The following is a 51,046-nucleotide window of genomic DNA, read 5'->3' on the forward strand; positions in this document are numbered from 1 at the left end:
TATTAGGTCATCTGACCCGAAAGGTCAGGATGCTTTAGTCAAAATCCGTCGTTGTACGTCCGCCGTCCGTCGTGCGTTAACTTTTTCCTTTAAAACGCTACTCCCCCTTAACCACTGATTTCATTCATATTTGGTGTGAAACATCATTGGGGAAGGACAATCATATTTTATATAAATGAGTTTGGTCCGACCCCTAGGGGCTGAGGGGTGGGGCCCCAAAAGGGCAAATTTTCTTATTTTAAGCTTTAAAATCCTACTCCTCCTTCATCCTTGGGTTGATTTCATCCATATTTGGTTTGAAACATCATTGGGGAAGGACAATCATATTTTATATAAATGGAGCTTGGTCCGACCCCTAGGGGCTGAGAAGTGGGGCCCCAAAAGAGCAAATTTTCTTATTTTAAGCTTTAAAATCCTACTCCTCCTTCATCCTTGGGTTGATTTCATCCATATTTGGTTTGAAACATCATTGGGGAAGGACAGTCATATTTTTATATAAACGAGCCTGGTCCGACCCCTAGGGGCTGAGGGGTGGGGCCCCAAAAGGGCAAATTTTCTTAATTTAAGCTTTAAAATCCTACTCCTCCTTCATCCTTAGATGGATTTCATCCATATTTGGTATGAAACATCATTGGGGAAAGACAATCATATTTTATATAAATGAGCCTGGTCGGACCCCTAGGGGCTGAGGGGTGGGGCCCCAATTTATTTTACATTTTACTAATGGTATGATTTGCCTGAAACTTGCCTGGAATGATCTTAATATGATCTTGACAAAGTGTTGTTACATCTCTGGTTGGTCCCATATAAATCCAAGATGGCTACCATGACACCATATCTAATTAATTTCCTATAGACTATTGCCAAGGAAGTCAGATGACCGTTAAGGCCCTTGGGCCTCTTGTTTTAAGCTTTAAAATCCTACTCCTCCTTCATGCTTGGGTTGATTTCATCCATATTTGGTGTGAAACATCATTAGTAAAGGACAGTCATATTTTATATAAATGAGCCTGGTCCGACCCCTAGGGGCTGAGGGGTGGGGCCCCAAAAGGGCAAATTTTCTTAATTTTAGCTTTAAAATCCTACTCCTCCTTCATCCTTGGATGGATTTCATCCATATTTGGTGTGAAACATCATTGGGGAAGGACAATCATATTTTATATAAATGAGCCTGGTCCGACCCCTAGGGGCTGAGGGGTGGGGCCCCAAAAGGGCAAATTTTCTTAATTTTAGCTTTAAAATCTTACTCCTCCTCAACTCTTGAGAGGATTTCATCCATATTTGGTGTAAAACATCATTAGGGAAGGATAATCATATTTTATATAAAGATTTTAGTATTCCAAGATGGCCACTGGCCCACTTCCTGTTTTCAGTCTTCAGTATCTGATCTCAATGAAAATTGGTCTATAGGGATTTTAAGGGATGGCAACAACATACAAACATTTTTATAAAGATTTTGGTATTCCAAGATGGCCGCTAGCCCACTTCCTGTTTTCAGGTTTCAGTCTCTGATCTCAAAAAAATTAGTCTAGAGGTTTAAAGGCATATTTTATATAAACGAGCCTGGTCCGACCCCTAGGGGCTGAGGGGTGGGGCCCCAAAAGGGCAAATTTTCTTAATTTTAGCTTTAAAATCCTACTCCTCCTTCATCCTTGGATGGATTTCATCCATATTTGGTTTGAAACATCATTGGGGAAGGACAATCATATTTTATATAAATGAGCCTGGTCCGACCCCTAGGGGCTGAGGGGTAGGGCCCCAAAAGGGCAAATTTTCTTATTTTAAGCTTTAAAATCCTACTCCTCCTTCATCCTTAGATGGATTTCATCCATATTTGGTATGAAATATCATTTGGGAAAGACAATCATATTTTATATAAATGAGCCTGGTCGGACCCCTAGGGGCTGAGGGGTGGGGCCCCAAAAGGGCAAATTTTCTTAATTTTAGCTTTAAAATCTTACTCCTCCTCAACTCTTGAGAGGATTTCATCCATATTTGGTGTAAAACATCATTAGGGAAGGACAATCATATTTTATATAAAGATTTAGGGAAGGACAATCATATTTTATATAAAGATTTTAGTATTCCAAGATGGCCACTGGCCCACTTCCTGTTTTCAGTCTTCAGTATCTTATCTCAATGAAAATTGGTCTATAGGGGTTTTAAGGGATGGCAACAACATACAAACATTTTTATAAAGATTTTGGTATTCCAAGATGGCCGCTAGCCCACTTCCTGTTTTCAGGTTTCAGTCTCTGATCTCAAAAAAATTAGTCTAGAGGTTTAAAGGGATGGCAAACAACATGTAAATATTTTCATAAAGATTTTAGTATTTCAAGATGGCTGCGAGCCCACGTCCTGTTTTCAGATTTCAGTCTCTGATCTCAACAAAAATTAGTCTGTAGAGGTTTTAAGGGATGGCGAACAACATGCAAACATTTTGGTAAAGATTTTGGTATTCCAAGATGGCCACTGGGCCAACTTCCTGTTTTTAGGTCATCTGACCGACGGTCAGGATGACCTATTGTCAATGTGTATCGTCCGTCGTCGTGCGCTGTCCGCCGTGCGCCGTGCATCGTGCGTAAGACTATTTATACAAAAGCCTACTCCTCCTTAACCCTTGGGCGGATTACATCCATATTTTGGTGTGAAACATCATTAAGAAACGACAATTATTATTTTATATAAATGAGCTTGGTCCGACCCCTAGGGGCTGAGGGGTGGGGCCCCAAAAGGGCAAATTTTCTTATTAGGTCATCTGACCCGAAGGGTCAGGATGACCTATAGTCATCGTGATTCGTCCGTCGTTGTCCGTCGTCCGCCGTCCGCCGTCCGTCGTGCGTTAACTTTTTCCTTTAAAACGCTACTCCCCCTTAACCCACTACGCGGATTTCATTCATATTTGGTGTGAAACATCATTGGGGAAGGACATCATCATATTTTATATAAATGAGCTTGGTCCGGACCCCTAGGGGCTGAGAAGTGGGGCCCCAAAAGAGCAAATTTTCTTATTTTAAGCTTTAAAATCCTACTCCTCCTTCATCCTTGGGTTGATTTCATCCATATTTGGTTTGAAACATCATTGGGGAAGGACAATCATATTTTATATAAATGAGCTTGGTCCGACCCCTAGGGGCTGAGAAGTGGGGCCCCAAAAGAGCAAATTTTCTTATTTTAATCTTTAAAATCCTACTCCTCCTTCATCCTTGGGTTGATTTCATCCATATTTGGTTTGAAACATCATTGGGGAAGGACAGTCATATTTTATATAAACGAGCCTGGTCCGACCCCTAGGGGCTGAGGGGTAGGGCCCCAAAAGGGCAAATTTTCTTATTTTAAGCTTTAAAATCCTACTCCTCCTTCATCCTTGGGTTGATTTCATCCATATTTGGTTTGAAACATCATTGGGGAAGGACAATCCTATTTTATATAAATGAGCTTGGTCCGACCCCTAGGGGCTGAGAAGTGGGGCCCCAAAAGAGCAAATTTTCTTATTTTAAGCTTTAAAATCCTACTCCTCCTTCATCCTTGGGTTGATTTCATCCATATTTGGTTTGAAACATCATTGGGGAAGGACAATCATATTTTATATAAATGAGCCTGGTCCGACCCCTAGGGGCTGAGGGGTGGGGCCCCAAAAGGGTTAATTTTAGCTTTAAAATCCTACTCCTCCTTCATCGTTGGATGACACATTTTGAACTTCTCTGACGATGTTACTAATGGTATGATTTGCCTGAAACTTGCCTGGAATGATCTTAATATGATCTTGACAAAGTGTTGTTACATCTCTGGTTGGTCCCATATAAATCCAAGATGGCTACCATGACACCATATCTAATTAATTTCCTATAGACTATTGCCAAGGAAGTCAGATGACCGTTAAGGCCCTTGGGCCTCTTGTTTTTCCTTTAAAACGCTACTCCTCCTTCATGCTTGGGTTGATTTCATCCATATTTTGTGTGAAACATCATTAGTAAAGGACAGTCATATTTTATATAAATGAGCCTGGTCCGACCCCTAGGGGCTGAGGGGTGGGGCCCCAAAAGGGCAAATTTTCTTAATTTTAGCTTTAAAATCCTACTCCTCCTTCATCCTTGGATGGATTTCATCCATATTTGGTGTGAAACATCATTGGGGAAGGACAATCATATTTTTAGGTCATCTGACCGAAGGTCAGGATGACCTATTGTCATCGTGTTTCGTCCGTCGTCGTGCGCCGTGCGCCGTCCGCCGTCCGCCGTCCGCCGTGCGTCGTGCGTAAGACTATTTATACAAAAGCCTACTCCTCCTTAATCCTTGGATGGATTTCATCCATATTTGGTTTGAAACATCATTGGGGAAGGACAATCATATTTTATATAAATGAGCCTGGTCCGACCCCTAGGGGCTGAGGGGTGGGGTCCCAAAAGGGCAAATTTTCTTATTTTAAGCTTTAAAATCCTACTCCTCCTTCATCCTTGGGTTGATTTCATCCATATTTGGTGTGAAACTTCATTAGGGAAGGACAATCATATTTTATATAAATGAGCCTGGTCCGACCCCTAGGGTCAGAGGGACTGGGCCCCAAAAGGGCAAATTTTCTTAATTTTAGCTTTAAAATCCTACTCCTCCTTTATCCTTGGATGGATTTCATCCATATTAGGTTTGAAACATTATTAGGGAAGGACAATCATATTTTATATAAATGAGCCTGGTCTGACCCCTAGGGGCGGAGGGGCGGGGCCCCAAAAGGGCAAATTTTCTTAATTTAAGCTTTAAAATCCTACTCTTCCTTCATCCTTGGATGGATTTCATCCATATTTCGTTTGAAACATCATTGGGGAAGGACAATCATATTTTATATAAATGAGCCTGGTCCGACCCCTAGGGGCTGAGGGGTGGGGCCCCAAAAGGGCAAATTTTCTTATTTTAAGCTTTAAAATCCTATTCCTCCTTCATTCTTGGATGAATTTCATCCATATTTGGTGTGAAACATTATTTGGGAAGGACATTCATATTTCATATAAATGAGCCTGGTCCAACCCCTAGGGACTGAGGGATGGGCCGCAAAAGGCCACATTTTCGTAATTTAAGCTTTAAAATCCTACTCCTCCTTCATCATTCTTTTATCACCTATTTCAATCTCCCTGGTTTGTGCTTCTAATAATTTATTCATATCACCCATTCATCTTTAATTTTGGATTTGCATTACTATTGGTAGACATCATATTTATGAAATTTTTTCTTTTTTTTTCTCTCTAATATATCAGCATAATAATTCTCTTGCAACAAATATGAATAATCTGGATACATACATATTTGGCACGAAGGGCACGAAGTGCGTAACACTTCTAAGGTAACGCATACATGAAAATATAAGAAAAAACACAATCTTCAAAATTCAATCGTACACACTGACAGCTTCAGTTTGCGGCCGCCATTTTTTTACCCACTGTAAAAAATCCCATCAGCGTGAATGCGATGCTTTGAAGTCAGCTCAATATATAATCAAGTGGTTCAATCGCTTTTATGATCCGACGAATGTAATCTTCGTCCGGTAGAAGCTCAGTGCAATTGCTCTTTATTTGCAATCGTTCAAGTGATAGACCACCTTCCAATATAATCAGTCGACCCAAAACGGAATATCTGTTACGGAAATAAAAATTTCTTCTTTCTCTTATGTGAATTTCCTTCTCAAATGGGGGTTTTGGGACAAGGATAGAGTGAGATATATGAATAAAAAATAAACAGAAAATTTGCCTCCGTTATTTCCATAAAATTGAACTTTTTAACTTTGCATAATTAATGGTTACTGAAGCATCTGGCTGTGCCCTTTAAGGCCTTGCCTTCAGTCATATTATATTCTTTCGTAGTCAGTCTAGTATACAATATAACCTGACATATATTGATGTTATACATTGATGTTATTATGAGGTTAAGTGATGAGACATCATACTTGTTAAGTTACTTTTTATAAACAAAAATACTGTGTTGTTGTTTTCCTCAAAGAAGAGGAGAAAGAAGAGAGAAAGCAAGAGAAAGGGTTTGTATAATGGATAGATAAAGGGGGTAGAGAGAAAAAAAGAGGAAAAAAGAGAGAGTTATGGTAAGAATGGTCTCAGAAGATACAGCTGATATTACATTTGTATATAATTTTTTAATCATGGTTTACTGGTTGATAAAATTCCTTTTTTTAAATTATTGAACCAGGGTTACAAATTGATTAAGCTATTAAATTTATTCCAATCATTGTCTAATTTGTAAATAGAAATATTTACAACACATAAAAACTTGTAATCGCTTACAAATAGTAATATCCTGTAGGTAAGTTATGTAAAAAATATGATATACAGCTTATATGATTGCCTTGAGATATTACAGTTTGTAATGGTGTTTGCATTTGATAATGCTAGCTATGGGAAAAGAAAATAATATCGGTAATAAAAAATGGAAAAAAAATTACTTTCCCCTAGAAGGATTTGAACCAGCATGTTGAAATCCAGTGCAAGGGAGATAATTAAATACCGGAAGTGCTGCCTTCCCATAATTCCAGAGACAGTAAGGTAAGATGGACACAGTGTAAAATTTACAAGGAAGAAATTCAAAGATTTGTGACGATTTGCCCGTTATTTGAAAGTCTGTTTAGTTAAATTATAATCTTTATTATACTATGGAACTATTTATTGCTATATAGTAATAGTACTAGTATACTATTTTTCTCTGTTGACTGATCTTGACACGTGGTGTTAGGCTAGGCCTATATAACTACTGTACTAGGTTGGCGGCGCATCGATGCAAGGTACAAGAATCAGTATTTTCTGTTGAATATATACCACATCTAGGGTAAGGAATTCAATCATAATTCTTTCAATGCTTCATATTATTTATACTTTTCAAATGCCGATTTTCAGCAGGTTTGGGACACTCCCGTGCGTAGATGCATAGTCCTGCATTTGAGTAACAGTCCTGTATTTGAGGGATAATTTTGTTACGCAAATGGTGGATTCTGTGAACTGAAAACTGATAAAGTTGTTTTAAACATTGTAATATTTCATGGCATTCAGTAGGCCCTTGTCGTTGCGGATATGTTTTTGACTCTCCAAAATCATATTTACATGCAGATCTTGAGTCTATTTGTCATATGTTTTGACTCTTCAGATTTCTGAGAAATTGTGATTTGCCTCCTGATATTGAGAAATGTGAATGGTCAACTGGATGATGCCCTATTTTCACTGAAATTACTTGTGAGGTGTCGCCAGCCAGTATAGTATATATATCATGACTCCTTTAGTCTCCTAAAATATCGCACATTGATTTAATCCCTATTATTTGAATTTTCAATCGCGACCATGTGTTTTGACAAATATAAATACAATTTCTGTGTTTGTAATAAATTTAACAAAACCATTGGACTTTCTTTTTTTTTTTGTATTTTTTTTTTTTATTACGCTAAACGTATACACAGTTTGCAGCACATACATCTAGCTATAAATGTGTTGTTCACATCATTATTATGTAGTCTCTTCTTGCTTTGAAATATGGAAACGACAGTGGTCAGTCGGAGTGGTTCACTTAAAATAATACGAGTGCACAAGTAAAATATCCATTCAAATCTGTCGAATACCTCTAAAATTTGTATGAACGGGTACTGATTTCAGAGTTGTGGAAATAGACACATGCGCTTGCCAAAATAAGTGGATTGATTCGTCTGACAAGTGAAATGTTAACAGCACGCTTGTCCATCGGACAAGTAAAAGATTCTGATCCCGAATATGACCTGGAAACTTGAGTTTTTCTCCCTCTTTAATTTATATGAAAAATTATGACTGAAGTCAATTTTTGATTTAAAGGCCCACTTATAAACTTTCTTAAAAACAAGTTAAACATCATAATAATTATATCGATGAGGTTACAATACTTATTGCGTAATCAAATAAGTAAATTTTAGATGATTAGTTGTGCTATAGACAATTACATTTTAAGTTTTTCCAAGGTCCTGCCTACAGATATCTGGATTACGCAATCAAATTATTATGAGTGTTTATATCAAAAATAAAATTGAAAGAAATTATGTAAAATCAGAAGAATTCAAGTTATGCTCAAATTACATTCATCGAATAGAAAGAAGAATCTTTCGAAGAATCATGGTTGACCGGGTTACGGTATTTTGGGACCTACCTGATAACAACATGGCGGACAGGCAGCCATCTTGGATTTTGACAATTGAAGATTGTCACCACCAGATCTCCTGGTCGCTATTTTATTTTGGGACCAATCAGAAAAAATCTAGCTAACAGACAACCATTTTAGATTTTGGTAATTCAATTTTAGTCTGATATGAAGGTTATGATTTTATTTCACAGTTCCTCCTGGATATTCTTGTTACAACTGAATTTCCGAAAGTGTTGAAGGGCTATTCTTCAAATATTATGTAAAGGTTTTTCCTGGTCTGTATTTTTACATATTGTATTTTGGGATGGATTGCAAAAAAAAAATATGGTAGACAATTGCAAGCAGCCATCTTGTTTGTTATTTTGACAATTGACAATTCATTATTATTTTGAGTTACACAACAATATGCCGATGGTGTGTATCCGGTATGTTCAGACTGAGGTGGGTTGCATAAACAACACTCACAATTATCATGTCTAAATGCAGGTACGGTAACTTTAAATCTAAAAATTACTGTGTTAAGAACGCTTTAAAATCATCAAAATACATTGTAAAATTCATCTCAGCCATTCTAAATCGTAATTTTTTTTCCCATGGGAGACCCCCGACCCCCAAAACACAAAAATCTCAAGGCGCTCACAAATTCAACAAAATACAACGTAAAACTCATCTCAGCTATTCTAAATCGTAAAAATTTTTCTCTGGGGAGACCTCCGGACCTGCCAAACACCAAAATCACGCGCCTTAAGCGCTCGCAAATTCAACAAAATGCATCGTAAAACTCATCTCTGCCATTCTAAATCGTACAATTTTTTACCGAGGAAAACCCCCGATCCACAAACACCAAAATTTCGCGTCTTCGGTGCTCGCAAAATCATCAAAATACATAGTAAAACTCACCTCAGTCATTCTTAATCGTAATATTTTTTCCAAGGGATACCCCGGAACCCCCAAACTGGCACGCTAATTTGCGCATTCATTAATTTCCTGTTAACGACGCCACTGTCAATAGATCTAGATGGGTACAAGGATAATGATATATGGAAAAAAAGTATATCAAGTATCACCTGTAGGTGCAGTGTACTCGAAGTGGGGGGGGGTTACGAAATATTGAGGACCTTTGCGCCCCCTCCCCCACCCCCCAATTACATTTCATCTTCCTACGCCACTGAAATGTACATGTCTTGTCTATATACAACTCCTGCCAATTGTATCATATTAACAGAAAGAAAGGAAGACAGCAATTTTAACAACTTTTGTTGATATGTTGTAGAAGATGCCTCGACGGAAGAATCAGAAGCTGTCCTTGGCCCGTAGGCAGAGGTGGGAGGCCTACAAGAAGAAACAGACAGATGTAACTGTCACTTCAGATGATTTGACTGAGGAGATTGGCCTCGCTAAAAACATCACAAATGACATTACGAATGACGAGACTGAGGAGATTGGCCTCGGTAAAAACATCACAAATGACTGTGAGGAGCCTGTCCTCCTTAAAATCAGGAAAACCATTAAATCTGGCAATTACTTTGGCAATGAATCTGGCAATTACTTTGGCAATGAATCTGGCAATGAATGTGGTGAATCAGAATCTGTTACATTAGAACTTGCTTCATTGACATCTGGTTTACAACAATGTTGCAATGAATCCAGCTGCAAAAAACTGCATTACAATGGTCCTGAAAGCATATCCACAAACAACATTTCTCAACCTGATCAAGTACAGATTAATAACCCAGAAAGTGATGTGAAGAAACCAAAGACGAAAAGTAAACCAATTGGTAAACATAAAAATAGTCCAAGATACAATATTATGCTTATAACTGCAAAGGCAGATAGAAAATCAAAAAGTACCAATGTTTGGTCACCTCAAAAACTGAGAAAAACACCAAAAAAGAAACGGGGAAGAAAACCACGCTACAATATAATGCTGTTAACTGCCAAAGCAGATAGGAAAACTGCTCGCAAAAAAAATCTAAATATAGTAAGTGAAAAAGAAACGAGCACACTTCCATCAAAATACAATGAATATGGAAAAAACAAACACAAATTTGAAAAGACCAAACTACAAAGGAAAATCAAACCCAAAAAGAATTTCATGGTGGTTACAAGCAAAAACAAAAATGAAGGTTCAGTTGATATTAATCTTTCAAAGATAAAATGTTTTAGAAAGAAAATGAAACAATCTGGGTATAGAGGAAAAAAAGAGGGAAAAAAGGACTATTTTTTGTCAGCAGAAAAAAGCAAAAGCATTCACAATAAAAGTACAGATCTTAAAAGTCAGCCAAGCACAACAAAAATGGAGATAACTACAAATAACAAAACACACTCTCCTAAAAATGTAAACACGAAGACCGCTTGTAAAGTGCCAATTAAATTATCACATGAAATGGAAGAACCACTGTTCAAAAGAATTGATGACCTATCGAATCATCAGTCAACTAAACAAGTTCCCAGTTTTGAAATTTGCCACAAGGTATCAACATCTGAAATTTGTTGTAGCACTAATGATGCAGATGTTATTTTTGTGAAAGAATGTGAACCCACGGTATATAATTTCCATCCGTTATCATCGTGTACAAAACTTAAGTTGATGTCCAAATTGGGTATTGTGGAGGATATTCCTTCAAATTGTACAGCTGTTAAGAAATTGGGTAAACCAGTTGAAGTAAAAAGTATTTTGGCAGATGGAAATTGTTTTTTTAGGGCAGTGTCATGTGCTCTATCAGAAAAGGAATGTTATCACAAAAATGTTCGCAAAGCAGTTGTAAATCATATTTTGAATCAAGAGAAATATTATCACAGTTTTTTAAGGGTAGAAGAAATATCTGTATCAGATTACATTTCAAGGAATCGCATGCTAGAATCGGGTACGTGGGCTACTGAGATAGAGATATTGGCTGCTGCAGATTTACTGCAAACGAATATTTATATATATGATGAAGTAGGTTCATGGCACTTATTCTCTGCAAAACAGGTTCAAAACAGTGCTGAAGTTGAAAAAGAAGCTATATATTTAATACATCGCAATCAAGCACATTATGATTTGGTTCTATCAGTTCAAGAAGCTGTCATTCCTGTTGAAAGCAACATATTGAATACTGAAAAGGAAGACATTGCTGAATGTTTTGAGGGAAAATCATTACCCAACATAAATTTGCAAAATCATGAACCTGTGCAAGGAAATTTTCATCAAGGTCATCCATCTTTTTCTGAAAATGCAGGGAAACAGTGTGTTCTCAACAGCTTATCTGCTCTTCTGTATAGTAGAGAGAAAAACTTATGTCTATGGACACCTTTTGATTTAGACCAAGCTCTTATTAAAGGAGATGAAATGTATGGATATATAAGGAGAAGTTCTACAATGACTTATGATTACCTATCTATACCAGATATTCCAAGACTTGTTGAATACAATGAAAAGATGTTTGAAGTTCATTTTCAAGAATCTTTATCTGGCACTTTGGGTAATGTCCAAGATTTGGACCAGTATCAGTTTGTTACTATGTATGAAGCATTACAATTGGCTTTAGATCAAAATGAAATCCATGGAGCTTTTATCACCTTTAAAGGGAACACATTCATTGTTATTAAACAAACTGCAGGATACTTTGTGTTTGATTCACATTCAAGAAATAGACATGGTTTGCAAGTCCCATCTGGAAGCAGTTTTCTTAGGTATTGGAAATATATTCAAGAAGTATATGAACACTGCATGAACTTAGCCATCTCTATGAACTATTCCCCACATGACATGTTTGAGGTAACTGCTGTTTATGCAATATATCATCAATTGGAGAAAGATGACAGCTTGATTCAGAAAAAGGAAGACACAAATTCTCCCGTTATTCTACAAGATGAGATGTTCCTCGACAGTAACAAATATCAACAGCAGAGTCTTTTGGACAAATACTTTGAATACCAAGATACCATGAAGAAAAAGAAGTTTCATGCTGAGATGGAATTGGGTCCAAAGTTTGATAAAAAACAATACATGAAGAATTACATGAAGAAACGCAGAGAAAGTCGAGAATTCAAAGCTACCGATAGAAAATATACAAAACAAAGTATGAAAAAATCAAGAGAATCAAAAGAAAAATACCTTCAAGAACTTCAAGCCAAATACAAAGCACGACAAAATTCAGATGTAAAAGCAAAACATAAACAAAGCACATTAAAAAGTATGGCTAAAGCAAGACAAAGGAAAGAATTTTGTCAGCAAGAGTACAATAATCAGAAAGCAGCTCGGCAAAATCCAGACTTGAAAATGAAAACTAAGCAAAACACACTAAAAAGCAAAAGAAAAGCTAGACAAAGCCAGGTTTTTTGTGAGCAAGAGTACAATGCTCAGAAAGCAGCTCGAAAAAATCCAGACTTGAAAATGAAAACTAAGCAAAACACACTAAAAAGCAAAAGAAAAGCTAGACAAAGCCAGGTTTTTTGTGAGCAAGAGTACAATGCTCAGAAAGCAGCTCGAAAAAATCCAGACTTGAAAATGAAAACTAAGCAAAACACACTAAAAAGCAAAAGAAAAGCTAGACAAAGCCAGGTTTTTTGTGAGCAAGAGTACAATGCTCAGAAAGCAGCTCGAAAAAATCCAGACTTGAAAATGAAAACTAAGCAAAGCACACTAAAAAGGTATGACTAAAGCAAGACAAGACAAAGATTTTCGTGAACAAGAGTACAATGCTCAGAAAACAGTCCGGCAAAATCCAGACATAAAAATGAAAACTAAGCAAAGCACATTAAAATGTATGACTAAAGCAAGACAAGGCAAAGATTTCCGTCGCAATGAGATTGAATCTAAGAGAATAAAACGCCAATATCCACTGCAGTTGGAAAGTGAACGAATTTTTAAGCAAGAAAGCAGAAAAAGGCATCGGATAAATGAAAAGGAGAAGGACAAAGTAACAAAAGCTGTCAAGCGATTGAAAGTAGGTTTTTGTGACCATGAAAAAGATTTGACCATGAAAAGGACCCTTGGAAATACAATTAATCAATGTATTGAAAATTTCCGTGAGAATGCAGCTAAAGGTCCTGTCTTTTTATGTACATGTTATCACTTGGTTTCCAAGGAGTGTTGTTAAGCTTTCAAACACAAACATCAGTGAACAGAGTAAGGCCTATTGTACAGGATTGAAGTCGCAAGATGATGAAGAATGGTTGTGTAGAACTTGTTTATCATCACTTAAAGAAGACAAAATTCCAAGACTTTCTACACATAATGGAATGAAATGGCCCACAAAACCGGAGGTCTTGAACTTGCATCCCCTTGAAGAACGACTGATATCTCAGAGGATACCTTTTATGCAAATTCGAGAATTGCCTAGGGGAGGTCAATTATCAGCTAAGGGAAATGTGGTCAACGTGCCTGTTGATATTCAACCAACAGTAAATGCATTACCAAGACAGATTGATGAACATGTAACAATTGCTGTGAAGTTAAAAAAACGCCTGTCTCATAAATCAGCATGTTTCACTGAAAACGTTCGACCAAATGCAGTTATGAATGCACTGGAATGGTTAATGGAAAACAGCGAGATGTATATGAATACAGGAATAACTATCAATACGTCATGGAAAGAAGACATTCAAAGTAATCAAGATGAAATTATTTCAGAATATATGGGCAAATCACAATTGATTGATAATAGAGAAATTGAAACTGCTGATGAATTTTGTGAGGTTTCGCATGATGAATGCATTCAAGGTAATGCAGATACACTTGTTGATGAAGCTGACACTGATACTAACAAAGTATATGTTTTTGCACCCGGTGAAAACCAGAGACCCCTTAGTTTATATGAAGATAAAGATGCTGAATATCTGTGTTTCCCTACAATATTTTGTGGTCAAAGACGCAAAGAAAACACGGATCGCCCACTCCCAGTTCATTACAGTGATATTGCAAAATGGGAATTGAGAAGTGTAGATCGCAGAGCTGCTCATTCTGTGCCAAATATATTTTTCAAACTGAAAAAAATTCAGACTAAACAAGTCAGCGACAAGGTTAATCTTGCACTTAGACGATGTCAATCAGAGGGAAAGATTTTGACTGCAGGCCAGGTTAGAGATTCAACAACAACAAAAGAAATCGTGAGACTGAATGAAGGCTATTACATATTCAGAACATTACGTAATTCTCCAGCATATCTGTCGTCAAAAAAGAAAGATGTTTTTGCAATGATAAGACAGCTTGGCTTACCTACATGGTTCATGTCTTTATCATCAGCAGATACAAGATGGCCAGATCTTCTCAAAACCTTGGCTCAGTTAGACGGGAAAAAAATATCAGATGATGATCTTAAAACAGCAGACTGGAGTTTCAAAACAAACTTGGTTCAAAAAGATCCGGTGACTTGTGCAAGATTTTTTGATAACAGAGTTCAACTTTTTGTCAACTCTTTTTTAAAAAGTCAACATAACCCTATTGGTGATGTGACAGATACATTTCGTAGAGTAGAATTCCAAAACAGAGGCTCACCACACATCCATATGCTTCTATGGACTGACAATGCCCCAAGATATCCAGACGATGATAAAGAAGACCTCATTGCATATGTTGACAAGTATATTACTTGCTCCTTACAAACAGACAATCCTGAATTGGCAGAACTAGTACAACTTCAGGTTCATAAACATTCTAAAACCTGCAAAAAAGGTGGTAAACCAGTGTGTAGATTTGGGTTCCCATTACCTCCTTTACCAAGAACTATGCTTCTAGAACCACTGGAAACTGATGTTGCAGAATATAGGAAAAAATACACAGATCTTCAGAAGAAAATGAATGAATACAAAGATGGCTGCAGTTTAAGTTTTCTGGAATTTTTACAAACAATAGTGCAAATGGAAGAGACAGAATATATAAAATGTATCAGAGCATCACTGAAAGGTCCTAAAATATTTCTCAGGAGAAACCCTGCTGAAATGAGGGTGAATTACTACAATCTAGCAATACTCCAGGCATGGCATGCAAACCTAGACATTCAGTTTGTTTTAGATCCCTACGCATGTGCTACCTACATAGTATCTTACATCAGTAAGTCTCAGAGAGGTATAAGTGCTTTACTTGAAAAAGCCTCACAGGAAGCAGTAGAAGGAAATATGGACCTAAGACGTCAAGTCAGGCATATAGGCAATAAGTTCTTGAACTTTGTAGAAGTCAGTGCCCAAGAAGCTAGTTACTTAATTCTGCAAATGCCACTAACACAAGCTACAAGAGATGTCGTTTTTATAAACACTTCCCCTCCTGATGAAAGGGTGTTTCTCTTAAAAAGTCAAGAAGATTTGGAAAATCTACCTGAAAATTCAACTGATATCAAAGCAGATAATATGATTACCAGGTACACTAAAAGACCAAAACAACTTGAGAATTGGTGTTTAGCAGATGTAGTATCTGAACTTGAAGTAACATTTCCTAAGGAAGAATTTCCAAGGGCAGATAAAATATTGGAGCACAATGAAGATGATACATTTGAAGAAAAAAACTTTGAACAGGAAGATGTTTTAGTTCACTTAAAGAACGGTATTAAGATTCGAAGAAGAAAGAACAAAAGAGTTATACGATATGTTGGTTACAGCAAGAAAACTAACTCTGAACAGTACTTTCGAAAAAGAATTCTTCTATTCCTGCCATGGCGCAATGAGAGAACCGACATAATCAATGGGTACACAACTTTCGAACAGCATTATAGAAGCAAATCTAACATCATTAATGCTATGCAAAAGAAATATGAAAACTTTGTTGACGAACTGGAACAAGCCAGACTTCAAGCAGAATGTGAACTTGATGATTTTGATGAAGTTGCTCCAAATACAGAGCATAATGAAGCAGAAGATGCAGACATAGGTCCACAGCCTTCAGAGCAGTTTGTACATTTTGATCCAGACACACAATGTCATAAAGAGTATGATATAGGTCCAGATATTGGTTTACCTGCTAAAACCTCAGATGTGCAAACGAGTCCTGTCCGAATCTCTGTACAACAATACCACAAACTCCTACAGTCTTTAAATTGCAAACAAAGAGAATTTCACAATCATGTTAGTCACTGGATCCGACATAAAGATGAACCACTGTATGCATTTTTAACTGGTGGTGCAGGAACAGGAAAATCGGTTGTTATTGAAACTATTTATCAGACTTTGCATAGAGCTCTTTGTTCAGAAGAAGGAGAAAATCCGGATGATGTTCGCATTTTGTTATGTGCATATACTGGAAAAGCAGCATATAATATCAATGGAATGACCATAGCATCAGCATTTCACAAAAAAATGTATCAGACACAGCAAAACATGTATGCAGATGAGTTGAACACCTACAGAACAAAGTACAGAAATCTTTCTGTTATCATCATAGATGAGATATCAATGGTTGGAAACAAGTTACTAGCATTTATCCATGAGAGACTTCAGCAGTTGACTGGTACTAAACAAGATTTTGGAGGTGTCAGCATCATTGCTGTTGGTGACTTATACCAGCTTTCACCAGTTGGAGATTCTTGGATTTTCAAAGACCTGTCATGTCCGGGCCAAGGCCTTGCAAAAAACCTGTGGAAAGAGCATTTTACAATGTTTGAGCTAACTGAAATAATGCGACAAAAAGATGACATTGAATTTTCTGAACTACTCAACAGACTCCGACACAATCAGTTGACAAATGAAGACAAACAACTAATTTTGTCACGTCACATTGAATTTAGCTCAATGCATTATCCACATGCAGCTCCTCATCTTTTTATTGAAAATAAATTTGTTGATGATTTTAACAATCATTTCATGCAAAATCTTGCTACAAGTAAAGTAAATGTCAAAGCTGACACAGATGTTCTATCACAAACCAAACTATCACAAGATGTGAAAAAGTCCCTGATTGAAAAGCTTCCAGACAAACAAGCCAATACTGGACAACTAAAGACTAATTTGATTATTGCTGTAGATATGATATATGATATTTCTGTAAGCATTGATGTTGTTGATGGATTGACAAATGGCAGTACATGCGTGGTAAAACACATCGAATTCAAACTGTCACCAGTTAGACCAGCAATTGTATGGGTATTATTTGGTGAAGTAAAAATAGGAGCAATAAGAAGAAATCAATACCAGCATTTATTTGGTAATAATATAGACAAATCGTGGACACCCATCTTTGAAACAAAACGAACATTTATGTATAACAGAAAAACATTTGAAAGAATACAATTTCCACTTCAACCTTCTGCTGCAAAAACCGTCCACAAAGCACAAGGTGCAACCCTTGACAAAGTTGTAGTCAGTTTGTCACAAACTAGAAAACGCAAAATTCCACACATTCATTATGTAGCACTCTCTCGAGTTAGATCACTCGAGAACTTACACATCGTTGATTTCAATGAAGGAAGTCTTTCAAAAGACAACGATGTTGACACAGAGATGCAAAGATTAAATGACAATGGATTAAAGTTGTGTTTTACTCCACTATATGATGTTCAGATGCAGGGTAAATTTCTTTTCAACAATGCTAGATCATTTCACAAACATTTTCCTGACATAAAGTCCGACCCCAATGTTTATGCAGCTGATGTAATTGGAATAGCTGAGTCTTGGCTTTGTAGTAGTGATAGAAATGATGCATTTCACTTACAAGGGTTTAATATGTTCAGAAATGATGCACAACACTCGCAGACTAGACCTCATCATGGACTCGTTACATTTGTCAAATCCACTTCACATGTCAGCAAATATGACGATTATTCCACAGAAAACATTGAATTTTCTTACATTTCATTCAACCTGTGTAATTCTGAAGTGCAATGTGTTGTTATTTACAAAAAGCCTGCTTGCCCAATGTCACACTTTTATACCATCATGAAAAACCACTTGGTACCACTTGTAAATTTAAATAAAAACCTTGTTATCATGGGAGATTTTAATGTAGATTTAACCAAACCTGGATGTAACACTTTCATAACGTTTATGGAATCAACATTCAAGTGTAAACAAAGTATCAATCAGTCAACTACTAAAATGAAGTCACAATTGGATTTGATATTTACAAATTTTTGCGAAAAACAAACTTGTGTCTTGGAAGCATATTGGTCTGATCATTACATGGTGTATTGCGCTGTAAATATGTAAAACCCGCCGCATTTGAATATTGGTGATGTTATTGACATACATCTCACTAATGAGATGTATGACAAATACATCACCTGGGTGGTTTGTCAAAGAATGGGTTTCCACCAATTTTTACCCTATGGTACTGTCACCTATGTAGTGAACATCTACATGGGAGACATTTCAATTTACCGTAAATTGGGATAATTTGGTTGTTGGATATAAAATGCGCCAAAATTTCTCTATGAAAAAATCAAAAATACTGACTAAGGGTATCTTAGTATTAATTTAGATAAAATAAATAAGGAGTACATCAAACTGAAAATATGTTATTTACAAAGAGATTTAAAGACATTTTGATAAAGCTGCATAATTTGACAGAGCACAAGGAAACACAAAATTTTAAACTTTCCATTTTGATACCAATCGCCAAAACTACCCCAATTTATGATAAAAGCCTAAAAGAATAACATGGAAAAGATTAGTGGCCTCCATATTTTGTCCGTCAATTTACCATTAACAATGTTTTTGTATGCATGCATAATTTGTTATATTGAGAATGAGGTTAACTGGATTAAGTTAAGTTTGCTTTATTTAATTATATTTGAAATTTGCTGCATCTATAAAACTGTTGAATTAAATTCATGCTCTGCGAAAATGTTCATAAAAGTGTCGCACATGATATGCTGATGAACTTAAAATAATATTCAAGAATTTGTTTTGTTTCATTTGCAATATGTTTTCCAAGAAATCTGTTTCTTTAATAATTGATTTGATGTGTATTTTAGGGTCTTTGATTAATCAAGTCAACTTGCTTCTATTTAACAATTAATGTAATTTGTAACATCTTTTGTACTGGTATATGAAATGTAAAGTTGAAAATATTTGATCTTAATTTTAAAAAAAACATACTTTACATGTATTATTTTCACATTTCATTGTCATAGCCTTACTCACCATATTTGCAGTCTGTTTTGATAAGCTTTTGCTTTGTTGTTTAAAAGAATTTCATGAATTTCTAATTACAGATGGACAAATCAACATTTTTTGGAAGTAATACTCCTAATATGTATCAAGGTTACCTCCAATCATTTTACACAATCTTTTTAACTGAACCATTTACTGTTTGTTGAATCTGGTAATATGTTTATGTATTGTCAAACAGTAATATTCAATACAAAAGAAGATTGTTCTTAGGACCAGTTAATGAGTCAAATTGTCTTTTGTAATGTTATAAAATATATATGAATGTTTCCAGGGTTTTCAGTTTTTGAAAGAAAATTGTAATCCTCATTGATTTGCTAATTCATGTACTTGAATCTCGTAATTTTTCATGTCAAAAGAATTCACTATATATATTCCCATTTCTTCAATTAAAACTCTTTTTCTCTTATCTCTATCAATGCTATCAATTTGTATGTAATTTGCAGCATTTTTTTTCTTTGCACACATTAGATATGAAGAGTGATAAACGATTTATTATGAATTTAATAAGCATCTATATATATTGAAATAATAAGACCTGGAAGCACTGCAAAGTGAAAAGAACTATCAGGAATATACTAATAACTTATATGAAGTACATTACTTAGCGTAGTTTAAAAAAAAAATGTCATCAACTCTATCCATAGAAGCTTCATTTTGTTAAAAATGAAAGGTAAGTATCTTGTAGAGGGGTCACTGCCGCAGCTCTAAAATGCTCGTAAACTCACTCTCTACTGATGAATTGTATAAATTAAACTACATTTAATGTAGTAAAATGGAAATGAAGAGGATAGATGTTTTTGTCATGATTACACATTACAAACTCGTATGTATTAACATTCCACTTGATATGGATTATTTCATGTGAATGTGAATATTCAGCAAAACTTCATGAAATACATGAACAGAATGTTTTATTACTCTTGTTATCTATTGTGCATAGCAAAAGACAATTAGCTACGGTATATTATACAGTTTTCATATCACTAGTAATATTCATAGCTTGTTTTATTACTTTCATGGAACGACTATAACTCATATAACTATTACTTATAATTAACATAGCAGTCGTTGCATAAATCTTGTAACAAGTGAATTAGGCTGCCATTTTAAGTTATACTATTATTTTTTGTATGTTACTGCTTTTACGTACAATTTAGTAGCATATAAGTGAATCATTGTTTTGCATACCAATTTTATACAATCATAAATTGCACATTTAAAAAATCAACAATAGTAAAAGATTTTTTTACATATGATTATATCATTAAGGACATTTTTAAGCTGCATGTTCATAAATTTCCCCTTTTTAACTTTTAGCAATCAAATAATTCATTACTTGGTTTACAACTTCTTTTATTTCACAATAGTATGTCACCACTTATTTGGCAGCCAGTAAATCAAGTACTCCATCATTCCATACCAGCTAAGTTTCCCTTACTTAAGCTTTCGATTTTTGTTGATAACAAATTTCTAGTGTATATCTTGTTTTTGTGCTGCTGTAATAGATATGACAGCCCTTGTTGTATTATTTTGAATGAAAGTATACTAATTGTTATTATATTATTTTTCTTTGTAATTGCATTGCATCATAGCAGAAATCTGTTACCTATTTCTCTGTACCATAATTCCACCAGCTTAGCATTAATCAACAGAATCAATGTAAACTAATGAAATAAACACAACATTTGGTATCTTTTAAATGAAACAACTCAATAATTTCTCCAGTGTTCTTTCAAAATTAGTTGATTTATTTGTTTTGCTTACTTCAGTTATATGTACACTGATTTTAAATGTCCTTTCCCAATGTTGCATTTGCTGACCGTAAACTTTTATTAATACAACATCCAAAGACATTGTGTTTATGTCACTTCATTTAATATATTGTCACTGACAAAATGTTTCATTTTACAATAAATTATTTACTGTGTATTCATGAATTCTTGTTATAATTTTTACATAAGGCCAAAAGGATATGTCTGTTTAGAGAAAATAGAGTCGTTAGGTTGACATTTTTTTTTTTTTTTTTTAGTGTCTTTCACTCGAAGGTAATGGCCAAAATTGAAGTCTGAAATTGAAATCCCGGCTTTAATTGTGGGTTTTTTCGTGGAAAAAATAGAAAAAAAGAATTAGGGTCGAGGGGACGGGGCCCAATAGGGAAATAAAGGTAAAGTTTTAAATCGCTACTAGTCATAGAGTTATTAATACATGGATTGTATCCAAAATTGGCCAGAAACATCCTCTAGGAAAAGGGAACAGACTTTTGTGTAGGCCTGAACCCTTGGAGGCAGGAAGGCCAGGGCCAAAGAGGGGAATTAAAGGTAAATTCTTTAAATCGCTACTATGTAACCATAAAGTTTTGCATGGATTGTAACCAAATTTGGCCAGAAACATCATCTGAGGCAGGGGAACAGAATTAGTATAAATTTTGTCTCTGACCTCCTTGAGCAGAATGAGTGGGGCCCAATATAAAATTAGAGGTAAAAATATAAATTCCTGCAGAAACAAAACCAATGAACCTGTATTCAGAACATTTCTTAGCATTACAAACCAGGTGAGCGATACAAGCCCTATGGGTCTCTTGTCTTAATTTTAGCTTTAAAAACCAACTCCTCTTTCATCCTTGGATGGATGGCAACCAAATTTGTTTTGAAACATTGTTGGGAAAGGACAATCATATTTTAAATCAATGAGCCTGCTCCGACCCCTAAGGGCTGAGGGGTGGGGCCCCAAAAGGGGGAATTTTCTTCATTTAAGCCTTAAAATCCTACTTCTCATTCATCCTTAGATAGATTTCATCCATATTTGGTGTGAAACATCATAGGGGAAGGTCAATCATATTTTATAAAAACGAGTTAGATCCAACTAACAGAGGGCAGGGGCAGAGGGGCAGGGCACGAAAAGAAGAAATTTTCTTCATTTTAGGAAATGTTAGGAAAGGACAAGGGAACAACAAATACCTTTTACCTATTTCAGAAACTTCATTCTCAACTAAGGAGTTCCTTGTATTGCTTATGTTATTGTTAACCACTACTTTATACTGTGACTTTGTTGTTTTGTGCCATGAGTCAGATGACCGTTAAGGCCCATGGGCCTCTTGTTTATAAATGAGCTTTGTCCGACCCCTTGGGGCTAAGGGGCGGGGCCCCAAAAGGGCAAATTTTCTTATTTTAAGCTTTAAAATCCTACTCCTCCTTCATCCTTGGGTTGATTTCATTCATATTTGGTGTGAAACGTTGTTGGGAAAGGGCAATCATATTTTATATAAATGAGCCTGGTGCGACCCCTAGGGGCAGAGGGGCGGGGCTCCAAAAGGGGAAATTTTCTAAATTTTAAGCTTTAAAATCCTACTTCTCCTTCATCCTTGGATGGATTTCATCCATATTTGGTGTGAAACGTTGTTGGGAAAGGGCAATCATATTTTATATAAATGAGCCTGGTCCGTCCCCTAGGGACTGAGGGGTGGGGCCCCAAAAAGGTTATTTTTAGCTTTAAAAATTCTACTCCTCCTTCATCCTTGGATGGATTTCATCTATATTTTGTATAAAACATCATTGGGGAAGGACAATCATATTTTATATAAATGAGCCTGGTCCGACCTCTAGGGGCTGAGCGGTGGGGCCCCAAAAGGGCAAATTTTCTTAATTTTAGCTTTAAAATCCTACTCCTCCTTCATCCTTAGATGGATTTCATCCATATTTGGTGTGAAACATCATTGGGGAAGGACAATCATATTTTATATAAATCAGCTTTGTCCGACCCCTTGGGGCTAAGGGGCGGGGCCCCAAAAGGGCAAATTTTCTTATTTTAAGCTTTAAAATCCTACTCCTCCTTCATCCTTGGGTTGATTTCATTCATATTTGGTGTGAAACATCATTGGGGAAGGACAATCATATTTTATATAAATGAGCTTAGTCCGACCCCTTGGGGCTGAGGGGCGGGTCCCCAAAAATTTTTCTTAATTTTAGTTTTAAAATCCTACTTCTCCTTCATCCTTGGATGGATTTCATTCATATTTGGTGTGAAACGTTGTTGGGAAAGGGCAATCATATTTTATATAAATGAGCCTGGTCCGACCCCTAGGGGCAGAGGGGCGGGGCTCCAAAAGGGGAAATTTTCTTAATTTAAGCTTTAAAATCCTACTTCTCCTTCATCCTTGGATGGATTTCATCCATATTTGGTGTGAAACGTTGTTGGGAAAGGGCAATCATATTTTATATAAATGAGCCTGGTCCGTCCCCTAGGGACTGAGGGGTGGGGCCCCAAAAAGGTTATTTTTAGCTTTAAAAATTCTACTCCTCCTTCATCCTTGGATGGATTTCATCTATATTTGGTATAAAACATCATTGGGGAAGGACAATCATATTTTATATAAATGAGCCTGGTCCGACCCCTAGGGGCTGAGGGGTGGGGCCCCAAAAGGGCAAATTTTCTTAATTTTAGCTTTAAAATCCTACTCCTCCTTCATCCTTGGATGGATTTCATCCATATTTGGTGTGAAACATCATTGGGGAAAGACAATCATATTTTATATAAATGAGCTTTGTCCGACCCCTTGGGGCTAAGGGGCGGGGCCCCAAAAGGGCAAATTTTCTTATTTTAAGCTTTAAAATCCTACTCCTCCTTCATCCTTGGGTTGATTTCATTCATATTTGGTGTGAAACATCATTGGGGAAGGACAATCATATTTTATATAAATGAGCTTAGTCCGACCCCTTGGGGCTGAGGGCGGGTCCCCAAAATTTTTTCTTAATTTTAGTTTAAAAATCCTACTCCTCCTTCATCCTTGGATGGATTTCATCCATATTTGGTGTGAAACGTTGTTGGGAAAGGGCAATCATATTTTATATAAATGAGCCTGGTGCGACCCCTAGGGGCAGAGGGGCGGGGCTCCAAAAGGGGAAATTTTCTAAATTTTAAGCTTTAAAATCCTACTTCTCCTTCATCCTTGGATGGATTTCATCCATATTTGGTGTGAAACGTTGTTGGGAAAGGGCAATCATATTTTATATAAATGAGCCTGGTCCGTCTCCTAGGGACTGAGGGGTGGGGCCCCAAAAAGGTAATTTTAAGCTTTAAAATCCTACTCCTCCTTCATCCTTGTGTAGATTTCATCCATATTTGGTGTGAAACATCATTAGGGAAAGACAGTCATATTTTATATAAATGAGCCTGGTCCGACCCCTAGGGGCTGAGGGGTGGGGCCCCAAAAGGGCAAATTTGCTTAATGTTAGCTTTAAAATCCTACTCCTCCTTCATCCTTGGATGGATTTCATCCATATTTGGTGTGAAACATCATTGGGGAAGGACAATCATATTTTATATAAATCAGCTTTGTCCGACCCCTTGGGGCTAAGGGGCGGGGCCCCAAAAGGGCAAATTTTCTTATTTTAAGCTTTAAAATCCTACTCCTCCTTCATCCTTGGGTACATTTCATCCATATTTGGTGTGAAACATCATTAGGGAAGGACAGTCATATTTTATATAAATGAGCCTGGTCCGACCCCTAGGGGCTGAGGGGTGGGGCCCCAAAAGGGCAAATTTTCTTAATTTTAGCTTTAAAATCCTACTCCTCCTTCATCCTTGGATGGATTTCATCCATATTTGGTGTGAAACATCATTGGGGAAAGACAATCATATTTTATATAAATGAGCTTTGTCCGACCCCTTGGGGCTAAGGGGCGGGGCCCCAAAAGGGCAAATTTTCTTATTTTAAGCTTTAAAATCCTACTCCTCCTTCATCCTTGGGTTGATTTCATTCATATTTGGTGTGAAACATCATTGGGGAAGGACAATCATATTTTATATAAATGAGCTTAGTCCGACCCCTTGGGGCTGAGGGCGGGTCCCCAAAATTTTTTCTTAATTTTAGTTTAAAAATCCTACTCCTCCTTCATCCTTGGATGGATTTCATCCATATTTGGTGTGAAACGTTGTTGGGAAAGGGCAATCATATTTTACATAAATGAGCCTGGTCCGACCCCTAGGGGCAGAGGGGCGGGGCTCCAAAAGGGGAAATTTTCTTAATTTAAGCTTTAAAATCCTACTCCTCCTTCATCCTTGGATGGATTTCATCCATATTTGGTGTGAAACGTTGTTGGGAAAGGGCAATCATATTTTATATAAATGAGCCTGGTCCGTCCCCTAGGTACTGAGGGGTGGGGCCCCAAAAAGGTTATTTTTAGCTTTAAAAATTCTACTCCTCCTTCACCCTTGGATGGATTTCATCTATATTTGGTATAAAACATCATTGGGGAAGGACAATCATATTTTATATAAATGAGCCTGGTCCGACCCCTACGGGCTGAGGTATGGGGTCCCAAATGGGGAAATTTTCTTAATTTTAGCTTTAAAATCCTACTCCTCCTTCATCCTTTGATGGATTTCATCCATATTTGGTGTGAAACATCATAGGGGTAAGCAATCATATTTTTATAAAATGAGCTTTGTCCGACCCCTTGGGGCTGAAGGTTGGGCCCCAAAAGGGCAAATTTTCTTATTTTAGCTTTAAAAATCCTACTCCGTTCCTTCATCCTTTAAGGGCGGGGCCCCAAAAGGCAAATTTTTGATTTTTCTTAAAATCCTATATTTGGTGTTGAAACATATTTGGGGAAACGTGTTGGGAAAGGGCAATCATATTTTATATAAATGAGCCTGGTGCGACCCCTAGGGGCAGAGGGGCGGGGCTCCAAAAGGGGAAATTTTCTAAATTTTAAGCTTTAAAATCCTACTCCTCCTTCATCCTTGGATGGATTTCATCCATATTTGGTGTGAAACGTTATTGGGAAAGGGCAATCATATTTTATATAAATGAGCCTGGTCCGTCCCCTAGGGACTGAGGGGTGGGGCCCCAAAAAGGTTATTTTTAGCTTTAAAAATTCTACTCCTCCTTCATCCTTGGATGGATTTCATCTATATTTGGTATAAAACATCATTGGGGAAGGACAATCATATTTTATATAAATGAGCCTGGTCCGACCCCTAGGGGCTGAGGGGTGGGGCCCCAAAAGGGCAAATTTTCTTAATTTTAGCTTTAAAATCCTACTCCTCCTTCATCCTTGGATGGATTTCATCCATATTTGGTGTGAAACATCATTGGGGAAGGACAATCATATTTTATATAAATGAGCTTGGTCCGACCCCTAGGGGCTGAGGGGTGGGGCCCCAAAAGGGCAAATTTTCTTATTTTAAGCTTTAAAATCCTACTCCTCCTTCATCCTTGGGTTGATTTCATTCATATTTGGTGTGAAACATCATTGGGGAAGGACAATCATATTTTATATAAATGAGCTTAGTCCGACCCCTTGGGGCTGAGGGGCGGGGCCCCAAAAGGGCAAATTTTCTTAATTTTAGCTTTAAAATCCTACTCCTCCTTCATCCTTGGATGGATTTCATCCATATTTGGTGTGAAACATCATTGGGGAAGGACAATCATATTTTATATAAATGAGCCTGGTCCGACCCCTAGGGGCTGAGGGGTGGGGCCCCAAAAGGGCAAATTTTCTTAATTTAAGCTTTAAAATCCTACTTCTCCTTCATCCTTGGATGGATTTCATCCATATTTGGTGTGAAACGTTGTTGGGAAAGGGCAATCATATTTTATATAAATGAGCCTGGGCCGTCCCCTAGGGACTGAGGGGTGGGGCCCCAAAAAGGTTATTTTTAGCTTTAAAAATTCTACTCCTCCTTCATCCTTGGATGGATTTCATCTATATTTGGTATAAAACATCATTGGGGAAGGACAATCATATTTTATATAAATGAGCCTGGTCCGACCCCTAGGGGCTGAGGGGTGGGGCCCCAAAGGGCAAATTTTCTTAATTTTAGCTTTAAAATCCTACTCCTCCTTCATCCTTGGATGGATTTCATCCATATTTGGTGTGAAACATCATTGGGGAAAGACAATCATATTTTATATAAATGAGCTTTGTCCGACCCCTAGGGGCTGAGGGGCGGGGCCCCAAAAGGGCAAATTTTCTTATTTTAAGCTTTAAAATCCTACTCCTCCTTCATCCTTGGGTTGATTTCATTCATATTTGGTGTGAAACATCATTGGGGAAGGACAATCATATTTTATATAAATGAGCTTGGTCCGACCCCTTGGGGCTGAGGGGCGGGTCCCCAAAAATTTTTCTTAATTTTTAGCTTTAAAAATCCTACTCCTCCTTCATCCTTGGATGGATTTCATCCATATTTGGTGTGAAACGTTGTTGGGAAAGGGCAATCATATTTTACATAAATGAGCCTGGTCCAACCCCTAGGGGCAGAGGGGCGGGGCTCCAAAAGGGGAAATTTTCTTAATTTAAGCTTTAAAATCCTACTTCTCCTTCATCCTTGGATGGATTTCATCCATATTTGGTGTGAAACGTTGTTGGGAAAGGGCAATCATATTTTATATAAATGAGCCTGGTCCGTCCCCTAGGGACTGAGGGGTGGGGCCCCAAAAAGGTAATTTTAAGCTTTAAAATCCTACTCCTCCTTCATCCTTGTGTAGATTTCATCCATATTTGGTGTGAAACATCATTAGGGAAAGACAGTCATATTTTATATAAATGAGCCTGGTCCGACCCCTAGGGGCTGAGGGGTGGGGCCCCAAAAGGGCAAATTTTCTTAATTTTAGCTTTAAAATCCTACTCCTCCTTCATCCTTAGATGGATTTCATCCATATTTGGTGTGAAACATCATTGGGGAAGGACAATCATATTTTATATAAATCAGCTTTGTCCGACCCCTTGGGGCTAAGGGGCGGGGCCCCAAAAGGGCAAATTTTCTTATTTTAAGCTTTAAAATCCTACTCCTCCTTCATCCTTGGTACATTTCATCCATATTTGGTGTGAAACATCATTAGGGAAGGACAATCATATTTTATATAAATGAGCCTGGTCCGACCCCTAGGGGCTGAGGGGTGGGGCCCCAAAAGGGCAAATTTTCTTAATTTTAGCTTTAAAATCCTACTCCTCCTTCATCCTTGGATGGATTTCATCCATATTTGGTGTGAAACATCATTGGGGAAAGACAATCATATTTTATATAAATGAGCCTGGTCCGACCCCTTGGGGCTGAGGGGTGGGGCCCCAAAAGGGCAAATTTTCTTATTTTAAGCTTTAAAATCCTACTCCTCCTTCATCCTTGGATTGATTTCATTCATATTTGGTGTGAAACATCATTGGGGAAGGACAATCATATTTTATATAAATGAGCTTAGTCCGACCCCTTGGGGCTGAGGGCGGGTCCCCAAAAATTTTTCTTAATTTTAGTTTAAAAATCCTACTCCTCCTTCATCCTTGGATGGATTTCATCCATATTTGGTGTGAAACGTTGTTGGGAAAGGGCAATCATATTTTACATAAATGAGCCTGGTCCGACCCCTAGGGGCAGAGGGGTGGGGCTCCAAAAGGGGAAATTTTCTTAATTTAAGCTTTAAAATCCTACTCCTCCTTCATCCTTGGATGGATTTCATCCATATTTGGTGTGAAACGTTGTTGGGAAAGGGCAATCATATTTTATATAAATGAGCCTGGTCCGTCCCCTAGGTACTGAGGGGTGGGGCCCCAAAAAGGTTTTTTTTAGCTTTAAAAATTCTACTCCTCCTTCACCCTTGGATGGATTTCATCTATATTTGGTATAAAACATCATTGGGGAAGGACAATCATATTTTATATAAATGAGCCTGGTCCGACCCCTAGGGGCTGAGGTATGGGGTCCCAAATGGGGAAATTTTCTTAATTTTAGATTTAAAATCCTACTCCTCCTTCATCCTTGGATGGATTTCATCCATATTTGGTGTGAAACATCATTGGGGAAGGACAATCATATTTTATATAAATGAGTCTGGTCCGACCCCTAGGGGCTGAGGGGTGGGGCCCCAAAAGGGCAAATTTTCTTATTTTAAGCTTTAAAATCCTACTCCTCCTTCATCCTTGGGTTGATTTCATTCATATTTGGTGTGAAACATCATTGGGGAAGGACAATCATATTTTATATAAATGAGCCTGGTCCGACCCCTAGGGGCTGAGGGGTGGGGCCCCAAAAGGGCAAATTTTCTTAATTTTAGCTTTAAAATCCTACTCCTCCTTCATCCTTGGATGGATTTCATCCATATTTGGTGTGAAACGTTGTTGGGAAAGGGCAATCATATTTTATATAAATGAGCCTGGTCCGACCCCTAGGGGCAGAGGGGCGGGGCTCCAAAAGGGGAAATTTTCTTAATTTAAGCTTTAAAATCCTACTTCTCCTTCATCCTTGGATGGATTTCATCCATATTTGGTGTGAAACGTTGTTGGGAAAGGGCAATCATATTTTATATAAATGAGCCTGGTCCGTCCCCTAGGGACTGAGGGGTGGGGCCCCAAAAAGGTTATTTTTAGCTTTAAAAATTCTACTCCTCCTTCATCCTTGGATGGATTTCATCTATATTTGGTATAAAACATCATTGGGGAAGGACAATCATATTTTATATAAATGAGCCTGGTCCGACCCCTAGGGGCTGAGGTATGGGGGTCCCAAATGGGGAAATTTTCTTAATTTTAGATTTAAAATCCTACTCCTCCTTCATCCTTGGATGGATTTCATCCATATTTGGTGTGAAACATCATTGGGGAAGGACAATCATATTTTATATAAATGAGCCTGGTCCGACCCCTAGGGGCTGAGGGGTGGGGCCCCAAAAGGGCAAATTTTCTTATTTTAGCTTTAAAATCCTACTCCTCCTTCATCCTTGGATGGATTTCATCCATATTTGGTGTGAAACATCATTGGGGAAGGACAATCATATTTTATATAAATGAGCCTGGTCCGACCCCTAGGGGCTGAGGGGTGGGGCCCCAAAAGGGCAAATTTTCTTATTTTAGCTTTAAAATCCTACTCCTCCTTCATCCTTGGGATGATTTCATCATATTTGGTGTGAAACATCATTGGGGAAGGACAATCATATTTTATATAAATGAGCCTTAGTCCGACCCCTTGGGGCTGAGGGGCGGGGCCCAAAAGGGCAAAAATTTTCTTAATTTTAGCTTTAAAATCCTACTCCTCCTTCATCCTTGGATGGATTTCATCCATATTTGGTGTGAAACGTTCATTGGGAAAGGACAATCATATTTTATATAAATGAGCCTGGTCCGACCCCTAGGGGCTGAGGGGTGGGGCCCAAAAGGGGAAATTTTCTTAATTTTAGCTTTAAAAATCCTACTCCTCCTTCATCCTTGGATGGATTTCATCCATATTTGGTGTGAAACGTCATGTGGGAAAAAAGGGCAATCATATATTTATATAAATGAGCCTGGTCCGTCCCCTAGGGGCTGAGGGGTGGGGCCCAAAAAAATTTTCTTAATTTTAAGCTTTAAAATCCCTACTCCCTCCTTCATCCTTGGATGGATTTCATCCATATTTGGTATGAAACATCATTAGGGAAGGACAATCATATTTTATATAAATGAGCCTGGTCCGACCCCTAGGGGCTGAGGGGTGGGGCCCCAAAAGGGCAAATTTTCTTATTTTAAGATTTAAAATCCTACTCCTCCTTCATCCTTGGATGGATTTCATCCATATTTGGTGTGAAAACATCATTGGGGAACGGACAATCATATTTTATATAAATGAGCCTGGTCCGACCCCTAGGGCTGAGGGGTGGGGCCCCAAAAGGGCAAATTTTCTTAATTTTAGATTTAAAATCCTACTCCTCCTTCATCCTTGGATGGATTTCATCCATATTTGGTGTGAAACATCATTGGGGAAGGACAATCATATTTTATATAAATGAGTCTTGGTCCGACCCCTAGGGGCTGAGGGGTGGGGCCCCAAAAGGGCAAATTTTCTTAATTTTAGCTTTAAAATCCTACTCCTCCTTCATCCTTGGATGGATTTCATCCATATTTGGTGTGAAACATCATTGTTGGGAAAGGACAATCATATTTTTATATAAATGAGCCTGGTTCGACCCCTTGGGGCAAGGGGTGGGGCCCCAAAAGGGGAAATTTTCTTAATTTTAGCTTTAAAATCCTACTCCTCCTTCATCCTTGGATGGATTTCATCCATATTTGGTGTGTAAAACATCATTGGGGAAGGACAATCATATTTTATATAAATGAGCCTGGTCCGACCCCTAGGGGCTACTGAGGGGTGGGGCCCCAAAAGGGCAAATTTTCTTAATTTTAAGCTTTTAAAATCCTACTCCTCCTTCATCCTTGTGTGGATTTCATCCATATTTGGTGTGAAACATCATTTAGGGAAAGGACAATCATATTTTATATAAATGAGCCTGGTCCGACCCCCTAGGGGCTGAGGGGTGGGGCCCCAAAAGGGCAAATTTTCTTAATTTTAGATTTAAAATCCTACTCCTCCTTCATCCTTGGATGGATTTCATCCATATTTGGTGTGAAACATCATTGGGGAAGGACAATCATATTTTATATAAATGAGCCTGGTCCGACCCCTAGGGGCTGAGGGGTGGGGCCCAAAAGGGGCAAATTTTCTTATTTTTAGCTTTAAAAATCCTACTCCTCCTTCATCCTTGGATGGATTTCATCCATATTTGGTGTGAAAAAATCATTGGGAAGGACAATCATATTTTATATAAATGAGCCTGGTCCGACCCCTAGGGGCTGAGGGGTGGGGCCCCAAAAGGGCAAATTTTCTTAATTTTAAGCTTTAAAATCCTACTCCTCCTTCATCCTTGGGATGGATTTCATCCATATTTGGTGTGAAACATCATTGGGGAAGGGACAATCATATATTTTATATAATGAGCTTGGTCCGACCCCTAGGGGCTGAGGGATGGGGCCCCAAAAGGGGAAATTTTCTTAATTTTAGCTTTAAAATCCTACTCCTCCTTCATCCTTGGATGGATTTCATCCATATTTGGTGTGAAACATCATTGGGGAAGGACAATCATATTTTATATAAATGAGCCTAGTCCGACCCTAGGGGCTGAGGGGCGGGCCCAAAGGGGAAATTTTCTTAATTTTAAGCTTTAAAATCCTACTCCTCCTTCATCCTTGGATGGATTTCATCCATATTTGGTGTGAAACATCATTGGGGAAGGACAATCATATTTTATATAAATGAGTCTTGTCCGACCCCTAGGGACTGAGTGGTGGGGCCCCAAAAGGGGCAAATTTTCTTATTTTAGCTTTAAAATCTTACTCCTCCTTCAACCCTTGAGAGGATTTCATCCATATTTGGTGTAAAAACATCATTAGGGTAAGGACAATCATATTTTATATAAGATTTTAATATTCCAAGATGGCATGGTCCCTGATCTTCAATGAAAATTGTCTATAGGGGCAAAGGCAACAATTTTCTTAATTTTTTTAAGATTTTAAAATCCTACTCCTCGCTTTCCACTTGATGATTTCAGGTTTCATATTTGGTGTGAAACTGTCATTAAAGGGGGAAAGACAATATTTTCATAAGTTTTATAGTATTTCAGATGCTGCGAGACGTCCTGTTTTCAGAATTTCAGTCCTGACCCCTAGGGGCTGACAACATGCAAACCATTTTGGTAAAGATTTTGGGCGGGGCCCCAAAAACCGACGGCAAATATTGTCTTAATCGTTTAAGCTGTCCGCCGTGCGCCGTGCATCGTGCGTAAAAATCCTACTCCTCCTTCATCCTTTGGCGGGATTTACATCCATAATTGGTGTGAAACATCATTGGTGGGAAAGGACAATCATATTTTATATAAATGAGCTTTGGTCCGACCCCCTAGGGGGGCTGAGGGGTGGGACCCCAAAAGGGCAAATTTTCTTAATTTTAGCTTTTAAAATCCCTACTCCTCCTTCAATCCTTGGATGGATTATCATCATATTTGGTGTGAAAAAACTATCATTGGGAAAGGACCAATCATATTTTATATAAATGAACCTGGTCCGACCCCTAGGGGCTGAGAGTGCGGGGCCCAAAAGGGCAAATTTTCTTAATTTTAAGCTTTAAAAATCCTACTCCTACCTCCTTCATCCTTGATGGATTTCATCCATATTTGGTGTGAAACATCATTGGGAAGGACAATCATATTTTATATAAATGAGCCTGGTCCGACCCCTAGGGGCTGAGGTGGGGCCCCAAAAAGGTAAATTTTCTTAATTTAGTTTAAAAATCCTACTCCTCCTTCATCCCTTGGATGGATTTCATCCATATTTTTGTGTGAAAACGTTGTTTGGAAAGGACAATCATATTTTATAATAAATGAGCCTGGGCCGACCCCTATGGTACTGAGGGAGGTGGGGGCCCTCCAAAAAGGTTTTTCTTTCTTTCTGAGCTTTAAAATTCTACTCCTCCTTCATCCTTGGATGGATTTCATCTATATTTGGTATTATAAACATCATTGGGGAAGGACAATCAATCATATTTTATATAAATGAGCCTGGTCCGACCCCTACGGGCTGAGGGTATCGGGTCCCAAAAGGGGAAATTTTCTTAAATTTTAGCCTTTAAAATCATTATCTCCTCCTTCATCCTATGATGGATTTCATCCATATTGGTGTCCTGTGAAACATCCAGTTGGGAAGGGACAATAATATTTTATATAATTTAGTCTGGTCCGAGTTCGAAACCCCGCGGGGCTAAGTGGATGGGGCTTCACAAAAGGGCAAATTTTATTGTTAATATTTTATGCTTAAAAATCACTACTCCTCTTCATCCTTGGGTAGATTTTCATTCATATTTTGGTGTGAAACATCATTGGGAGAAGGACAATCACTAATTTTATATAACTGAGATTAGTCCGACACCTTGGGGCTGACGGGTTATGGGGTCCCAAAAAGGCAAATTTTCTTAATTTTAGCTTTAAAAATCCTACTCCTCCTTCATCCTTGGATGGATTTCATCCATATTTGGTGTGAAAAACGTCATTGGGGAAAGGGCAATCATATATTTTATATAAATGAGCTTGTCCGACCCATAGGGGCAGAGGTCAGAGGGGCGGGGCTCCAAAAGGGGAATTTTTCTTAATTTAAGCTTTAAAATCCTACTTCTCCTTCATCCTTGGATGGATTTCACACCATATTTTGGTGTGAAACGTTCATTGGGAAGGGCAATCATCTTTCTTTATAAATGAGTCTGGTCCGACCCCCTAGGTACTGAGGGGTGGGGCCCCAAAAGGGCAAATTTGTTTATTTTTAGCTTTAAAAATTCTACTCCTCCTTCAATCTTGGATGGATTTCATACTATATTTGGTTTATAAAACATCATTGGGGAACGGACAATCTGATATTTATTATAAATGAGCCCAGGGGGGGGGGGGGGGGGAGGCCGACCCCTACGGGCTGAGGTAATTGGGCGTCCCAAATGGGGAAATTTTCTTGAATTTTAGTCTATTAAAATCCTACTCCTCCTTCATCCCTTGGATGGATTTCATCCATATTTTGGTGTGAAAAAATCATTGGGGACGGACAATCATATTATTATATAATTGAGACTTAGTCGGCCCCTAGGGGCTAGAGGGGTTTAAGGGGGTGAACAAAAAAGGGCAAACATTTTCTTAATTTTAGGGTATTCCAAAATGGCCAAAATCCTTCCTCCTTTTAGGTCCTTGGATGGATTTCATCCATATTTTCATGAATGACCATCATTGGGATGGACAATCATATTTTATATTCCGCTGCCTGATCCGCCGTGTGCATCCTTTGGTGGCGTAATGGCATTTTACAAAATCCTACTCCTCCTTAACCCTTGGATGATTTCATCCATATTTGGTGTGAAAAATCATTGGGGAAGGACAATCATATTTTATATAAATGAGCCTGGTCCGACCCCTAGGGGCTGAGGGGTGGGGCCCCAAAAGGGCAAATTTTCTTAATTTTAGCTTTTAAAATCCTATTCTCCTCCTTCATCCTTGGATGGATTTCATCCATATTTTTAAAATACGGTGGATTTCATTCATAAAACATCATTGGGGAAGGACAATCATATTTTTATATAAATGAGCCTGGTCCGACCCCTAGGGGCTGAGGGGTGGGGCCCCAAAAGGGCAAATTTTCTTAATTTTAGCTTTAAAATCCTACTCCTCCTTCATCCTTGGATGGATTTCATCCATATTTGGTGTGAAACATCATTGGGGAAGGACAATCATATTTTATATAAATGAGCCTGGTCCGACCCCTAGGGGCTGAGGGGTGGGGCCCCAAAAGGGCAAATTTTCTTAATTTTAGCTTTAAAATCCTACTCCTCCTTCATCCTTGGGTGGATTTCATCCATATTTGGTGTGAAACATCATTGGGGAAGGACAATCATATTTTATATAAATGAGCCTGGTCCGACCCCTAGGGGCTGAGGGGTGGGGCCCCAAAAGGGCAAATTTTCTTAATTTAGCTTTAAAATCCTACTCCTCCTTCATCCTTGGATGGATTTCATCCATATTTGGTGTGAAAAATCATTTGGGAAGGACAATCATATTTTATATAAATGAGCCTGGTCCGACCCCTAGGGGCTGAGGGGTGGGGGCCCCAAAGGGCAAATTTTTTATTTTAGCTTTATGATTTGCCTCCTCCTTCATCCTTGGATGGATTTCATATATATTGGTGTGAAACATCTGGTTGGGAAGGACAATCAAGATTTTATATAAAATGAGCCTGGTCCGACCCCTAGGGGCTGAGGGGTGGGGCCCCCAAAAGGGCCTTTTTCTTAATTTTAAGCTTTAAAAATCCTACTCCTCCTTCATCCTTGGGTTGATTTCATCCATATTTTGGTGTGAAACATCATTGGGGAAAGGACAATCATATTTTATATAAATGAGCCTGGTCCGACCCCCTAGGGGCTGAGGGGGGGGGGGCCCCAAAAGGGCAAATTTTCTTAATTTTAGCTTTAAAATCCTACTCCTCCTTCATCCTTGGATGGATTTCATCCATATTTGGTGTTGAAACATCATTGGGGAAGGACAATCATATTTTATATAAATGAGCCTGGTCCGACCCCTAGGGGCTGAGGGGGGGGCCCCAAAAAGGGCAAATTTTTTAATTTTTTTTAAAATCCTACTCCTCCTTCATCCTTTGATCCTTGGATTTCATCCATATTTTGGTGTGAAACATCATTGGGGAAGGACAATCATTTTATATTGAGGGAAGGACAATCATATTTTATATAAATTTTAGTATTCCAAGATGGCCACTGGGGCCCACTTCCTGTTTTCAGTCTTCAGTAATCTGATCTCAATGAAAATTGGTCTATAGGGGTTTTAAGGGATGGCCCAACAGGGGAACAAATTTTTTATAAAGATTTTGGTTTCCAAAATGGCCGCTAGCTCCTCCTTCATTCCTTTTTCAGGTTTCAGTCTCTTCTCAAAATTTTAGTCTAGAGGTTTTGGGGATGGCAAACAACATGCAAATATTTTCATAAAGATTTTAGTATTTCAAGATGGCTGCGAGCCCACGTCCTGTTTTCAGGTTTCAGTCTCTGATCTCAACAAAAATTAGTCTGTAGAGGTTTTAAGGGATTTAAAAATCCATGCAAACTTTTGGTAAAGATGGGTATTTCCAAGATGGGTGGGCCAACTTCCTGTTTTTAGGTCATCACCGATTTCATACCTATTGAGCAATGGTATCGTCCCCTCGTCGTGCGAGGCCGTGGGGCCCAAATCGTCGTAATTTAAGACTTTTAAAAAAGCCTACCTCCTTAACCCTTGGGCGGATTTCATCCATATTTGGTGTGAAACATCATTCATTAAGGACATATTATATTTTATATAAATGAGCTTGGTCCGACCCCTAGGGGCTGAGGGGTGGGGCCCCAAAAGGGCAAATTTTCTTATTAGGTTCTGACCCGAAGCTTTTGACCTATATCATCGTGATTCGTCCTCTTCCGCCGTCCGTCCTTAACTTTTTCCTTTAAAACGCTACTCCCCCTTAACCACTACGCGGATTTCATTCATATTTGGTGTGAAACATCATTGGGGAAGGACAGTCATATTTTATATAAATGAGCTTGGCCGTCCCCCTAGGGTCAGAGGGTGGGCCCCAAAAAAGGCAAATTTTCTTTATTTTAGCTTAAAATCCTACTCCTCCTTCATCCTTGGATGGATTCTCATCATAATTTTTGTGTGACACATCATTGGGAAAAGACAATCATAATTTTATATAAATGAGGCCTGGTCCGACCCCTAGGGGCTGAGGTGGGGCCCCCCAAAAAGGCAAATTTTCTTAATTTTATCTTTAAAATCCTACTCCTCCTTCATCCTTGGATGGATTTCATCCCATATATGCTGTGAAACATCATTGGGGAAGGACATTCATATTATATATAAATGAGCCTGGTCCGACACCTATGGGCTGAGGGTGGTTGGGGGGGGGGGGGGGGGGGGGGGGGGGGGTGGGTGCCCCAAAAAGGAAATTTTCTTAATTTAAGCTTTAAGAGATCCTACCTACACCTCCTTCATCCTTGGAATGGATGTTCATCCATAATTGGCTGTGAAACATCATTGGGGAAAGGACGAATCATATTTTAAAATAAATGATCCTGGACCGGAGACACGATCCCGAGCCCGACCGACGAACTCGCCGTCTGGGGCTGAGGGGTGGGTGGGGCTCCAAAAGGGTGCAAATGTTCTTAAATTTTGGCTTAAAAACGCGTACTCCTCCTTCAATCCTTGGATGGATTTCCTTCCATATTTGGGTGTGAAACATCATAGGGGAAAGGCAATCATATTTTATATAAATGAGCATGGTCGACCGACCCCTAGGGGCTGAGGGGTGGGCCCCCCAAAAAAGGGCAAATTTTCTTATTTAGCTTTTTAAAATACTACTCCTCCTTCATTCTTGGAGGGATTTCATCCATATTTTGTGTGTGAAAATCATTAGTAAAGGACAGTCATATTTTATTTTTATAAATGAGCCTGGTCCGACCCCTAGGGGCTGAGGGGTGGGGCCCCAAAAGGGCAAATTTTCTTAATTTTAGCTTTAAAATCCTACTCCTCCTTCATCCTTGGATGGATTTCATCCATATTTGGTGTGAAACATCATTGGGGAAGGACAATCATATTTTTAGGTCATCTGACCGAAGGTCAGGAGACCTATTGTCATCGTGTTTCCCCGTCGTGCGCCGTGGGCCGTGGGTCCGCCAAAAGCCGTGCGTCGTGCGTAAGACTATTTATACAAAAGCCTACTCCTCCTTAATCCTTGGATGGATTTCATCCATATTTGGTTTGAAACATCATTGGGGAAGGACAATCATATTTTATATAAATGAGCCTGGTCCGACCCCTAGGGGCTGAGGGGTGGGGTCCCAAAAGGGCAAATTTTCTTATTTTAAGCTTTAAAATCCTACTCCTCCTTCATCCTAGGGTTGATTTCATCCATATTTGGTGTGAAACTTCATTAGGGAAGGACAATCATATTTTATATAAATGAGCCTGGTCCGACCCCTAGGGTCAGAGGGACTGGGCCCCAAAAGGGCAAATTTTCTTAATTTTAGCTTTAAAATCCTACTCCTCCTTTATCCTTGGATGGATTTCATCCATATTAGGTGTGAAACATTATTAGGGAAGGACAATCATATTTTATATAAATGAGCCTGGTCTGACCCCTAGGGGCGGAGGGGCGGGGCCCCAAAAGGGCAAATTTTCTTAATTTAAGCTTTAAAATCCTACTCTTCCTTCATCCTTGGATGGATTTCATCCATATTTCGTTTGAAACATCATTGGGGAAGGACAATCATATTTTATATAAATGAGCCTGGTCCGACCCCTAGGGGCTGAGGGGTGGGGCCCCAAAAGGGCAAATTTTCTTATTTTAAGCTTTAAAATCCTATTCCTCCTTCATTCTTGGATGAATTTCATCCATATTTGGTGTGAAACATTATTTGGGAAGGACATTCATATTTCATATAAATGAGCCTGGTCCAACCCCTAGGGACTGAGGGATGGGCCGCAAAAGGCCACATTTTCGTAATTTAAGCTTTAAAATCCTACTCCTCCTTCATCATTCTTTTATCACCTATTTCAATCTCCCTGGTTTGTGCTTCTAATAATTTATTCATATCACCCATTCATCTTTAATTTTGGATTTGCATTACTATTGGTAGACATCATATTTATGAAATTTTTTCTTTTTTTTTCTCTCTAATATATCAGCATAATAATTCTCTTGCAACAAATATGAATAATCTGGATACATACATATTTGGCACGAAGGGCACGAAGTGCGTAACACTTCTAAGGTAACGCATACATGAAAATATAAGAAAAAACACAATCTTCAAAATTCAATCGTACACACTGACAGCTTCAGTTTGCGGCCGCCATTTTTTTTTACCCACTGTGAAATAAATCCCCATCAGCTGGGAATGCGATGCTTTGAAGTCCAGGGCCTCGAATATATAGATCACGTGGTTTCAATCAGCATTCTTATGATACCGCACCGAATGTAATCTGTGCGGTGTCCACGTGTGTAAGCGAGCTCGTGCAATTGCTTCTTTATTTGAAATCGGTATAAAGTGAATAGACCAAATTACAATATATGTAAATACAGTCGAACACAAAAAACGAATAATATTGTTACGGAAATAATAAATTTCTTAACTTTCTTATTTATGTGTACTTTCCATTTCTCAACATTGGGGTTTTGGGGATACTAAAGGTTAGACGTGGAGATATATGAATAAAAAATATAATCACTAGAAAAAATATTGACTCAGTTATTTCAAGGACAATATGAACTTTTTATAACGTTGATATAATTAAAGGGTGTACATGAAGCATATGCGGTGTGAACTTTATGGCCATTGCCTTTCTGTACATTACTTATATTCTTTCGTTAGTCAGTCTAGTATAACATCAATATAACCTGCCAATACTATTGGTGTGTATAGGTACGCAGGTGATGTTTATGTGATGAGGTCGAAGTGATGAGGAACATCAGTCTTGGGTAAGGAGATTACTTGTGTATTAATTATAAGATGTGTGACTGTGGTTGTTGAGAGTTGCTTCCTCTTTAAGAACGAGGATGGGAAAAGAAGTGTAGAGAGGAAGCAAGGAGAGAAGGGTTGGGATAACTGGAAGAGTTAAAGGGGGGTGGGTGGGGTAGAGAGAAATATAGAGGAAAAAAAGAGAGTGTTATGTTATGAATGGGTGCTACAGGGAAGATGTACAGCTGATAGGACATGTGGTCATGTAGTAACAGTTAGGTCATGGTCTTGTCGGGTTAATAAATCTTGCGTCCTTTTTTTAAGATTATGTGAACCTGGGTTTCAATTGATTTAAGCTGATTAAATTTTATGGCGTATGCTTTGTATTAATAAGTGTAAATAGACGATTGGTGTTAAAACTACACATAAAAAACTTGTAATCGGGCTATTACATATAGTGTAAAATTGGATATGTAGGATTATGTTGTATGTAAAATATGTATTTGTGGTATACAGCGTATTATGTGTGCCTTTGGAGATATGTACAGTTGAGTTTGTATATGGTAGGTGTTGCATTTTTGAATTAGTCGTGGTGCTATGGGTAGAATAATCTCGTAAGAACTTAATATCGTGGTAATAAAAAATGGAAAGAAAAAGATTGATACATTTTCCAACTAGAATGGAGTAGGGCAACATGATTGTTGGTAATTACTGTGCGTAGGTGAGTTGAGTTTCAGAAAAATGAACGGAGAAGTTGACTGCGCTTCTCCCATAGATTCCGTTTAGTAGAAAGTACTGTAAGAAGGAGAGCTATGTGTTTATATTTTTACTAGGATAAGATGAGAATGGTCAGAAAGTTTGTTGTGAACGCGCATTGTGGACTCGTGTTTTAGAGAATGTCTGTGTTGTGTTAAGTTATAAATCTTTGGTATCATTCTATGGAACTTATTTTTTGTTAGAGAGTGTATCAGTACTAGATAATAACTCTTCTTTCGCTGTTGCGACTGATACTATGACTCGGGTGGTGTGAGAGGCTTGGCCTATTTAACTGTGTCATGTAGCTTGGTTGGGGACATTTCGCATCGTGGCCAACGGGGTACTTTAAGAAATCAGTATTTTAGAATTGAAGACTATATTATAGTCACATAGTGGGAGTAAGGGAGTATTAATCATACTTCATGACTTTCACATGTGCGGATTTTTGTATATTTATTCTTTTCAAATTGGCCGATTTTGAAGAAGGTTGTGGGGTAGTCATGCCCAGTTGGTAGTTGCATCTTAGTCCTTGCATGTTGATGTAACATGTCCTGTATTTGAGGGAATAATATGTTAGTCGGTACTCGCATATGGGTGGTATTTTCGGGGAACTGAAATATAATGATACAAGTGGGAGTTGTTTTTAAACATGGTATTTTGTCATGGGCATTCAGATAGGCCCTTGTCTCGTTGCGGATATTGTTTTTGAACTCCTCCAAAAATGCATTATGTACATGCAGATACTGTGAAAGTCACGCTTAGTTGTCATAGTATTAGGACTCTTCAGAAATGTTTTCTGGTAGAAATTAGTGTTTTGCCTCATTGTCTATTTGTCGTGTAGTGTAGTTGAATAGTGGTCAAACGGGCATGAGAGGACCATGATTTTGCACTGGTAGCATCATTTACTTGTGATGGTCCGTGTGTCGCCTCCGGCTGCCTAGATAGTATTCGCTGATATATATCACTGACTCCGTTTAGTTCTAACTAAATGTTCCGCACATTGATTGAATCCGCTATTATTTAGGAATTTCAATCAGCGACCAGGTGTTTTGACAAATAGAAATACAGATTTCTGTGTTCTGTAATGTAGACAATGCTTACACTAAGATCAACATTGGAACTTTCTTTTTTTTTGTTTTTTTTGTTGTATTTTATGTTTGTTTTTATTTACGGACGTAGAAACGGTTGATTACACATGGTTTGCGCAGCGTCTTGTCGAGTCTAGCGATATATGGTGTTTGAGTTTGTAAACTTCGCTGGTTATTATGTTTGTCACTCTTATTGCACTTTGGGAATAATTTTGGATACGTCAGTGTGGTCAGTCGGTGTGGTGTATAGTCCATCGTTGTTTTCACCAAGCGGTGAGCTAGTAACATGGGCTGGTACAGATGGTCGTGGTTTGGCGCGCCGCATCCACTTTATCCCCTCTCACAAACACCTTACCCACCTCCTTAAATAATTCGAGTGCATACAAAGTTAAATTTATCACAATTCAAATCGTCGAATTACCTAGTCTTGCCGTACATTATAGTAATAATAAGTGCTATTGTCACATTTTCACCTCAATTGTATGACTCCTCAGCGACCTCTTCGCCTCTCTCCCCTACCGCGGAAGATTACTACTTCCTTGATTCGACTCGAGCCCCATACTCTTGCCCCGCACTCTCACCAGACCGACCTCCCCCAGCCTCCCTCTACCTCCGACCATTGAATCTACCTTAAATAGAATACGAGTGCAGACAAGTAAAAAAATTGTTCCCATGTCAAATCTGTTCGAATTACTCTTCTATGAAATTTGTATTGAACGGGTTGGATTACAGAGGTTGTGAAATAGACAATTGCGCTTGCCAAAAGAAGTGGATTGATTTTTCGTATGACTAGTGGAAATGTATAACAGTCACGCTTGTCCATCGTGTCAAGTAAAAGATGTTCTGTGTGTCCCGAATATGATCCTGGATAATTGTGTTTTTTTATCCACTACTTTTTGTTTTTTTATAGTGAAAAATGAGTGACTGCAAGGTCATTTTTTGATTTAACAGGCCCCCCCCCACACATTATAACTTCCATTAAAAACATAGTGTTAAACGTAATTAATAATGTATTTCGATGACGGTGACAATACTTATTTGCGTAGAATCAACTAAGTAAAATTTTAGAATGAATTAGGAGTTGCTGATAGACGCAGTTACTATTTTAAGTTTTTCCAAGGTCCTGCCTTACAGAATATCTGGATTACGCATAATTCAATTTTTTATGAGTGTTTATATCAAAAATTAAATTGAAGGAAAATTATGTAAAATCAGACGATAATTCAAGTTATGCTTCAAATTCCATTCATCGAATAGAACGAAGAATACTTTCGAAGAATCATGGATTGACCCGGGATACGGCTGTTTAGAAAGATCCCCATATGCCCCCCCCCCCCAATACATGAGCCCCCCGGCATTGATGTTGGGACCCTACACTGATATACAAAATGGCGGGACAGGCAGCGCCAATTCTGTTGTGATGTTTGGACAATTGAAGATCTTGTCACGACCCAGATCTTCTAGGGTCGCAATTTTATTTTGGTGACCAATCACGAAAAAAATCTGAGCTAGAGATCAGAACAAACATTTGTAGTGTTGGAGTTCAAAATTACGAATGTAGTCCTGGATAATGAAGGTTATGATTTTATTTCATCACGTTCCTCCTGGATATTCTGGTTACACTTGTATTGTCCGGAAAGGTGGTTGAAGGGGCTATTCTGTCAAATATTATGTTAATGGTGTTTCCTGGTCTGTATTTTTTAGCATATCTGGTATTTTGGGTATGGGATGTGCAAATGTAATTGATGGTTGACTAGTTTAGCAAGCCAGCTCGCGCATCTTGTTTTGTTTATTTTGACAATCGTCTCATTCATTATTAATGTTGGAAGTTACACAACAATATGCCGTATGGTGTTGTATCCTGGTATGTTACAGAGACTGAGGTGGGTTGCATGTGTGTAAACTACAAGACACTCACACAATTTATCATGTATAAATAGAAGGTATAGGTAACTCTTTAAGATCTAAACAATTACATGCGCGTTGAAGGATATCGCTTAGTTGTAAAACATCTTCAAATATACATATTGTAAAATTCATCGCAGACATTGTAATTCGTAATTGTTTCTTTACCAATGGGAGACCCCCGACCCCCAAAACAACGCAAAATCTCAAGGCGCTCCAAATTCAGAACAATAGATACAACGTAAAATCTCTCAGCTATTCTAAATCGTACTAAAATTTTCTCTGGGGGAGTTCATCAGGACCTGCCATACACAAAATCCACTGCGCCTTAAGCGCTCGCAATTCAACATAATGCATCCGTGTGTTAAAACTCATGGTCGTTCGTGCCATTCTATGTTCGTTACAATTTTTTACCGAAGGAAAACCCCCGATCCACACAAACACCAAAAATTCGCGTTCTTTGCGTGGCTCGCAAAACCATAAAAATAATAGTAAAAACTAACCTCAGTCATTCTCTAATCGTAATTAATTTATTTCAAGGGATACCCCGTAAAGGGAGACCCTCAAAATGGCACAGCACTTAATTTGCGCAATGTCATTAATTTTCCTGCTTAACGCCGCCACTGTACAATAGATAGCTAGATGGGTACGAGGGAGTAATGTATAGTTTGCGAAAATAAAAGTTTATCAAGTATCACCTGTGTGTGTGGCAGTTGTACTCGTAAGTGGGGGGGGGGGCAGTGGGTTGTTTACAGAATTATTGTGGTACAGCATTGCGCCCACTCATCCAAGACACCCCAATTATACATTTTCATATTCCTACGCAACTGAAATGTAACATTGTCTCACGCTGTCGATTTACAAATCCTGCCAATGGGTATCATATGTTAACAGAAAGTGTAGGAAGACAGCTCAATTTTAAGACAAACTGTTTGTGTGATTCTGTTGAGTATAGAAGGATTGCCTGCACGGGGAAGAAGCAGAAGCTGGTTCTCTTGGGCCACGTAGGCAGAGGTGGGAGCGCTACAGAGAAGAATAAAGACAGATTTTGGAACTGTCACGATTCAGATGATTTGGACTGAGGAGATTGGTCGTAGCTAATAAATGACATCACAATATGGACTTTTCTGTGAATGAACGATGAATAGAGGTGATTGGCCGTCGGTAAAACATCACCAAATGACTGTGGAGGGAAGCCATGTCCTCGCCTTGTCTAAAATCAGGGAAAACCATGTTAATCTGGCAATTACTTTGGCGTATGAATCTGGCAATTACTTTTGGCAATGATATCTGGCAAGTATTGGGAGGTGACTCAAGAAAAAAATGTAATCTGGGTGTACATTAGAACTTGGTCCTTCCATGGTAAATTCTGTGTTTTACAAAACAATGTTGCAAATGACGACCAGCTGCAAAAAAAAAACAGCATCTGTAGTATCGGTCACAATGAAAGCATATCCACAAAACTATAAATTATCAACCTGACTCCAAGTACTAGAATTTAATAACACAAGAAAGTGATGTGAAGATAACCAAAGACGGAAAAGTAAACCACAATATGTAAACATAAAATAGTCCAAGATACACTCGATTATGGCTTATCTAACTGCGATGGCAGATATGAATAATCAGAAATAAGTACCAATCAGTCGTATGGTCACCTCAATAAACTGAGAAAAACACCCGCAATATGATTCAGGAGGATAAAGAAAGTCCACGCTACAATCATAATGACTGGTTATCTTGCACACATATGAAGAGCTAGGAATAATGGCTCGCAAAAAAAAAGTCTAAATATGTGAGTATGGTGACAAAAGAAAAGACGAGCACACTTCCATTTCAAAAATACAAATGAATATGGGGCAAAAAAACAAACACAATTTGGAAAAGGACCAAACTAACAATGGAAAATCAAGATACACCAAAAGAAATTTCATGGTGGTTTACAAGCAACAAACAATAAATGATAGGGTCAGTTGTGTTATCTGATATACGTTATAAAAGATAATAGTTTTGAATGAAAGAAATTGACAAACGTATCTGGGTATAGAGGAAAAAAAGAGGGGAAACAAAGAGACTATTTTCTTTGTCAGCCCAGTAATAAAGCAAAAGACTGTTCACAATAGAAAGTACAGTATCTTAAAAGTCAAAGGCCAAAGCAACAACAAAAAAAGGGAGGGATAATGATACAATATGCTAATCGCATACCACAATCTCCTAAATATGTAATCACGCACGTCCGCCTTTGTAAAGTGCCAATTTTTTGATCACATGAAATGGAAGACACCAGCTGTTGGCAAAAGAATTGATGACCTATCGAATATAACGCAGTGCAATCTATAACAGAGGGTGTACAGTGTTGAAATTTGCCACAAGTAGTATCATCTGAAGTAATTTGTGTGTCGTAGCCACTAATTGGGGAGGCAGTTGTGATCTTTTTTGTGATAAGAAATGATGGAATAACGCCTGCTGTTTGAGATTTTATCCTTCCGTGATAATCGTGTTACAAAAGCTGTAAGTTGCATGGCCAAGTTTCGCAGGTATAGATCTCGGTATTGTGGTGGAGTATGTCCGCTTCAAAAATTGTATCGCTGTGTTACAGGAAATGGGTGTAACCACCAGTATAGAAGTAAGATAGTATTTTGGCCAGATGGAAAGTGTTTTTTTAGCGGCTGTTCGGTCCACGGGGGCTGGCTATCATGAATAAAGTAGGTTACACGACACAAAATGTTCGCTAAAGCTGTTCGTATATGTATATGTTGCTCATATTTCAAGAGAAAGATTATCTCTAGTTTTGTTAAGGGTTAGAATAAGAAATATCTGTATCGAGATTACTTTCCAAGGAAATCGAATTAGCCATTAGGAATGTCGCTGGTACGTGGGCTCACTGAGATAGTGAATATGGGACTGACTGCAAGATTTACTGCACACAAAACAGAATTTATATTTTTATGATGAAGTTACGGTTCATGTGGCACGGTATTCTATGCCAAAACAGGGTTCTAACAACGAGTGTCATGACTAGGAGTGAGAGTAGAAAGAAGCCCTATTATATTTAAATCATCCGCAATCAAGCATCAGTTATGATTTGTGGTTGCGTATCATGTGAAAGAAGCTGTCATTCCTGTTGAATGCAAACATATGGAATAGCTGACAATAGAAGATCAATTATCCGAGAACTGTTCTTGAGGTGAAAATCATTAACCCTACATAAAATTTGCAAAATCTGAAATACCTGTGCAAGGTAATTTTCCAGTCATGGTCAATACATCTTTTTTGTGAAAATGAAGGGAAGGAACACAGGTGTGTTTCTCACAACAGCTTATATGCTCTGTTCTGATATTAGTAGATGAGAAAAAACTTTATGTCTATGGACACTCTGTTTTGATGTTAGAACAAGCTCTTATTAATGGAGATGAAAATGTTATGGATATATAAAGGAGGGAAGTTCTGAGACAATGGACTTATGATTACCTATTTTTTACCAGGATATTCCACAGAATTGTTGAAAACATATGAAAAGCATGTTTTGAAAGTTCTTTAGTCTAGAAGTTACTGTTTATATACTTAGAGGACACGTGTAGGGTATAGATGCCAAGGGGGTGAATTTTGACCAGTTCAGCCTGTTTGTTTTATGTGATAATACGATGCTTGTACTAACTGTGCTTTAGATCAAAAAGGAAAATCCATGGAGCGTTTTATCACCTTTAAAGGGAACACATCATTGTTTTAAAACAAACTGCAGCGATACTTTGTGTTTGATTCTCATTCAAGTAAATAGGACATGGTTTGCAAGATCCCATCTGGAAAGCAGTTTTCTTAGGTATTGGAAGTTATATTCAAGAAGTATATGAACACTGCTGTGAACTTAAGCCATCTCTATGAACTTGTTATTTTCCCCACAATGACATGTTTGAGGTAACTGCTGTTTATGCAATATATCATCAATTGGAGAAAGATGACAGCTTGATTCAGAAAAAGGAAGACACAAATTCTCCCGTTATTCTACAAGATGAGATGTTCCTCGACAGTAACAAATATCAACAGCAGAGTCTTTTGGACAAATACTTTGAATACCAAGATACCATGAAGAAAAAGAAGTTTCATGCTGAGATGGAATTGGGTCCAAAGTTTGATAAAAAACAATACATGAAGAATTACATGAAGAAACGCAGAGAAAGTCGAGAATTCAAAGCTACCGATAGAAAATATACAAAATGAAAAAATCAAAGTAAAAGAAAAAAAAGCCAAATCAAGAGAATCAAAAGAAAAAACACCTTCAAGAACTTCAAGCCAAATACAAAAAGCACGACAAAATTCAGATGTAAAAGCAAAACATAAACAAAGCACATTAAAAAGTATGGCTAAAGCAAGACAAAGGAAAGAATTTTTGTCAGCAAGAGTACAATAATTCAGAAAGCAGCTCGGCAAAATCCCAGGACTGAAAAAATGAAACTAAGCAAAAGCCACGACTAAAAAAGCAAAAGAAAAGCTTAGACAATATCCAGGTTTTTGTGAGCATGAGTACAATGCTCAGAAAGCTGCTCGAAAAAATTCCAGACTTGAAAATGAAAAACTAAGCCACTAAACACACTAAAAAGCAAAAGAAAAGATAGACAATAGCAGGTTTTTTGTTGAGGCAAGAGTACAAATGCTCAGAAAGAGCTCGAAAAAAATCCAGATTGAAAATGAAAAACTAAGCAAAAACACATTAATAAAGTATGACTAAAGCAAGACAAAGGAAAGGTTTTTTGTGGTGCAAGAGAACAATAATCAGAAAGCAGTCCTCGAAAAAAATTCAGACTTAAAAATGAAAAACTAAGCAAAGCACACTATAAAGTATGACTAAAAGCAAGACACGGCAAAGATTTTCGTGAACAAGAGTACAAATGCTAGGAAAAACAGTCGGCAAAATCCATGACTTTAAAATGAAAAAACTAAGCAAAGGAACACTAAATATGGTATGAACGTAACTGCAAGACAAGGCAAAGATTTTCGTGAACAAGAGTACAATACTCAGAAAGCAGCTCGACAAAGAGAATAAAACGTCAATATCCACTGCAGTTGGAAAGTGAACGAATTTTTAAGCAAGAAAGCAGAAAAAGGCATCGGATAAATGAAAAGGAGAAGGACAAAGTAACAAAAGCTGTCAAGCGATTGAAAGTAGGGTTTTGGTGATCAAGAAGATTTGACCATGAAAAGGACCCTTGGAAATACAATTAATCAATGTATTGAAAATTTTCCGTGAGTAATGCAGCTAAAGGTCTTGTCCTTTGTGTTTTCATGTATGTCAACAAACATGGTTTCCAAGGAGTGTTGTCCAAGCTTTCAAACACAAAATAGTTCAGTGAACAGTGTAAGGCCAAGTGTACAGCATTGAAGTCACAAGATGATGAAGAATGGTTGTGTAGAACTTGTTTATCATCACTTAAAGAAGACAAAATTCCAAGACTTTCTACACATAATGGAATGAAATGGCCCACAAAACCGGAGGTCTTGAACTTGCCCCCCTGAAGAACGACTGATATCCCAGAGGATACCTTTTAAAGCAAATCCGGACTTGCCAAAGGGAGGTCAATATCAGCTAAGGGAAAATGTGGTCAACGTGTCCTGGTGATAATCACCCAACATTAAATGGCATTAACAAGACAATTGATGAACATGTAACAATTTGCCTGTGAAGTTGAAAAAACGACTGTGTGACACAAGTCATAATCACTGAAAACGTCGACAACATGTAGTTATGAGAAGCACTGACGTGGTTTAATGGACAAACAGCGAGTATATATAATGAATACAGGAATAAACTATCCTCATTTACATCATCGCGTCAAGAAGATCATGCCCCACTAAGATATCTTATTGATGAAATTATTTCGGGAATCTAATGGGCAACTCACAAATTAATTTGATAATATAAGTAATTGTATCATGCGCGCTGATTTTTTGTGAGACTTTACCCATATTGAATTCATTCAACCGCGTAATAGCCCTAGATACACTTGTTGAATGCCAACGTCCGACATGATCACTCAAACCCAACAGTCATCTTTTTTTTTGCACCACTGTGAAAACCCAGAGACCCCTTAGTTTGTACATGAAAGATAGAGATGCTGAATATCATGTGTTCCTCCCTTCTAATATCTCCTTCGTGTTCAAAGGACCCAGACAAACAGAAAACACGGAGATACCGCCCCACTCCCTGTCCAATGACAGTGATATTGCAAAATGGTAATTGACGAAGTGTTGAGCGCCAGAGCTGCTAATTCAGTCGGCCAAATCATATTTTACAAACCTGAAAAAATTTCAGACTATACGGGTCTGCGACAAGGTTATAATCATGGCACGTCTGACGGTGTTCAATCAGAGAGAAATCTCTTGACTGCAGTGCCCAGAGTTAGAGATTCACACAACAACAAATAAGAAATCGCGTGACCTGAGATGAAGGGCATTACCATATTCAGTAAACAATACGTAATTCACCAGCATCTCTCTGTCGTCTAAATAGAAAGCATGTGCTTGTCCAGTGATAAGAAAGCTTGGCTTACCCTACATGGTTAATGTGTCATTTATCATCTGCAGATTAACAAGATGGTCGAGATATTTTATAAAATCTTGGCTCAGTTTAGACGGGAAAAAAATTTCAGATGGTGATCCTATATGGTGATGATGACATGACACATCTTCGTAGTGTATAATTCAAAAACAGATGGCTTCACCACTACATTCAAATGCTTCTATGGGCTGGCAATTACCCAAGAATATCCAATACAATAAAAAGTAGAAAGAACCTTCATATGCATATGTTGACAAGATATTATTACCTGATACTTACAAACCTGACCCAGATCCTGAATCCGGCAGCAATCTATTACAACTTCAAGGTTCCATTAACATTCTAATAACCTGCAGCAAAAGTGTTAAAACCATTTGAGTAGAATTTGGGTTCCTATTACCTCCCTTTACCAAGAACTATGTCTTCTAGGAACCTAGGGAAATATACTAGTGGTTTCAAGAATAAATGAAATAGAATACCCAGATCTTCATAAGAAAAATGAAATGAATAACAAGATGGCTGCAGTTATAAGAATATATAAAATGTATCAGAGCATTCACTGAAAGGTCCTGAAACATATTTCTCTATAATCCCTGCTGAATTGTGAATTGAATTACTACAATCTATAAATTTCTACAGGCATGGCATTGCAAACCTAGACCAATCAGTTCTCGTTTTTGATACC

The 51,046-nt window shown here is 38.0% G+C and overlaps 1 protein-coding gene across 1 annotated transcript; it reads left to right on the plus strand.

Moving 5' to 3' along the window:
- Nucleotides 1–9,427: 9,427 nt before the first annotated feature.
- On the plus strand, nucleotides 9,428–42,537 carry LOC138334656 (uncharacterized). The gene is made up of 4 exons (XM_069283294.1): nucleotides 9,428–9,929; nucleotides 11,541–12,786; nucleotides 13,224–17,629; nucleotides 42,398–42,537. Exons 1-4 carry the CDS (start codon nucleotides 9,428–9,430, stop codon nucleotides 42,535–42,537), a joined length of 6,294 nt encoding a protein of 2,097 aa, XP_069139395.1.
- The last annotated feature ends 8,509 nt before the right edge of the window (nucleotides 42,538–51,046 follow it).

This window comes from Argopecten irradians, chromosome 11 (assembly GCF_041381155.1).
Source record: "Argopecten irradians isolate NY chromosome 11, Ai_NY, whole genome shotgun sequence".
Taxonomy (NCBI): Eukaryota; Metazoa; Mollusca; class Bivalvia; order Pectinida; family Pectinidae; genus Argopecten; species Argopecten irradians.

What these genes read in the sequence shown, in the direction of transcription:
- LOC138334656 (XM_069283294.1), top strand. Translation starts at nt 9,428, where the DNA reads ATGCCTCGACGGAAGAATCAGAAGCTGTCCTTGGCCCGTAGGCAGAGG. An exon ending in GACGAAAAGTAAACCAATTG is followed by an intron (nt 9,930 to 11,540) that starts GTAAACATAAAA and finishes TATCTATACCAG; the next exon opens with ATATTCCAAGACTTGTTGAA. An exon ending in AAGCAAAGCACACTAAAAAG is followed by an intron (nt 12,787 to 13,223) that starts GTATGACTAAAG and finishes TTGGTTTCCAAG; the next exon opens with GAGTGTTGTTAAGCTTTCAA.